Genomic DNA, 55,561 nt, shown 5'->3' with positions numbered 1-55,561 from the left:
GGGAGGTGTGGCTAGACAGCCCTGAGAGTCTGCAAGGGAGGTAAGATGCCGCTCAGACTGGGGTCTGCGTTGGCCGTGACCCCCCACATTTTTGGGGATCCCAGCCATCGGCTTGTGCTTCTGTGGGTGCCCGGGGCCTGGCTCGGTCGGGGCCGGGGGGCGGCGGTCGGCCACAGGCTCCGTGGTGGTGGGAGCCGTCTGCCACAGCTGGGCAGGGGTCTGTGTGAGGTCAAGTCTGGCCTGTGCCTCTCTCAGGCCTGCTGTGACCTGGAGCAGCCAGCAGAAGGTACCTTTTGTGTGTCACTGTGCCCTGCCTTCCGTGAGCCTCAGTTTTCTCATCTGTGAAAGGGGTGTGTTCCTCGTCAGACTGTTAACAAGACTGTGTGCTAAGTTGCTCCAGTCGGGTCTGACTCTGTGACCCCGTGGATTGTAGCCTGAGAGGCCCCTCTGTCCATGGAATTTTTCAGGCAAGAATACTGGAGTGGGTTGCCATGCCCTCTTCCAGGGGATCTTCCTGACTCAGGGATTGAACCCATGTCTCTTATGTCTCCTGCATTGGCAGGTGGGTTCTTTACCACGCGTGCCTAACAACAGCATAGCTAGTATTCTCCCCCATCATCGACAGTGAAGGTTGATGTAAAACAATGAGTAAAGACAAGGATGCACTTTCACCCAGAGGGAAGGCAGAATTCTAAAACGGCCGATATAAACCCCTTCTCTTGAGTGAAACTGTGAATGTGATGGGATTTCCCTCCCTTAGTTAGGTTGGTGGTGGTGGTGGTTTAGTCGCTAAGTCATGTCCGACTCTTGCAACCCCATGGACTGTATCCTGCCAGACTCCTCTGTCCATGGGATTCTCCAGGCAAGAATACTGGAGTGGGTTGCCATTTCCTTCTCCTTAGTTAGGTTATGTATGTGCAAAGGTGAAGGTTTTGCAGATGCAATTAAGGTCTCTAATCAGTTGACTGAGTGTCTCAAACAAGGTGGGCCTGACCTAATTGGGTGAGTCCTTTATAAGCGGGCCCAGACTTCCCTGCAGAGAGCTGGGATGCTGAAGACAGGATCTACCAGCTTGAAGAATGCCATGGGGCAAATGTACTATGGAGGGGGCCACGAGACGAGGAGCTGAGCGGTCCCCAGCTGGCAGCCCTCCAGGGTATGGGACCGCCCTCCTGCAGCCATAAGGAGCTGCATTTTGCCAATGACCACATGGCCTGGAAGGCGCTCCTGATTCTCAGATGAGATCACGGCCCAGCTTGACCACGTTCTGCCGAGACCCCGAGCAGAGAACTGACCACAGAAGGTGTGAGATAGGTGGCAGGCGTCTTTTGAGCCACTCTGCTTGTGATTGCTTGTGACAAAGCACAGATAACGAACACTGAGGCCGAGCCCCAGGTGTGCCTGCAGCCTGCAGCCCCGCCTGAAAGGACCCACATCCAGCGACACGCCAGCGCCCCTCTCCCAGAGACCTCCGTCCTCACCCGCCCGCTGCCCACACTCAGCAGGCTCTACAAGTCCACACGCGAGGCCTTGAGGTTCAGCTCCTAACACCAGGAGCTGAGGACAGAGGGAGACAGGGAAGCCTGGGGATCGGGACCCCAGGCTCTCAGCCGCCCGTCCGCACAGCTGAGGACCCCCGGGGAAGCCTGGACTTCAGGGCCTCCCTCGAGGAGCAGAGGGCAACCTTCTGGGTGGGCCTGGGTCCATGGGGATGCCGCAGGGCACTACTCCGCCCCCACCCCCACCCCGGGGCAGTCACGTCTGGCCACAACACGACCCTTGCTTGCCCCGGGGCTGCGCTCAACAATTTCCTAATCACTGCGGCTTCGGGCTGGCTTCGCCCTAAATCCCGGGAAGGGGGAATGCTGGGTAAGAGTGTCTCCAGGAGACAGGGGCGTCAACGCTGGAACACAGAGAAGGGGTGGGTTCTGCGTCTCTGACGGCTCCCGGGAGCCCCACGTGCAGGGTGAGGAGACCTCTTCAGGGACTGGTCGATCTGGGGAGGCTGTGAGGCTGGAGGAGGACAGGGCTGGGATTCCAGAGAAGGTCAGGGAGCGAGGAACAGCCCTTACAAGACTGAACGCTGATGTCCGGGGCTCTGGCCGTCCCGCCCCTTGGGGAGGTGGCCAGGGGACGGGCCCAAGAGCAGGGCCCCTGCCCTCCACCCCGTGGGGCGGCCCCTGCCCGCCTCCTGCACCCCACATCCCACATCTCGCCGGAGCCAGCTGCTGCCACTCAGACTGGCAGCCCCCTTGAGGCTGGCGGGTCAGCAGGGAGGGACCCCACGGAGTGCGGTCATGGTCACGCATGGCAGGCTTTGCTGTCCAGCACGAGCAGACACGCCCGTTCCCGACACGGCCTGGATCCCGGAGCCAAGGGGAAAGATAGGCGGGCCTGGATGTCTGCTCTCCTGGATGCGCCCTGAGGGCCCCGCCTGGAACGGGGCGGCCAACATGGAAGGGCCCCTCCATGCCGGGATGGGCCCTGGCTGGAAGGAGGTCGGGGCCACCCTGAGCTCAGCTGCCCCCCTGTGACCCTCCACCAGCCTCCACATCTCCCCGGGTCCCCAGCCAACACCACGGGGCACAGCAGACGAAGACCCCTAGAACCACCTCAGTGGGTGCAGTGGACGCATTCCGGGTCCTGTCACCCAACCCATGATGAGCCCTCTCACAAATGAGGAGCAGACCCCCAACCTGGGAAGGGGTCTCCACCATATCTAGTGGAGTCTGAGACGCGGTCCCCGAAAGTCAAGGGTGAGGCCGGGCGGCCCCCACCACCCCTTCTCGTCAACATCGCAGTGAAGGTCCCAGAAAATGCAGCAAGCCAAGGAAAAAGAAACAGGTTCAGGGGTTGTTAAAGAAGGAACAAATAGACATTATTCATCGATGACGGTGGTTTACACAGAAAACCCCAAGAGAGGCTCAGACAGCTTTAGAATTAACAAGAAGCCAAGTCTGCAGGGAAAAGTGACCAGAAGTCAACTGTATTCCTGAAGAACCAGCACCCATGAGTTAGGAAACTCTCCGAAAAGTCGTGCGATTCGGACTCCTTGCCCCACCAGATCTCATGGTTTGTTATTAATAGGAAGCTATTTCATGGATGCGTGCATGTGCATATGTGTGTACATGCACGTGTGTATGTGTGTAGGTGTGCATGTGTGTGTGGCTATTTGCTCAGTTGTGTCTGACTCTTTGCGACCCCATCGTCTATACAGACCATGGAATTCTCTAGGCCAGAACACTGGAGTGGGTAGCCTTTCCCTTCTCCAGAGGCTCTTCCCAACCTAGGGATCAAACCTAGGTCTCCCGCATTGCAGACAGAGTCTTTACCAGCTGAGTCACTAGAGAAGCCCAAGAATACTGGAGTGGGCAGCTGTCCCTTCTCCAGCGGATCTTCCTGACCCAGGAATTGAACCAGGGTCTCCTGCATTGCAGGCGGATTCTTTACCAAATAAGCTATCAGGGAAGCTCAGGGCAAAAAAGCCACAAGTTTGGAGACGATGTTTGAAAAGCGTGTATCCAAAGCAGTGTGTGTGTGTGTGTGTGTGTGTGTGTTTAGGAGTATAGGAAGGCTCAAGAACTCACCAGATCTGATTAAGAAGCCTAATATGCTTGTACACTTGGTCGCTTCAGTCATGGCCGACTTTGCAACGCCATGGACTGTAGCCCACCAGGCTCCTCTGTCCGTGGGACTCTCCCAGCAAGAATGCTGAGTCGGTTGCCATCTCCTCCTCCAGGGAATCTTCCCGACCCAAGGATCAAACCCGAGTCTCCTGCAGCTGCCTGCATCGGCAGGCAGATTCTCGGCCTCTAGCGCCACCTGGGAAGCTCAAGAAGCCTCACGGTGACGAGTAAACAGTGAAACCAAGAGCGCCTGGCCGTGTTTCAGCAGCACTTGACGTTGAATGGGCTTTGTTTTGAATCCCAGAAGGGCTTGGCTTGGACAGTTCAGAGTAAAAGCCAGGCGGATGAAACGTTTTATGGTTAGGAGCCTGGATTAGCAGATGGGAAAGGGTGTGCCACGTTACAGACCCATCTGAGCGCTGCAGTCCAGAACACTGACATCCAAGGCTCCTGCGGACGTGGAGGGGGAGCTCCGCCTCGCCGCTGGTGGGAATGCGGAACGGTGCAGCCACGGGGGAAAGCAGTTTCTTATGAATCTCAACATCCAGCAGCCAGGCTTCCTTGGTATTTACCCAAAGGAATTGAAAACTTATACCCCCACAAAAACCCGCAGATGCATGTTAATAGCAGCTTTATTCTTAACTGGCGAAACTGGGAAACAACCAAGATGGCCTTCAGTAGGTGATGATGGATAGATAAATAGCTACCATTCAGAGCTCAAAAGAGAAGAGCTATCAAGCTACTGAAAAACATGGGGTGGGGGGGACTTAATCACATGTCTCTAAGTGACAGAAGCCACTCTCAAAAGGTCCTAGACTGTATGAGTCCAGCTATCTGACATTCTGGAAAAGGCAACTGCGGGGTTGGAGGAGACTCCTGAGAGTACCTTGGACTGCAAAGTGATCCAACCCCTCAGTCCTAAAGGAAATCAGTCCTGAATATTCATTGAAAGGACCGATGCCGAAGCTGAAGCTCCAATACTTCGGCCATCTGATGCAAGGAGTTGACTCATTGGAAAAGACCCTGATGCTGGGAAAGATTGAAGGCAGGAGGAGAAGGGGACGATAGAGGATGAGATGGTTGGATGGCATCACCGACTTGATGGACATGGGTTTGGGTGGACTCTGGGAGTTGGTGATGGACAGGGAGGCCTGGCCTGCTGCGGTTCATGGGGTCACAAAGAGTCAGACACGACTGAGTGACTGAACTGAACTGAAAAAGAACAGGGGTTGCCAAGGCGGTGGGTGACGGGATGAAGAGGTGGAGCACGCGTTTGCAGGGAAGGAGACTCTTCAGGATGACTCCAATGACGGGTATGTGTCATCTCAGATTTGACCAAATCTCTGGAACTGGCAACACCAAGAGTGACCCCCAAAGTAAACCACGACCTTTGATGACGGTGATGTCCCCGTGTAATTCACCGATCGTAACAAAGGTGCCACTCTGGTGGGGAATGTTCATGGCAGGGTGGGGGTCTGTGCACGTGCCGGGGGCGGGGAGAGGCACATGGGAACTCTCAGTGCCTTCCCCTCAATTTTTCCATGAATGTAAAACTGCTCTTAAAAAGAAAATGGACTAAGGGTCCCCTGAAGGCCAGCAGTGAGGGGCCCAGTGAATCAAGCGGGTTGACTGAACTCTGGAGGGGGGCCCGGGCCTGCCTTGTTTTGACTTTTGCCAGGCTTCATAGCTTTTGGGGTCTTAGTTCCCTGACCAGAGAGTGAACCTGGGTCATGACTAAGAAAGCTCCCCGTCCTAACCACGGGACCGCCAGGGAACCCCTGGCCCTCTGGTGATTAAAACCCACCAAACTCCCTTTGGGAAACCGGAAGGGGGCAGAGAGAGGAATGAGGCTCAGCGTGGCCCTCCGGGTGCAGGGGCTGGGGCTGCGGTGACGGCTGGCCAGGGCGTCCCTGACCCCAGTCTGGGGACAAGGAAATGTCAAGAGGGCTCTGGGAGACCCGAGGCTTGCGGGACCCTCTGAGGGACTTGAGTGGGGGCCTCCATGCAGGGAGACCCGGGCAGGACCATGGCCATTGGCAGAATGGCACCCAGGTCTGGGGGGCGGGGGTGAGGTCTTCCCTGAAAGCAGAGCCGTCTGAGAGCCCCCGGGAACTGAGGGGCCGGGCAGGTGCCGCTCAGGGTGGCTGAGTTCAGATCCCAAGGCTGCCACGTCTAAAGCCGAGAGTAACACGGTCATGGTCCATGGGGTCGCAAACAGTTGAACATGACTGAGTGACTGAACTGAGCTGAACTGAGCTGAACTGAGCGTGGTCATGGGAATCAAGCGACCGCGGTCCCGGCCCCAAGTTTCTCGTAAAGCAGTTGGACGTGGCGACCTGGCATCAGAACCAGTTAAAGCTGGGACTTCCCTAGAGGCGCAGTGGTTAGGACTCCCCACTTCCACTGCAGGGGCCCCAGGTTCGACCCCTGGTCAGGGAACTAAGATCCAGCATGCCTTGCAGCACAGTCCAAAAAAAAAAAAAAAAATTAAAGCTCCCCAGATGACTCTGAGAGTAGGCAGAGTGAGAACCCCGATCGTTCTGGCCGTCCTGGGCCATGCCCCCAACTTAGGGGCTCAGAAGCGTGAGGCCTGCCCTCCCCTCCTCACCGTCACCCCAGCACAGCTTTTCCAGGGCTCCTGGGTGCCTGGGGAAGGCTGTAAGCATTGGTCCAAAGCAAGTCCTTCTCCTCTGCAGGCTTCCCGCGCTGGTGGGGGGCCCTTTTGGGAAAGCAGGGGACAAGTTAGGTACACCCTGCGGTCTAGATGGCAATCAGTCCTTTCTTAAAACTTTTCATTCGTATATAAGACCCTCATACTTTCCTATGGAAGCTGTAACAGATGCCCACAGACGGGGTGACTTTAGGACTACAGAATGCTACCCTCTGGGTTCTGGAGGCCGGAAGTCTGGCCTCGCCTCCGGAGGCCCTCAGGCAGGACGGCTCCTTGCCTGTTCCAACAGTGGGGGCTGCCAGCATGCTTGGCTTGTGGCCACACCACGCCAGACTTCAAGGGCAGCATCGCATCCTCAGATCTCCCTGCTCCATCTCCACACCCCCACCTCTCTGCCTCCCCCACTCAAGGACCCTTGTGAATGCATGCAGGGTCACCCAGATAAGCGGGAGGCTCACCCATTTCAGGACCCTTGATTTAACCACATTGCCATAAAAGGTCACAGGATCCAAGGTTTGGGAGTGGACGTTTTGGAGGCTACCATCCTACCTCTCCCTGGAAGAGGCAATGGCCACCCACTCCAGTATTCCTGCCTGGAGAATCCCATGGATGGAGGAGCCTGGCTGGGGTTGCAGAGAGTCGGACACGACTGAGCGATTAACACACACATCCTGCCTCCTACATCCATCAGGGGCAACTCAAACACTACAGGTGGGTTTATAGGGCTGGGTGGAGGAGGTGTGGATCCCACCACGGGCCACAAGGAAGCGGGTGGGGAGGGGGCGGTCCATCCACACCAGCAGCCTGGGACAGGCAGGCAGTCTGAGTCCCATCCTGCTGCCCCCTCTGGGCAGGAAGGAAGGGTGTGGCCTAGAGCCTGGGAACTTGGGTCCTGGGTGGGGGTCACCGGCCCTGCAGGAGGCAGGAGGGCAGGCAGGTTTCCTCTGGGAAACCTCAGGCCCTCCAGCTGCTGTGAGCATCCTTGATAGCTGCTGCCCTCTGGGTCTGGGGTCTGGACTCTGAGAGCTGGTTTCTTTCCCTGCGGGAGGTCTGTGTGTGTGTGTGTGTGTGTGAGAGAGAGAGAGAGCAGGTGGAGGAATGAAGGCGGACAGGAATTGATGGGGGGACAGATTGCAGCGGAGATATATTCCCACCCGTGTCTGCCTGGCCGCTTACCTTCCTGGAGGGCACTGACCTTGCCTCTGACCCAGGAAGTAGCATCCTCAAGAAATGCCTGCCTGAGGGGCCAGACAGACCCCAGAAGGGAGCTGTTCAGGGGTGTCAGACACTTTTGACACCCCCACCTGGCACATGAGGGACTGAGGACGGTGATGGGGCGTGTCCAAGGTCAGAGGGGCGTGTCCAAGGTCAGAAGGGTCCCCACTCTGATGCTCAGAGCTAGGCATCTGTGAGCAAGTCACCCCCCTTTGGACTCTTGTTTTTCTCCCCAGTACCATGGGGATAGCGATGTTGATTTCAGGGATTACTGAGAGGATCATGTGAGGGTGTGTTTGTTAAGCACGAGCCCTCAGTAAATGGCACGGTTCTTATCTTTTTCTGGGAAAAGGCTTAAGAAAAGAACAGAGGGATTACTTATGTGCACTGGGCCATAATCCACTCATCACATCCCCTCTGCACATGCGTGCTGCCTCCTCTGCCCAGCGGGCTCCTATTCACCCTTCAGACCCACTGTGAATGGCCCCTTCTCTAAAGCCTTTTCTGGATGCAAGGCCTCCCCACTGGGACCCCACCTTGCTGTCTACACCTCACTGTGCAGCACTTTTCGTGGGAGACGGTCGCCATCTGTTTGGCTGCCAGGGGTCCTGCTCACTGTGAGGTCTAGGGTGGGTCTATCCACTGTCTATGCCAGCCCAGCTCTGGGCCAACCCCCAGGAAGCTCAGGCAGAAGGCCCAGGGGGCAAGGCCTCCTGATGCAAGGCAGGTCCGCGAGGAGTCAGCCTGCTTCCGTGAGGTTGGTTGGGAAGCCAGCGGGAGTCATCCCAGGGGTTGGGGCCCCGGTGGGGGCCCGCTGGGCGCCCTGCCAGCCTCCCTGGGGCCCAGCAGCAGGTGTGTCTTGCACAGCTAAGAACAGGCTTTGAAGCCACACGGAGGGAGACTTGGCGGATTCCTGCACAGAACAGAAAGTTCTTTTCTCAGAAATCCCTGAAGCGCCGCTTTCCCGGGCCGTATTTTTCACCGTGAATTATTGTCATATATTTTTTCCACTGAAGGATGGGCCAGGCGAGCCGCTGTTGGATATCCTGCTGCAGTGCCTTTGTCAGGCTGCTTCTGTGAAGTATGCGTTTGACAAACACCCATGTGGAAATTCCTGTCCTGGCCCACCGCACGCGTGCCTGGTGGACGGTGGGAGCCGAGGCTTTTTCAGGATGAAGTACCTGCAGAGACCGTGTGGCCATGGCCCCTCCTGGAAGCTGAGGCCCAGGGTTGAGAAGGACGGAGCCCAGACCCCAGGTGGCGACCGTCTCCCGTGAAGAGTGCTGCACAATGAGTGTAGACAGCAAGGTGGAGTCCCAGCGGGGAGGCCTTGCATCCAGAAAAGGCTTTAGAGAAGGGGCCATTCACAGTGGGTCCTGAAGGGTGAATGGGAGCCCGCTGGACAGAGGAGGCAGCACGCAGGTGCAAAGGAGCCTGCAGCCCCCGGGGCCCCAGCCTGCACCCAGGGTGGTTTGTCCCGGTAAACCTGGGCTGGTCAGGGCCTGGAGCGGACTCACCCTTACTGGAGGTGGGCTGGAGCCTGGCCCGTGTCCAGCAGGGGCTGGGATGTCACACAAGTCTCCCTCTCACCTGAGTCACCTTCAATGCTTTGCTTGTCTCATTAATGGTATATTCATTTAACTGTTGCCTGAGGACCCTGGGCCCACAGCTAGGGGGAAGAAAATGTCACTGCGATTTGGGATGAAAAAGTAATGGCAGGTGTTATTTGCCTACTGAGCAGGCTGAGAATCTAGCTCTGATCTCCAGGAGGCTGGAAGGCCCTGAGGATGGTGGTGGGGTGTTGAACAGCAGCCCCCAAACTCAGGTTCGCCCTCAGGTCGTGACCTCACTCAGAACAAGGGTTTTGTGGATCACCTGTCGTGGGTGCCCCTAAGCTCCGACACCCTCTGGCTCAAAGCCCGGCCTCCCCCACTCGCAAGGGGGCTCTTGTGATCCAGGGACATCCAGCCCAGTGTCCCTGAACAGAATCACGCCCTCCTCCAGCCGGCGGGGCCCAGGGTGGGCGCTGGGGTAACCTGAAAGAACAGGGCGACTGTCTGAGGGGAGCAGAGGCGGATGGCCAAGGCGGGTGGCCCTGTCTCTGCCCTCAGTTGAGGAGACAGAGGAGGGAGGGGACAGAGAAGGGGCTGGAGATCCCACTGGGGGCTGGGCAGGCATCCGCCGAGCGGGGCCGTCCGGTGCCCGGCTCCGTGTGAAAGCAACGTCTCCAGCTCCTGACTGCACTCAGCACTGCCCATGTGTCCCGGAGGCTCATGGGCGCCGTGTGTGGACGGACGTGGGGGTGGCAGGTGGAGGGGCATCCGGGGCAATTCCCGGCAGAGCCCAGCCAGGGAGAGGCCCCGGACCAGGTCCAGGAGCTGGCAGGTGTGGCGGAGGCTGAGGCCAGGCCCTGCAGCAGCCTCCAGGGGAGGGTTTGGGGGTGAGCAGCTGTGGACCAGACCCCAGGCATCCCCTAGAGCCCTGATGACCTGCTGGCCTTCCATCCTGGACACCCCTCCCAGCGATGGCTTCCACGGATGCTCACCCAGCAGCTGGCACTGGGCTGCGGCAAATAATTCTGGAGATGAGACTCCATGATGGCAGAGGGGCACCAAGCCAAGTGCTCCAGCTGGAGGAGAACAAAAGCAGCAGAAGCTTTCTGGAAGGCAAGGTGGCTCCCAGTGCCAAGTCTTAAAGGCATTTATAGCTATGACCCTGCAGCTACTCAGGTGGGGCTCCTTCCCGAAGAAGCCGCACGATGCCTGCCAACATTCACCCCAGGAGCTTTCATCCGGCCTTAACAGGGGCAGAGCCCCACGCGAGGAGGTGGGATTGACTGACAGGCTGGGTGACACGTGGCCTCCAGAAGCAGGCTGTTGAAAACGGTTAACGAAGCGGAAAGGGGTCGCTCTGGGATGTGACTCAGTAAACACGACACATGTCACGATGGGAGAGCCCGCTGTACACACCCTGTTTCTCGCTGGCCCCCACTCCCCAGCGCCAGCTTTGTCTTCCCCGCTCTGCCCTGTTTCTGCAGGGAGAAGACTCCTTCCAGGCCGCCGGCCAGCTTTCAGCTGAGCTCAGGACAGCAGAGGTGTCAGGGATGGGTGATGGATACTGGAGGCACGCCTGGCCAGGTGATCCCAGACCTCAGGAACCGCCACCCCCCCCACCCCGCGCGCCCCGGGGTGGTGGCAGCTTCGTGCCCGGCAGCAGCTCTTCTGTAGCTCCATCACAACCCTGGTACCCATCACCAGTCTGAAGTGCCCGGAGTGCTTTCTGTCTTCCCAGCAGGACGTTTTTTAACTTTCTATTTTGAAGTGACTATTGATTTGCAGGAAGTTGCAAAGAGAGTACCCTTCACCCGGTTGCACCTTAGGTAACCGCTTTGCAGAAGGAATGCGTGTGTGCACACGTGTGTGAGTCTGTGTGCCTTCAGCACACGTGTAGATCCCACAAGCGCCCTGCGGTGAGGACACAGAGCTTGTCTCCCCCCCACCCCGCGACCACTTCCCTACGGCTCACCCACCTCCCCCCTCTAACCCCAGGCATCCATGCCCCTGTTTTCCATCCCTGTGACTCTGTCCTTCCAGGAAGGTGACATGAAGGAATCACATGGTGTGTGAAGCTGTGACAGAGACCTTGTCCCCTCCACGCGATGCCCTGGGGGCCGCCCAGGTGGCTGTGTACCAATAGCCCTTTCCCTAGCATTGGGAGAAGCGTCCCCAGTGCGGATGAGATGGACGGACACGCATGGTTGGCTTCACCACCCACATAGGACACCGGGTTGCCCCCGCTCTGGGCCACAACCCAGAAAATCTCTCTGGAGGATGACCTGCAGGTCTCACGTGAACGCGAGTCTTCCTGTCTCTGGAATGAATGCCCAGGAATGTGAAAGCTAGGTCATACATAGATGTTTACTTCAATGGATTTTTTTTAAGAAGCTACCAGATTATTTTCCAGAGTGGCCGCACCATTTTACACATCTTGGCAAGATTTTGACCAAGGTGCATGCCTCGGAGAAAAGCATAACGATGGTTATCTGTGGTTGCCATCGTCCAGCATAAGGTTTATTCCTTCTGTGTATATTCCCATATCTTCTAAGTTTTATGAGATACCGGTGCATTATCTAGTATAAGTTTTTGTCATCAAAAGATGCATTCATGAAAATACTTTATGAAATTAGAAAATGTTCATGAAATCATGTTTTTTTTTTAATAAATGAAGATACCACAAGGTCTCTCAGTAAAATCTAAACTATAAAACAGACACATACACAGGCCCCAAGACTCAAGACCAGAGGATGGCACCCCACATGTCAACAAGGACCCACCCTGACGGCTTGGGTTGAGGTCGCTATTCATTTCCTGGACCTGCCATGACTACCACAGATGGAGTGACTTCGAACAGTAGAAGGGCTTCCCAGGCAAAGGAGCCACCGGCCAGTGCAAGCGACACAGGCTCCAGCAGTGGGTCATGAAGATCCCCTGGAGGAGGGCACGGCAACCCACTCCAGTGTCCTTGCCTAGAAAATCCCATGGACAGAGGAGCCTGGGGCGCTACAGTCCACGGGGTCGCAGAGTTGGACACGACTAAGCAGTAAGCAAGAAACAATAAAAATTGATTTTCTTACTGTCTCAGAGGCCAAAACTCCAAATAAAGGTTCTGCAGGGCCGAGTCCCTCCAGAGGCTCTCGGGAAGGAGACCTCCTGCCTCCTCCATCTCCTGGGGGCTCCAGGCATTCCTGGGCTTATGGCCGTATTGCCCAGTCTCTGTCTCCATCATCACGTGGACCGTGTCTCCTCCTCTGTCTGTGTCTTACAAGGACTCCCGTCCTTGGATTTAGGACCCTCCCAGGGAACCCGGGGGGGGGGGGGGGAGTCCCCATCCCAAGACCTTTAACTTAATTACATTTGTAAAGACCCTATTTCCAAATAAGGAAGTTCACATTCACGGAGTCTGGTTTGCCTCTTTTTTTTAAAGTAAGTTTTATTTTATATTGAAGCATAATTGAATATTCATTGGAAGGACCGATGCTGAAGCTGAAGCTCCAATTTGGCCACCTGATGTGAAGAGCCGACTCACTGAAAAAGACCCTGATGCTGGGAAAGATTGAGGGCAGGAGGAGAAGGGGATGGCAGAGGACGAGATGGCTGGATGGCATCACCGACTCGATGGACACGAGTTTGAGTAAACTCCGGGAGTTGGCGAGGGACAGGGAGGCCTGGTGTGCTGCGGTCCACGGGGTCACAAAGAGTCGGACACGACGAGCGACTGAAAAATAACGGTGAAATGACCGTGTTGTGTTAGTTTCAGGTGTACATCAAAGTGACTCCATTATATGCACACACGTATCTGTTCTTTTTCAAGACCTTTTCCTGTTTAGGTTATTACAGACCACACAGCCTCATTCCCTGTGCTACGCAGCAGGCCCTTGTTGGTTATCTAGTTAAATTTAGCAGTGTGTACATGTCCATCTCCCCTTCTGATGTATCCCTCCCAGTCTGGGGCTTAAGAACTTGGATCCAAAAAAAGAAAAGAACTTGGATTCATCGTTTCCAGGGCCCCGCCATCCAACTTACTGTGAGGGGGTGACTCTAAAAACTGTGTGTCTATTCTTTGCTACTTTCTAGATGACCCACAATAATATTTTATTATTGGAAGCAGCTAGTAGGCTTAATAATACTATGGGAAATGAGTTGCATAATAGCGGTTATTTTCCCCAACTTGAGAGAGAGCTGGAAACGGGGAGATAGCTGAGGAACACGGGGGACAGAGAGCCAGACTCCTAGGGGCACAGACGTGCCCGTTTGCTGGTAGCATCATCACACAGGCATTTCCGGGGCGTGCAGGGCCAGGGCAGGGGTCCCACGGCCCGAGAGGACGGGGTCATGGTGGAGGTGAGGCGGTATGTCTGGGGGCAGCAGACGGGAGGCCCTGACGTGTTTACCGAGCGCGGTGCAGGCGGCACCTGGGGGTCAGCCTCAGTGGTCAGCCGTGACCACTGTAAGGTCAGCGCAGCGGCCCACGTTGCAGGTGAGGAAATGGCATCTCAGTGGGTGGGTGGCTGCTTGGGGCCGAGGGCCGGTGAGCAGTGGGGCTGTGACGTGGCCGGGGCACCGGGCTCCAGGATGCTTTTCAACACAGACTCTGGCCAAGTGTAGACCGGACCCTTGTCCCCTGGCCTTGCCTGGTGTGTGCAGTGGTGCTCGATAGATGCTCCTGGACCCACCTGCTGGAGGGCAGTGCTCATGTCTACGCCGTCCCCATGTGGCCGGTGGCCAGCTGGAGAGGCGAAGCCCTGGGGCGGGGCCGCGGAGCTCCAAGCGCCCCCATCCCACTCTCCCTCGCTCAGCAATGCCTCCCTCGGCCTCGGCGTCCTCACCCGAGACCCGGACCAGCTCAGCTCCTCTCATCTGTGGTGACAAAGGGAAGAGCAAGGTTTTGTCCCTGGGAGCCTGGCCTTCCCAGAACCATGGTCAGCACTGCTCTCTCAGCATCCTGGCCAGTGCCAGGGCCCAGCTGGAGGTATTGGCCTCCCCTGTCCACCTCCACCTCCTCCCCCTCCTCCTTTCTCCCTCCCCCTCCTCCCTCCCCCTCCTCCTTCCTCCCTCCCCCTCCCCCTCCTCCCTCCCCCTCCTCCTTCCTCCCTCCCCCTCCTCCCTCCCCCTCCCTCCCTCCCCCTCCTCCTTCCTCCCTCCCCCTCCTCCTCCTCCCTCCCCCTCCTCCTTCCTCCCTCCCCCTCCCCCCCTCCAGAAGGAGTCCCAGAACAGGAAGTCAGGAGAGAACTCTCTCCAGGCCCTGGGAACAGGCTGCCTCAGGGACCAGGACTGTCTGCTGGGCAGGATGGTGGCTGGAGTGTAGATGCCAACACACGCCCAGGGAGAGCATGCACACACACTGCACCCACCACACTCACACTGCACACACACGCACCCACACATAGACACACACCCCCCTGAGCACACATGGACATGCACCGCACACCCAAAGCCATACACACCACATCAGCACACACACACACCACATACACACACATTGCACACACATATGCACGTGGGCACATGTGCCCACGTGCGTGCACACACATCTCTTAAAAACCACTATTCAAAGTTATACCATCCATACGTGTCAACGGAGAAAGAGGCAATCAACAAAGGAAAAATTCACCCGGGGCCCCTGCACCATGGTTCACATGGAGAGTTTCCTTCCAGATTTTGATAGAAAGATGTACAGGCATAGACCCAGGCTAATTTTTACCAACATGGCCTCCTAGGAGGCCACCAAATGTCACACCAATCTTCAGGGTCATAAATAGCGCTGTGGGAGACATCACAGCCAAGCCTCGATTGTTTATTGATAAATTCCCACGAGCCCATCGTGAGCAGCATTTTACGTATGCAAGAATCAGTCCCTGTCCGCCCGTCTGTCCAGGAGTCCCCGGCCCCCGACAGGTGCCCAGCACAGGGGGAGAACACCGAGGGTGCCCCCAGGTGAAGTGGGCATTCCACTTGGTTGGAAAGTGGCACGGGCAGAGGCCTGGAGGTGGGCACCGAAGCTGAAATCCCCCCAGGTGCTGCAGAGGGGATGGAAGTGGGCCGGCGGGCTGACTTCCACTATAGAAGGAGGCTCCTCATTGCTGGTAAAGGAGGTGTAGACTTTTTCTTTTAAACTGTAGTAAAACAGATACAGCATAAAACTTACCTTTTAGATCATTTCTAGGTGTCCAGTTCAGGGGCATTAAATACATTCACAATGCACAACCGTCAGCACCATCCACCTCCAGACAGAGGCGTCACTGCGGGGAGCCTGGCCAGGCTGGGAGGCAGGAAACTGGGCGCTGGGGGGCCCCAGGAAGTGGAGAGGAGGACCCTGAACTGCTCCCCGGCGGCGGCCCAGAGCCCAGCCCGTGCTCCAGAGCGCCAGGCCTGGAGCCGGGAGGGGAGAGGGGTGCGGGCAGGGGGCATGCCTTGGGGCTGAGGTCACTCGGCCGGCTGGGCTGGCGGAGCAGGAGCCCACGTGCTGCGTCTGCACAGACTCAGGGAGGGCTGGGGGTGACCAGAGCTGGCCGAGGGCGGGGTGGGCTCTGAGGCCTCTCGGGGGCAGGGAACCGCGGGCCTTGGGGCTGAAGCTCCCGACCCATCCGCAGGGAAATTACAGGGAACAGCCTGGCGGACTTGGCGAGGAACACATCCATTCTGGGGCTTGGGTTAAAGAGGCATCGTGCTGGCAGCTGAAAGTGCCACAGAAGTGCCGGGTCCAGCGCTGGACACCCTGGGCCAGCCCAGGCGGGCACCATGCTCTTTCAGCTACTTCGCCCCTCCCCTCCACAACGCAGCCCTTGCCACCCTCAAGGACACGTCAGCCCACCCTCCCGCCCCCTGGCATCCCAGCTTGGAATCTCTAGCCCGAGCCCTCCTCTGATCTCTGCCTTTCCCCGCGTGTCCCCTGCCTACACTCAGGCCACAGACAGCCAGCTTCAGGCTCCCCGGAATGACGAGTCCAGGGAGGGGGGAAGGTCCTGGTGGTGTCCAGGGGGTCAGAGCTGTCGCAGAGGGCATGTGAGCAGGACTCAGGGGGTGGGCAAAGGGCGCTGAGACCCCGGCCTCCCATGCGCAGATGAGCGAAGCCGGGTCCCTACTGCTCACCAAACACAAAAATTAACTCAGAATGGATCATAGACCCAAACAGAAGAGCTAAATCCACAGAACTCCTAGAAGAAAATACAGAAATAAAAGTTCGTGACCTTGAGTTAGACAAAGGCATCTTAGATAGGTCACCAAAAACACAAGAAACCAAAGAAAAAACAGACAAATTGGACTCCATCCAAGCCAAACCTCTGGGGAATTCCCTAGCGGCCCAGTGGTTAGGACTCTGTGCTCTCACTGCCAAGGGCCTGGATTAGATCCTTGGTTGGGGAACTAAGATCCCCAAGCCATGTAGATTGAAAAAAAAAAATTTAAAAACTCGAAACGTTTGTGCTTCAATTCAAGTGTCAGTCGCTCAGTCATGTCCAGCCCTTTGCAATTCCCGTAGACTGTAGCCTGGCAGGCTCCTCTGTCCATGGAATTCTCCAGGCACGAATACTGGAGTGGGTTGCCATGCCCTTCTCCAGGGGCATCTTCCCGACCCAGGGATCGAACCCAGGTCTCCCACGTTGCAGGCAGACTCTTTACCACCTGAGCCACCAGGGGAGCCCAGAAAAGATACCAGTAAAAAGCCCACGGGATGGGAAATTATTTATAAAACGTATGTTTGATAAGGGGCTTTTATCCAGAATGCATAAAGAATTCTTACAACTCAGTATTAAAAAGGGCATGTAACCCAATTTAAAGATGGACAAAGGATCTGAATAGACATTTCTCCAAAGGAAATACAAAAGGCCAATAAGCACATGAAAAGATGCTCAACATCAAGGGAAATGCAAATCCAAACCACAGTGGAATACCACCTCATATCGAGTAGGACAACTATACGAATTTTTTAAAAGACAGAAAATGACAAGGACGGGCAAGGATGTGGAGACATCAGAGCTTCACCGCTGGTGGGAACGTAAAATGGTGCAGTCTCTTGGGAAAACAGGCTGGCGGTTCCTCAAATGGTTAAGCATCGAGTTTCCATCCTGCCTCGGCGGCTCAGATGGCAAAGGAATCTGCCTGCAGTGTGGGAGACCTGGGTTTGACCCCTGGGTCGGGAAGATCCCCTGCAGAAGGAAATGGCAACCCACTCCAGTATTCTTGCCTGGAGGATTCCATGGACAGAGGAGCCTGGCGGGCTACAGTCCATGGGGTCACAAAGAGTCGGACACAACCTGAGCAACTAACACTTTCTTTACCATATGACCCCGCAATTCCACTCCCAGGTGTGTATGGGAGAGAACTGTAAAGTTATCTCCACATGAGCATATATGAATGTCCACAGTATTTTCCCTAAGAACCAAAAAACTGAGCACAATCCAAACATGCACTAATGGATTAACAATGGATTATAAGTGGACGTACAACAGGTGGCATATCTATGGAATGGAACAGTACCTAGCCATGCAAAGGAATGGAATACTGTTACATAATGACCACCTGATGAACCCTGAAAACCTCACACCAAGTGAAAGAAGCCAGTCCCAACAGGACCATGTGTCGCGTGATTCTGTTTGTGACACGCCCAGACTAGGCAAACCCACAGAGACAGAAACTAGACCAGCGGTCGTCAGGGGCCTCGGTGAGGGAAGATGGGGAGTGATGGCTGACGGGCACAGGGTTTCTCTTCAGGGTGGGAGATGTTGTAAAATTAATTGTAGTGACAGTTGTTTTTGTCGTTCAGTCGCTCAGTTGTGTCTAACTCTTTTCTGTGACCTCATGGACTACAGTACGCTTCCCTCTCCTTCACCATCTCCCAGACTTTGCTCAAACCCATGTCCATCGAGTTGGGGATGCCATCCAACCATCTCATCCTCTGTCGTCCCCTTCTCCTCCTGCCCTCAATCTTTCCCAGCATAGGGTCTTTTCCAATGAGTCAGCTCTTCGCATCAGGTGGCCAAAGTACTGGAGTTTCAGCTTCAGCATCAGTCCTTCCAATGAACACCCAGGACTGATCTCCTTTAGGATGGACTGGTTGGATATCCTTGCAGTCCAAGGGACTCTCAAGAGTCTTCTCCAACACCACAGTTCAAAAGCATCAGTTCTTCGGTGCTCAGCTTTCTTTATGATCCAACTCTCACATCCATACACGACTACTGGAAAAACCATAGCTTTGACTAGACTGACCTTTGTTGGCAAAGTGATGTCTCTGCTTTTTAATATGCTGTCTAGTGATGGTTGTACATAGTGAATATGCTAAAAAAAAAAACACTGAATTGTACTCCATAGAAGGGTGAATTGTATGGCATATGAATCACATCCCAACAAAGCTGTTATATATTTTTTCAAACCAAGGTTAGGGGAAATTCCCTGGCAGTCCAGTGGTTAAGTCTCTGAGCTTCCCCTGCAGGGGGGCATAGATTCAATCTCTGATGGGGAACTAAGATCCCACAGCTAAAAAAAATAAATAAAACCAAGGGGGATGGTTAGAAACTGAGATTTCAGAGGTGAGCGGTTTCTGGTGATATGAGATCCAGGATGTGGCGTGGGGTCCAAGGAAGGGTGGAAGAGGAAGCCCCTGCGGTGAGGGGTCCTGGGAAGAGGCCACAGGATACGCGTCCACTCAGTCACTGGGTGGGATGCGGACTGACACTCAGGTTTCGGGAGGGAGGGGTGAGGTAAGGACGTGGCAGAACCTACAACTTGAGCTAGGAGCCGCCTGCACCCTGGAGCTGGCTGAGGCCAACACTGCTCCCCCCACGCCCAGGACCCCTGCAGGGCTCTCCCAGCCAACCACACTCCCTGACTCGTGTGGTCCACGAGTGCCAGTGGACTTGCCAGGCTGGCTGGCAGGATGGCGGGCCACACAGGAGAGCCTCTCCAGATGTCCAGTGTGGCCAGGCTCTGGGCTCCAGCTCACAGGCGGTGCCCCTGTGAGCACCCTCCCTGTGGGAGGGACTGCCCAGGGGCAGAGAACCCACACGGGTTCTGGAGTCGGACAAGCCAAGTTCAAATCCTAGCCTTGGGTAAGGCTCGGTGATCTATCTGTCTCAGATCCTCACCCACGCAAAGGGAACCTCGTCATGGGGACGTAAAGTAGACAGCCCCCGGCACATGGCAGGCAGTCCGTTAAGTGGCGTAACCCCCACCAAGGGGCTGAGTTCTCGTGAGTCCATGTTTATTGTCAGGGTTGGCTGGGCACAGCCCTTGAACAGCGATCTGAGCCGCAGGTAACACAGGAAACTCAATCAAGCTGACTTCAGCATTACGGAGGCTCAGTCATCTGACAGCCGAGAAACAACAGCTTCAGGCATGGCACGATCCAGGTTCAAGACCAGCTTGCTTTCTCTCCTCCGCTCACTTCCACTCCTCAAGCGGCTCCATTCCAAGGCAGACTCTTCCCTCAAGACCATCAGATGGTGGCCGGTCACTCTTTCCATGGTTCCCACACCCAGGAAAAGAGTCTGTGTAGAAAGAAATGTTTCTTCCTGACAGTGCTAGGAATGATTGATCTGTCATGCAGATTCGCTCTCATTGGCTAAAGGACTCGCCCCTGAGCCAATCACCATGGAAGGGGGGCAGGGTATGCTGATGAGCTCAGCCAATCAGGGCTCACCCCTGAAGGCACTGGGTTCAGACCCATCTGAGTTTCACGATGGTCAGGAAACCAGGCTCCGCGTGATGAATAAATGATAAGCAGTTCCAGAAAGGCACCGGGGTCTGCCTCCAGAGCTTGTCTGTCACAAGGTGGGCTGAGAGGCAGGGGGGGAGCCCAGCCTGGCTGAAGAGACGTGGGTGTGAGGGTCTCCCGCGCCTAGGAACAAAGCGGGGTGGGCTGCCCTGGCAGATGTGCGGGAGGGGTTCCTGTCCCTGCCGGGGCTGCAGGTCATCAAGAGGTTGCCCGGAGGGGCCTCTAGCCTCTCAAGGGGCTCCCGCAGGCCCGGACCACCTCATCTTGGCCACTGGGTGACCTCGGTCTCCAACTGGCCACCCCACAAACCAGGGCCCAGCCGTGAAACCCGCCGGCCAGCAAGCACCCTGGTCTTCCATGCCCTGGCTGTGTGACCCTGGAGGAGTCACTTCCCCTTCTCTGAACCTGTGACACGGGGACGGTAGGAGTTTCTCTGCAGGGACCCTGTGAGGGGTAAACCTGGGCGCGGAGCACCGTGGGGAAGGGCGTGAATGAGGACCGTTGAGGGGGTGGGGGCCTGGGCAGCACCTGGACCCCGTTCAGCAGCTTGAAAGCTTGGAGGGGAGCCCCTGGAGGGCCAGAGGCGGCCTCCTCACCCTCAACACTGCAGCCCTTCCTCTCTGGCTCGTCTTCAGCACAGCGGGTCGCCGGGAATGTGTGGACACTGCTCAGGAGTCCCGAAGGGCAGCGTGGCCGGGGGGCCCGGGGGAAAGCGGCTCGAGATGCCCTCCCAGCACTCCCACCCAGCTGGCTGGGCTGACACCCTGCGGGGCCAGAGCCAGTCTCTGGGCATCCGTTGACCCCAGCTCTGAGGAGGATGGAGGAGGGTCTCGGGCTCCTCAGAGGGTGGCCAGGGGCCGAGCAGCCTCCGGGACAGCTGCACCGTCAGCTGGGGTGGGAGGGGGGTGAGCCGGCAGTCCAGGGAGGGCTGCCTTGCTGGACGGGATGGACAGCATGTACCTTCCCAGCGTGGGGAGGCAGTCTGGTCCAGGGGAAGCTTCACGTCCAACTCCTATCAGCTCTGGGGTGGGGCGGGCAGGGTGATTTCCAAGAAAGTCTTGGGCTGCAGACAGTCAAAGCTGAAAGCTGTTGTCTTAAAAGAAGGAAAAGGACCAAGCCCTGCTGGCCGAGTGGCCCTGATTCCGTCATTCTGTTCAGCTGGGGCCCCTTTCCGGCGTCTGTCCGCTCCTTCCTACCAGCTTTCCTTACCCAATCCTCAGTGTCCACTGGTTCTGAACCAGCTTTTGTAGGAGAGGCACGTTGCCTGGGTTCCCTTCCCGACCTTATAGCTCCCTCACTTGCTCTGTGACCTTGAACAAGTTATTGAACCTCTCGGTTCCCTCCCTCTTCATCTGTGAAATGCGCATGTCAGCAGGAGCACAGGGTCAGGATCAGATACAGATGGTTTGGGCTCATACGTCCTACAGGCTCAGTCCATGTGACCTCCTGTTATCAATTAGCCTGGAGTCTCTGCAACCACCTCCCCTTCCTGGGCCTCAGTTTTCCCTTCCATAAAATGGACGTAGAACAGAAATGTGCGGCCGAGGTAACAGCATGAGCTTTGGGGTCAGACCCACCTGTGTTCTAACCCTGGGTCCATCACCTAATGCCTTTGGGGCCTTGAAAACCACAGCCCCTCCTGGCTTGGTTTTCTGCTCCCATTTGGTGGGTATAAGTAGTGCCCACCTCATTGTGCCCTCCCTGGAACTTAAAAAGCTCGCAAGAAAGGGCAGACCTGGCCCAGCAGGTAGGGCTCGGGAGTGGCTGTCTCCCGGGCTGGAACCCAGCCCCAGGGTGCAGGGGGGCGCCTCCCCTCCTCCAGGTTGTTGTGCCCCCAGCCCTCCAGCTGCTCCCCGACTCGCTCCCTCTGCTCCTCTGAGTTAACCACCCACTTACTCAGTCCTCACCGCCTATATTCATTGTCTATGCTCACCACACACCTAGTGGCTGAAAACCATGCACATTTATTATCTGGTGGTGTCTGTGGGTCAAGACCCCAGCATGTTTCAGCTGGTCCTCACTCAGCTGCCCACACCCCCGGCTGCAGGCTCAGCAGGGGAAACATCTTCAGGCCCTTCAGATTGCTGGTAGAATTCCTCTCCTTGTGGGTAGGGCTGAGATCCCCACTATCTTGCAGGCTGTTGGCTAGGGACCACTTAGCTCCTAAAGGTCACCACAGATCCTTGCCTTGCAGCCCCCTCCACAGGTCCCTCACACTTCCGTTCTCTATACACTTGTGTGTCTGACTTCAGGAAGGGCCCAGGGCCTTTTAAGAGCTCACCTGATTAGGCCAGGCCCACCCACACTAAAGGAGAGTGTGAAGGATGTGTACACCTGGGTGGGAGTGTTGGGGACTCTCTTACAGCTCTACCTGCTGCCTCTGATGGTCCTTAGGAACCCCAGGAGGGTTTCCTTCTTTTCATTCTCCAGATGGGTAGAGAGAAAACTGAGGCCCAGGGTCACATGGGAACTAATAAGAGAAGAAAGAGCATGAGGTCCAGCCTCTGATGTTTGCAGTCTTCTTCTGGAGATGAGGAATCAGCATTTCCTCCCCTGCCTCCTCGGGTCCAGCAAAGCCCACAGGTAGGAGTTGCAGGAGCAGCATTTAACTCAATCAGAGAAAGAGCATTCTAACAACAGAAGAGATTGCCTTGATGGGCAGTGAGCGCCCCACCACCAGGGGTGTGCAAGCAGAGTGTGCAAGCCTGTGAACGGTCAGTCACGGGGCAGCTTCTTTCAGCTCGGCTTCTGAGGTGTACCTTCCTGCCATCTGGGACAGTCATCTGGCTGCAAAATGCTGAGCCCAGCAGGAGGTGATCAGAGCTGGACTGCTGGCAGCCCCCAACTCCGCTGCCTTCGTGGCTGAGTCAGGGATGGACATAAGAACCACCATAAGACACACTAGATTTTTCTGGGGCTGGGAGGGAAAGGGACCCTCAGAGAATGTGGGTCTGGCTCTGCTGACAGCTGTCCTGCAACCCCCAGGGCCTGAGAATGAAACCAACGCTGCAGGGAGCACAGGCTAGATGGGCCGCAGCACACTGGGAGCTCCTGGATCAAGCCACACCTGACGCTAGCCCACCGGGGCCTATGGGGAAGGTGCACACATATGCCCTCTTCAGCTGAACCCAGGCTTTCTTTCATTTTTTTGCATACAACTTGGGGCCAAAGCATCAGCTTGCCCCTGGGTCCCTGACACACCCTGCTCTGGCCCGCCTGGGCCCTCAGGTAACCCCACGTCACGCTGCTACTTCCCCTCCTCCAGGGGTCCTTGTTGCCCTAGAGAGAAGGCCTGTCTTCCTGAGCCCCGCTGGCCCCTCTTTGCAGCCCTGCCCCCTGTCTTCTTGCTCTGCCTGGCAAGCCCCTCCTGCCTTCAGAGCCTGCTCAAGGAAGGCCCGCTTTCCCCCTGGGCCCCTGGACTTCCCTCCAGCCCAGCATCTCCTGGGTGTGCAGTCATGGTGTGGTCGCCCTGAGACAGGGCGTGGACTGAGCGTGGGCGTGTGCTCTGGAGCCAGACTGCTCGAGTCCACAGCTGGCTTTGTCTCAGGCAGGCTGTGTGCCTTCGGGCATGTTACTCCACCTCTCTGAGCCTTAGCTGCCTCACTTACAGGGATCTTTTTTTTTTTGAAAGTCGTTCAGTCCTGTCCAACTCTTTGCAACCCCATGGACTATACAATCTGTGGAATTCCCCAGACCAGAATACTGGAGTGGGCAGCCTTTCCCTTCTCCAGGGGATCTTCCCGACCCAGGGATCGAACCGGGGTCTCCTGCACTGCAGGTGGATTCTTTACCAACTTTCCTGGTGGCTCAGATGGTAAAGCGTCTGCCTACAATGTGGGAGACCCGGGTTCAATCCCTGGGTTGGGAAGATCTCCTGGAGAAGGAAATGGCAACCCACTCCAGTATTCTTGCCTGGAAGAATCCCATGGACGGAGGAACCTGGTGGGCTAAGTCCATGGGGTCGCAGAGTTGGACACGACTACCAACTGAGCTGTCAGGGATCCCAGGAAGCAGGGACTGTAACATCCCCTATTTCCCTGCTTCCCCGAGCAGTCCTGAGGGCTGGCTGGTGCCTGTCCGTGCCCCTCTCCCTTGAGGTCAGGGGCCAGAGTGAGCGCAGGGCTGGGGAGGGAAGTCTCCCTCTCTGAGGGACTTCTTCCTCTCAGTGTGGGGAGGGCCCAGGGGGCGGGGGCTGAAGCCAGAGTGGGTCCCACCCACCCCGACCCTGTGCAGGGCCCACCCTCTGAGTCACCCGCTGATGAGTCTGACTTACTGCAGGCCGAGGTGTGGCCGGGATGGCCTTCAGGTCCCCAAAGTGACATGAGTCATGACCTCATCCAGAGTGAAGCCGTGGACAAAGCTGAGGTCAAAGGGCAGAGGCTGCCCAGAGCCCAGGGACCCAGGCCCGGCCGGCTGTCCAGCTCTGCGCAGAGATGCAGGCGTGGGAGGGGGTGCCCCAGGGGGCCCGCACACCCTGGCCCAGCTCAGGTCCCCCGCCGGAGGGACCCGACTCCATTCCCATCAGTGGAAGTAACGTTGGCCAACGTCCAGCCTGGACGGTGCTGGGGAGGTGAGACACTGTCCCCGTCATCTGCAAGGGGCTGGCATCTAGAGGGAAGCCAGACCCAGAGAGTGACCGTATTGTGATGGACACCTGGAGCAACGTCACTTTCTGTAGCAGGAAGCCCAACCTGCAGGTGCAAGACCTTGAGCCCCACAGAAAGCTCTTGGCCCAAGAATCTGGGAGTGTTTCCTGCAGGGCGCTTCTCCCCCAGCTCACAAAGGAGGCGGAGTGTGCAGGGAGCAGGACCGTCCCCTGCCCGCCGCTGCTCTGCTGGTGGTCAGGAACGTGCTGGCCAAGCCTTGGGGCCCTTGGGCGCCAGCCTACAGGGAGATTACCTTGGTCCCCTGGGCTATGTTTTTGTTAGAGGGCCCCGAAGCAGAGTGTTGGGGCCCGCGCTGACACGGTTCTGATTGCCTTCAGTCCTCGTGGGCCTCCCACCTCTTCTGGAACCTTCTTGCCCTGCTGGGTTGTGGGCCACTAGTTAGATGGGCCAACCCAGCCCGTGCACTGAACAAAGGTTCCTGCAGCTCTTTCCCTGCGGTTTAATGTGTCATGGAGGCAAGGACGTGCGCAGGGAAGACATGCTCGTGAATCCGTGAAGCCGGTTCTCATCAATTTCAGTATCACACGCTCTCGCTCCTAAATGAGCTTCCAGGATGTTCTGCCAAGCCTGGGCACCACTGCCGAGCTCCCCTGCCCGCCCGGGGCCAGTCCAAATCCCACCTGCTAACGAATGGCGCTTCTTGAAGCATGCCTAGGCTGCTTGCCCCTCGTTCCCACTGAGAGCTGTTTTCTGGGAGCCACACGGGACCCACTATGTGGGTGCCAGGACATCCCACAGCGTCCTTTCTGAGGCTCCCCTGGGGACGCTCTCTCCTCTCCGTAGTGACAAGTCAGGCTGCTCTGGAGTGATGGTTTGTTTCTGCAACATGGGCATCACATCTCCATCCTTGCCTCGCCGCCATGAAGCCGGGAGCTAAACTTATGGCCATGCACCAAAACAGGGGTCCCCAGCCCCCGGGATCTGATGCCTGATGTTCTGAGTGGAGCTATTGTAGTAGAAATAAAGGGCACAAAACATGCAACGCACTTGACTCATCCCGAAACCATCCCCTCCAACCCAGGTCAGTGGGAAAGTTGTCTTCAAGGAAATTGGTCCCTGGTCCCCAAACGTTTGGGGACCACTGCACCAAAAAACAGCATCTCAGGGCAGCAGTTTGTGTCCCAGCCCTACCTCTGGCTACCTGGTGTTTTCCTATCACTCTTTTTGACTTGATTTAGTTTCTCTTCTTTCCTTTTTATCTCATCTTGTTTGTAAAGGGGCTTAAGTACTGAGGGCAGCAGTAGGGGCTGGGGGATTAAATATAAATGAATAATAAATAGGAGGAACCTCCAACCTCCTTGAAGCGCCACCCAGGAGCATCCTAGGGCTTTGAGGACACCCACCCTCAGCAGCCATGAAATTAAAAGACACTTCCTCCTTGGAAGAAAAGCTATGACCAACTTAGACAGCATATTAAAAAGCAGAGACATCACTGTGCCAACAAAGGTTTGTCTAGTCAAAGCTATGGTTTTCCCAGTGGTCATGTATGGATGTGAGAGTTGGACCACAAAGAAAGCTGAGCACCGAAGAATTAATGTTTTTGAACTGTGGTGTTGGAGAAGACTCTTGAGAGTCCCTTGGACTGCAGGGAGATCCAACCAGTCCATCCTAAAGGAGATCAGTCCTGGGTGTTCATTGGAAGGACTGATGTCGAAGCTGAAGTTTCAATACTTTGGCCTCTAAGAGCTGCCTCATTAGAAAAGACCCTGATGCTGGGAAAGGTTGAAGGCAGGAGGAGAAGGGGACGACAGAGGATGAGATGGTTGGATGGCATCACAGCTCAATGGAGATGAGCTTGATTAAACTCCGGGAGTTGGTGATGGACAGGGAAGCCTGGCGTGCTGCAGCCCGTGGGGTCGCAAAGAGTCGGACACGACTGAGCGACTGCTGAGTGTAAGTGACCCTCAGGAGGGACGGGTCTCTGGGGGAGACTGAGATGCCGGGGAAGGATTCCTGCTGCCCAAGGGGAAGCCCTGAAGGTGTCCTGGTCTGCACCGGAGGCAGGACAGACTCTGACCAGCAGGGGGCACTGCTCCCTCCGGCTCCTGGGCACTGCCCAGACATCTGGAACCCGATTCCCTTTACCAACAGAGCACGCGGGGCCTCCAGCCAGCCATGCTCACAGCAGCTTCTGCGACCGGGGGCCTGCCCTTTCCAGGCAAAAACTAACGTGACCCCAGGGGCCTGCACCCCAGTTTCAGATGGGAGAAGGAAAGCGAGGAATGGGTCCTTTGACTTAAGGCTTCAGTTTCCCCATCCATGGTTCAGTCGCTCAGTCGTGTCCGACTCTGCCACCCCATGGACTGTAGCCCACCAGGTTCCTCTGCCCATGGGATTCTCCAGGCAAGAATACTGGCGTGGGTTGCCATTTCCTCCTCCAGGGGGTCTTCCCCGATGCAGGGATCAAACCCGCATCTCTTGAGTCTCCTGCATTGGCAGGCGGGTTCTTTACCATATACTTTAACAACCGTGTTAATAACAGCATGGCTTCCCCCAGTAAGGCCGTGCAGCTTGCTCTTTGCACGTAAAGCTGTCATTCTGAGCAGGGCTCTCCAGACCTCAGCAGGCGGCCGCAGGGCCCTGCAGAGAGGGTGAGGACCCCCAGCTCCAGGGTCTGCACCCGAAGGCTTCCTCTGCCTGACAGGTCGCTCCTCTGACCTGGCTTTGCTTCCGAGCCTTCACCCAGGTGGGAACTAGCTCCCCACTTGATGCCCGAAGCCCCCAGGCCCACTACGGCATCCACTACACCCTCGTAAAGCTCACCTCCAAAGAGGGTTGTGTCCGCTCTCTCCTTGGCCCACACCCCCCGCCCCCACAGCCCCCGTCACACTGCAGGCAGCCGGGTCACCAGGCTCTGGGCCCTCGGGGCAGGGCCCCGGGCCTGGAGCGGCTTTTCCGAGAATGTGTGCAGAATAATCAGGGGGATGCCACCTATGGGCTGACTGCGTGCCATCCCCCATGGCGTAGGATGCCCCCTATACGGCACAGCCCTACACCTTCCCCTTTCCCAGAGAGGAAACTGAGGCACAGTGCTGTCAGGTGACCACACCAGGGTCCCAGGGCACCAAGAGCTCGGCCAGAACCAGACAGACCTGTGCAGAGCCTGGGGAAGCAACTCCTCCAAGCTCTAAGGACCTGGGACATTGGGGTGTGGGCGCTTCCTGGAGGCTTGTCCCCAGTGTCTCCCCAAGAGGGGCGATGTCCACCTCGACCACCCGTGTGGAGGGGGCCAGGCCTGTGTGTCCTGAGGGCACCCCGGCCCAGGAGGCCCGGGGCGGGGGGTGGGGGCCGCTGGGACCCAGGGGAGGGAGAGGAGACAGGCTGGGAAGGAGGGGCCAGGACTAACGGTCTGGCCTTGCCCGTTCTAGGAACGGGGGCTGGGGGGACCAGGGGGAGTAGCTGAGGTCACTGGAACTGGGACATGAACTGGGCCGGGTCAGATTCCCCGGGGTGGTGCCCGCGGCCTGCACGCGGGGTGGCTCCTCCCCTGCAAGGCCCCTGACACCCCGGGGTGGGGGCCCGCTGCATAACCAACACCCGGTTTCCCAGACCAGGCAGGCCCAGCTTCTGGCCGCGGATGGGTCCAGGCCCGGAAGGCCGGGCGCGGGGGTGGAGGGGGACGGCGGTTGGGCCTGGGCGGGGCTGGCGGAGGGGCCGGTCCGCCCCATTTCTGCGAGGGCGGGCGGCCGGCGCCTTAAAAAACGCGGCGGGGGCCGGCTGCCCCGCAGACCGTCGGCCCGGCCGGCACTGGGCGCCTCTCCAGTCCCCCTCGCCGCCGCGTTCCCCGCGCCCCGGGCATGTCCCTGCGGTCCCGGCGCCCGCCCGCCTAAGCCCGAGCCGCCGGCGCAGGTGGCCGCGTTCCCTCCGTCGGCGCTCGGAGCCGCGGCCTCGGTGCGCGTCCCCTCCCGGGGCCGATCCCCCGCGCTGCCGCCCGCCGCCGGCCGGTCCGACATGCAGGCGCGGGCGCTGCTCCTGGCCGCGCTGGCCGCCCTGGCGCTGGCCCGGGAGCCCCCGGCCGCGTCGTGCCCCGCGCGCTGCGATGTGTCGCGGTGCCCGAGCCCACGCTGCCCCGGCGGCTACGTGCCGGATCTCTGCAACTGCTGCCTCGTCTGCGCCGCCACCGAGGGCGAGCCGTGCGGCCGCCCCGTCGACTCGCCGTGCGGGGAGAGCCTGGAGTGCGTGCGCGGGCTGTGTCGCTGCCGCTGGGCGCACGCCGTGTGTGGCACCGACGGGCACACCTATGCCAACGTGTGCGCGCTGCAGGCGGCCAGCCGCCGCGCGCTGCAGCTCTCCGGGACGCCCGTGCGCCAGCTGCAGAAGGGTGCCTGCCCATCGGGTAAGCGCTCGGCCGGCCGGGGAGGGAGCATCAGCGTCGCTGGTGGGGGTGGGATGGGGGATGAAGAAGGTCTCCTGGGAAACGGAGCTCAGAGCCACGGCGGAGCTCTCCCCAGGGAACAAGTGACTTTTTCTTTTAGAGATCATCTCACCAGGCTTCTGGTCTTCAGGTCGGGGAACCCAGACGGGGAGAGGTAAAGTGCTGTCCCCAAGGTCACAGAAGTAGCCCACCGTGGTGAGACCAGGGGCTCTGTGACCACCCCCAAGGGGCCTGGTCCGCCCAGCATTTCTCCAGCCTCATTAAAATGTACCCACCTTGTGTCTCGTTTCCCCTGGTCCCCATATCCCTACCCTGCCTGGGTGTTGGATGCAAAGCACTCTTTGCTGGCCCTCGATGTCTCAATATTCAAAGGCAGTTGAGCCACATGTAGTGTTTTCTCTTTTTTTGTACTGCATTTAAAATGTGTCTCTGGAAGGTCGTTTAGTAATGGTGAGCCAGCGTGTGGGGTCTTTGGACTGTGTGTGGGGGCTCCGTGGGGACAGGCTGTGGGGTAAGAAATCTCTCAGTCCCATCAAAGCTTAGAGCACGCGTGCGTGTGTGCTAAGTGGCTCAGTCGTGTCTTTGTGACTCCATGGACTGTAGCCCGCCAGGCTCCTCTGTCCATGGGATTCTCCAGGCAAGAATTCTGGAGTGGGTTGCCATGCCCTCCTCCAGGGGTTCTTCCCCATCCAGGGATGGAAGCCACATCTCTCATCTCTTGCCTTGGCAGACCAGTTCTTTACTGCTGAGCCACTGGAGAAGCCCAACCTTAGAGTAGCCCCCCTAACCTGGGGTTGGCTCCAGATGGCTTCTTGCCACACAGGTTGACCCTGTGAAAGAAAATGCTAGAAAACCCTGCTGAGCCCATGCTCGTCTGGGGCATCTCTTGGGAAGGCAGGCTCCAGCGTTGGTTCCTCGGTGCTCTGAGGGCACGTCCTGCGCTGAGTTCACAGCAACTGAGAGGAATCAAGCTGTGTGTGTGTCCTCAGCCTGCAGCAGCCGGGGCGACGCTAACCCCCAGGACGGGCTCCACCATGGGGCACAGGGCCGCCTGGGGGGCCGGGGAGCCTGGAGGGGCTGAAGCGCTAGCTCTCCTGGGAAGAGAAGGCAGTGTGAACCGCCACATGGAGACCTTACTGTGTGTGGTGAGCTGGGTGGGGGAGAACATGCAGCCCAGAGCAGCTGGTGTGCAGGGGGATGTGTGTGTGCGTGCGTGTGTGTGCATGTGTGTGCATGTGTGTGCACTTGTGTGTGTGTGTGTGCATGTGGGTGGGTGTGCGTGCATGTGTGTATGTGTGCATGAGTATGCGTGTGTACATGTGTGACCCCAAGGCTGGACAGCTTGGTAGGGACAGGACCACCCATGTCCCATAAAGGTTGTACCTTAGACTTCACCCTTAGGCCAGGCTTCCCAAATCGGGTCTGGGATTCTGAAAACAAGTGTCCTGGGGCCCAAAAGTTCTGGAAAGTAAACTCCAGCCCTGCAGTGGGGAGTCACAGTCAACTTGAGTCTATCAGAGCTCCTGAGAAAACCTGCAACAAGGTAAAAACAAAAACAAAAAACCCCAAAATGATAAAAACCCAGAGTTTCCCAAGAGAACTTCAGCAAAGAGCTCCTTCCTGGGAGAATGCACGGGGTTCCAGGGAGCCTGGTTTGGGAAGCATTATGTGGGATTAGCCATGATTACATGGGACAGCCTTTGAAAGGTTTTAAGAGAAGTGAGGGTAATGTGGTCAGGCTTGTGCTTGGATTGTGCCCAGGAAACTGGGGGCGTGGGGCTGCTCAATGTCACGCACGGCGTGGGGGATGTTATCATTTACTGTGCGCCCACCGCACCCTCTGCCTTGGGGCTTAGAGCCAGCGGGCCCATCTCAGGCTATGCTGGCGGGTCAGACAGGCAGAGGGCTCAGGCTGGGCCTGGCCTGGGCACCCCCCAAAGCCAACTCTCCCAAGTAGTGGATTCTCTTAGAGTCAGGCTCCAGGGCGCCAGGGGCTGGAGTGAGTTGGAGGTGGTCTAGGCATTTTGAAGCCTTTATTTTCTTTAATAACTATTCAATGTTGTATTCTTTTTTTAAATGTTCATTTACTTGGCTGCACCGGGTCTTAGTTGAGGCCCAGAGGATCTTTAGTTGTGGTTGGTGAGCTCTTAATTGTTGCAAGTGGGACCTAGTTCCCTGACCAGGGATTGAACCCCGGGCCCCATACATTGGGAGCACAGTCTTAGCCACTGGACCACCAGGGACATCGTGAAAACTTTCTTCTTGGCTGATGGAGTCCCGGCTTGCGAAGCCCCTTCTCTTGTGTCCTGCTGGCTGTGGGGTGGTAACAAGGCCCCTGCAAGGAGGCAGAGCTTGGCTGTGTCCTGGAGAAACTCAGATAGTGGGGGAGACACGGGAGGCTGAGCAGAGAACAGTAATCTGGTGACCACAGGCAGACGCAGAGGGTTCAGGGGCTGAGTGGAAGGTCACCAGCTGGGGCTGTCCCTGCCCCTCCTACTAACGCAGTGCCGCCTGCGAGGTCCTTGTCCTCAGTTTCCTCATCTGTAAAGTGGGATGACTGCTCAGTTTTGGGGAATTGGTGCAGAGAGTAATGAGCTCCAGCACACAGACACATGCCTCTAATGAGCGGTCGACCGACAGTCCGTGTATTTTGTGTGTGATGATCACGCTTCTGACGCCTCCCACCACCCTTTCCATCACCTGATGAGGTCTGGGAGGCTCCCCAGAGGCGGAGCTCGGGTGCTGAGCCGCAGGAGGTGACCCGGGCTCTCTGGACATTTGGATGGGGAGGATGCAGGGAGACGGGGAGCCGGGCAGAGGCAGCCGCACCAGGCGGGCGCGCAGACCACATGCCCTGCCTTCAGAGCCCCAGCGGCAGGGGGCACCCAGAGCGGCTGAGGCCACTGGAGGGCGGGGAGGAGCGGCCTCGGTGGGCGGGGCGGCCTCGGTGGGCGGGGCCAGATGTGCCCAGCCTCCCCTGGGCGTCTTGCGCATGGACGGCCCGCCCTTGCTCCCGGCACCCGCCAGAGCACAGGGACCTCAGACACCTGGCTTCCCGCGAGGCAGCAGGGGCAGAGTCCAGCCCCTGTGGGACTGGAGCCGGTCCCAGGCTCCGACCGGCGCCATCTCACTTGGCGAAACCGTTCCTTACTCATGCACCCCAGATGTGCTCACAGAGGCTGGGAAGGGCCAAGTGATGGGGCTGAGGTCACTCGGCTGGGAAATGACCGAGGCAGGCCTGGCCCGGGTCTGGCTGGCACTCTTCTGCAGGCAGGGTGGCAGGGCCCCTGAGGTCTGGGGTCAGTGTCAGGCCTGGGTCTCCAGCGCCAACAGGCTCAACCTCTATAGCGTATCCTTGACAGCATTACCCGCCCCCCCAGCCTCCCTGGGGCCTGGTCAGAAATCACTGGGTGACCTCCATGTGTAGCGGCAGGTAAAGGGCTACTGTCTTCAGCGTTTCCCCCCTGGACGTGAGTCCTGAAGCTCCACCCTCACTTGCCTTTGGATGCACCCAGGGTCCTGTCTCCAGCCCCTTCCTTCCCTGAGCCGGAGTCCTGTGTCTCAGCTGGCCCTTACCCTCAACCGACAGGACCACCCCTGGGGAGTTTAGGTCAGAAGCCTTCATCACCCTTTGACCCCTTACTTCCCCCCATTCCTCACTCCCTGTCTGCAGGAGGGTCCTCAGCTCGACCTTGAGATATTCCCCGCAGGGTCCTTCCAGCCACGCTGGCCTCCGCGGACCTTTTCCGCCTCCCTCATCCTCCCTTTGGTCACTTCTTCACACGGCGGCCAGGGTGAATCCGTGCTGCCCGTCACGGGTGGGACTCTGCAGCAGCCCCCCAACGCCTGCACTGACCCCCGAACCCCTGTGCCGCCTGGGCCTGCCCGCCCCTCCAACGCCGTCTCCTCCCCTGCTCCAGCCACACTGGTCTCCTTTGCATCTCGGGGTCTTTGCACGTGCAGTGTCCACTGCACCAAATTCCCATTCCCTCACCTTCGTGGGGCCGAGTCCTCAACTTGCCTTAGCCTGTATGAGCGGCCCTCCCTGATTGCCTGGGTAATCCCCTTCGTCAGCCTCTTGGGCGCACCTTGGGGACTCCTCTGAACCACCTCACGTTTCTTCTCTGACTCAGTGCCTTATTTTCATCTTGCGGATGTCTGGTCTGTTTGTTCTCTGTGGGCCTGGCCCAGCAGTTGGGCTCACTTGGTGCCATTGGAATGAAAGTCCAGCCCATGTGGTGGGTGTTCCCTCCTTGCATACCCCCAGTGGTGGTGGGCTCACTACTACCTGGGGAGATTTTGCGCCTTCCCGTGTCTGTGCTAGACAGACACTACATGTTGGGGATGAGTATCCATCAGGGGGAGAGTAAATCGCAGAGCACTGCGTCTGCGTGGAGCAGAGGTGTCCCTTCTCACAGCCTCTGGCCACAGCTGCAGACCAGGAGGCCTGTGAGGCTGCAGTTAAGTCAGAATTTCGAGCCCCGGGGCGGTTCATTCGTCCTCAGTTGCTTCTGTCCGTGGGATTTTCCCAGCAAGAAGCCTGGAGGGCAATTCACAGCGTGGCATTTAATCGTCGGCTTTTACTGTTCAGCCCCAGCGCAGGTGCCAGTGGAGACTTTGGGCTCTGTTTATTTAAGAGCTCTGTTGACTTTCGGTGTTTGATCCGCTTAGCGGCTTCCCGGGCCTTGCACTCAGGACTCACAGGGCCTCCACCTCTCCGCTCCCCCCGCCCGGACCAGGCGCTGAGCTGCAGCCTCTGGCGGCTCCTGAGGACCCATGAGGAGCCAGGGGTCCGGCCAAGAGGGGCTTAGGGCCTGGACTGCTGTGCCGCCATCCTTTCCCGGCCAGGGCTTGGCCTAGACGGCACCCTCACCACCCCCCATGCTCCCTAAAGCTGGTCTGGAGGTGCGCTGGGATCCCACATCACCCCGTCTGGTCCTGTCTTCCCCAAGCCTGCCCCCTTCCCATGAACGTCCACACGGGACTCCCACTTGCCTTTGGGGACCAAGCAGGACTTCCCTTGCAGCCTGCCAGCTCAGTACATCCTGGATTCTGCTTGCTGTCCACCGCCACCACCACCAGCAGCCGAGTCCCTGTGAAGTCCCTGATCATCTGTGCCGTGAGGGACAAAGGACAAATGGGTGGAACTCAGGGGGAGAGAGAACCCATCTTTGGGATGGGGAGGGGGAGCAATGAGGGAGGGCTTCCTGGAAGAGGCGGCATCTAAACTGCCATGGAGATGGCAGATGCAAACAGAGCCCGTGCGGAGGAGGATAGCAGGAAAGGCTGAGCATAGGCTGGAGGAGCCGTGAGCGTGGCCCATCTTCAGGAAACGAGGGACCCCTGACGCTCGTGGGCAGTAGGTGTGCAGAGCAGGGTGCAGGGGCCCAGACTGTGGGAGTCTGGTGCCTGAGTGGGTCTGAGCTTGGCTGACAGCCAAGGGGGACAGGCTCCAGAGGCTCTGGGAGCTCATGACTGAGGGTGGCAGGGGGCAGGGCCTTTCCTGAAAGAGCAGGTTTAGAGGGCTCTGATTAGGTTCTGGTGTGGGTTCTGGCATGGAGGGTGGCCAGTGGGAGATGGGCTTCCATGGCAAGAGCCTGGCTGGTGAGCGGCCCTGTCCCTGCGTTGGTGCGTGCCATGTTGCTCTGTTTGCATCACTGAGAGGGGGCGGTTGGTGTTTGGGGCAGGGCCGCAGGCTTATTGCCCCTCCAGACTGTGGGGCCCCCTCCATGACCTGTGGGGCCCATGGAGCCCCACCTCCACCCCGTCCATTTCCAGGTCAGAGCTGGGCTTCAAGTCCACCTCCCAAGGGGACCTGACAGCGACCACCCAGCCACTTGGGGGATGAACTGCCCCGAGTCTGTCACGCCGCGAGCGTTGTGCCAGGGAAGCTGGAGCCCAGGTGTGACTGGCTCAAACCGCTGACGGCGTCCACCTGGCCCGACACATGCCCCCTCGGCTGCCAAAAGCAGAGAGTCACGTGGCCTCCTTGCAAGCCTGGGGTTCGTGCAAACCGGATGTGGAGTGGTGGGCCGCTGGCTGAGTCCCGCCAGAGGGACTGAAAGCCACCTCCTCCTGAGCTGCTCTGATGGCGGGAAGCCAGCAGGCTTCACCAGGGTCAAGGGCGAGACCTTGTGCTGCAGGCTAAATGCCCATCGTGTCTGGATGTGTTTGTCATGGCCTTTATAAGAAAAGACCCCAGCAAGGTACAGTGGCCTGCCCGAGGTCATCAGGTGGGAAGGGACAGCTCTGCCCTGAGCCTGGTCCCTCTGACTGTCCTTGTACACTGGGCAAGCCTCCAGCACCTTGAGGAAGTAGCCTCCCAGCTTAGTTTTGATAAAGGTGTTGAATAGTTGGAAATAGAGTGAAAGCACAGACTCCTTGCCCTAGAGTAGCACAGACATGGCCAGGACATGTGGGTGTGTGCCTCTCAAATAGAACGCCAAGCCTGCTGCAGAGGGTAGCAGGGGGCCCCCCGGAATTGTGCAGTGCACAGCCTGCCCAACTGTATGCTTTAGCCCTCTAGCAGAGCCAGGACTGAGACCCAGTTCTGCCCCAGCTCCGCCACTTCCCGTGGTGAGGCCCTGCATGTCTAGGCTCTCCACACCTTCAGCTTCCCCATCTGTGAAGGGAGGACAACAGACCCTTCTTCCTGGATCGTTGACAGTCGATGAGATAATTTACCCCAGTGTAAGGGCTAACAGGCATTAGTGGGAACAAACCTAAACGTTGCCAAGTGGACGTTTCTGACATGAATGGAGTTTATGAGAGGGAAGCAGGGCCTTTGAGGGTGGGAAGGAGCCAGAAGGCAGCATTGGCAGAAAGGCTACCACATGCCAGGCCTTGCCCACGGGGGTTCCCCTGGCCGCGTTTAGCCCCCACGTCACAGCTGAGGACCCTGAGCCCAGAGGAGTCAACTGCTAGGCCAGTAGGGCAGGGAGGGCTTCCTGTAGGAGGAAGACCAGAGGGTTGACCCCACCTTAGCTTGCAGGCGGCCCGGAGTCCTCCCTGGCCTGTGGGGCCCCTTCAATACAGTGCAGACAGGCTGGTGGCAGAGCCCCCTGCTCCGTGGTGTTGGCCGCAACCGCAGTGGGATTCACAGCCAGAGGAGCCGGGCTGACCCCAAGCTGAGGACGGGCCACGCCAGGCTCTCCTGGGAGCCGGACAGCCCATCACCCTGGACAAGGACCAACAAGGAGAAAGAGACGTGTCAGGGGTCGAGGGGCCTGGCTGCCAGCCTTGCTGGGTGCCCTGACCTCTCTGAGCCTTTTTCCTCGTCTGTACAATCGTGACGATCCCTGCCCTGCAGAGCAGCTGTGAAAATTCCCCGAAGCCCAAGTGCCCGGAGCCTGGGCTGGCGTGGCCTGTGGAGCGGAGGTCTGGCTGCAGCCCTCAGCCCTGTGTTCCAGGGACGGGAGGCTGGGGGTCCCAGACAGCAGGGGTCCCCCTCCCCCCCCCCACCCCGGGAGCCGCAGCAGGATCTGAAGTCACCGTCTTTGGCTGCAGGGAGACAGTTCACTCCAGGACAGGCGTGTTTTCAAGAAAAAGAAAAACACAGGCAGGGAGCCATCCTGGGAACTAATTAGATCCGGAAGGCAGCCCCTGGGGCTGTAAAGCGGCCCCTTGTGGGTGGTGGGTGGGGCCTGGGGGTGTGGGCGAGAGGCCGCAGAGGGGCCCCTGGGACCGTGCACCCACTCACAGGGCCCCTGTTCCCTGCGGCTCTCTGCTCACCGCCGTGGGTCAGGGGCACCCAGGCCACGGGGACATTCTCGAAGGACAGGTCTGGGAGGGTCACATAGGGCCTTGGGCCCCAGATGACAGAGCTTGGTCCCTGAGCCCACTGAGGCAGGGCGGGCTCCCCAGGGTTAGTGTGTTGGCCTGGGCCTGGGGGACTGCAGGAGAAAGAATGACTGCAAAGCGGGGGCACTGCAGAGCATGCGTGCTTGGGGAACCACAGCTGAGGGCCCCAGGAGGCCGGTGCGGCACTAGCGAGGCTGCGGGAGTGGGACTCGGACACCCCGGTCCCCAAGCCCTGGTGAGAGCTTGCCATCTGGCCTGCAGGCTGTAGTCAGCATTGCGGACAGGTGGGCCCAGCGTGGGACCTTGTGGGCACCTGCTGATGACCCCTCCATCCTCAGCTCTTAGCTGACCGCTGGGTGACGGTGGGGGTAGTGGGGGAGTCTTCTGATTGCAGGAGGCAATAGAAGAATGGGCAGTGACCGCCGAGTTAGAGGAAAAAACTGAGTCTCAGCCCTGGCTCTGCCTGTTGTGTGCTGGACGGGTAAGGCGTGCAGTCGGGCAGGTTGCGCACTGCACAATTCCAAGGGCAGCCGTCATGCTGTGATCTCTGTTAATAATGGTCCCAGTACTGTAATGTGCAGTACACAACCTGTGCGGCAATACGAGTGGCCCTGGGTGGGGTGTCTGGGCCAGTCCCTCTGCCATCCTGGGCCGGGACTTCCCCATCCATTTCCCGGGCCGTCATGAGTATCCAGAGTCAGCACACACAGAAGGTCCTCTTTCAGGGTCCGCCACTGTCAGCCCTCCCGGAAGCCCCGCCGCACAGAAACGCAGGAGGAGGGCCCCGGGCACCCTTGGCTCTTCTCCCGTCCCCGGGAGGTGCCGCTGGACCCCCGGCCTTGGGAGCTTTGCTCTGATGTCAAGTACTTCCTGACTAGGACTCTCAAGGCCTGCGGACTACAGCTTATTTTTGAAAACACACACATACACACAAATGCTAACAGCTGAATCTGGTCAAGACTGACTGTTGACTTCAGAACTTTGGCTCCAGGACAGGGTGAGGCCGGGGTGGGGGTTGTTAAAACCCCCCCAAATAAACAGAGTCTGCCTCCCAGCCGTGGGGCCCGAGGTTTTCAAGTGGAACGCGGCGGTGGGAACCGCGTCTCTTGTTTCCCACTGATTCATGGGATGATTCATCCGTGTGTGGGGAGGCGGCCCAGGAAGCCCGCCCTGCCCCGCCTCCCACCCCATCCCCACCACCCACCTCGCCCGATTAAAGGGACAGGACCTGGTGGGGAGGGGGTGGGGGGCTGTGAACCATCCGGCTGACCCAGGAGCTCTTGGGGTGCGCAGAGTCAGGGAGGGCAGAGGCTCAGGAGGCACCAGGCCTGCGTCCACCCTCAACTGTCTTCACCTCCAGCCCGTTTCCTGGCATGTGGCTCCCACGGCGAGACCTGCTTAGCAGGCTGAACCTTTGTGAAGATGTTTGCAGACCTACTGTGTGCTGCTGGATCAGATGGGGTCTGGCAGAGCATCCCTGCCCTCCATCCTTCCCACCCTCCCCCTCTCAGGGGCCGCCGTGGGGGTCGCCTCTGCTGGTGACAGCTGGGCTGACAGGTCTGCTGTGTCCCAAAGGAGCTGGTGCGCGGGTGGGAGGTGAGCCTTGCCCGGCTTCTCCCTGGGGTTCCTGCAGCCACCGGGGCCCTGCCACCTGCCCGCGGGGGCGCTGGAGACACAGTGCAGCCTCCCGCTCTCACACTCACCAGCCCAGCTCACAGCAACCCCCCCACACACACACCCGCCCCGACCAGGCCTCCATGTCTTCCGTCTCTGTCTAACCTGCCTGGGGCAGAACCTTCAGGAAATCCACAAACCCAAACAAAGTCACCCATCACCCTACCTCTGCCCCAAACGGCCATCGTGAAATCTTTTGGTGTGTTTTCCTGCCAGCCTATGGCCCGTGAATATTTTACAGGGGGGTTTTGTATCGTCCCATGAAATTGAGTGTCGCTGATTTTAACTCATCTCTGGAGAGACTGCATTGGAAAGAACAGCACCTGCGGGGCGGTCCAGATCTGTGGGCGGCCGGGTCAGTGGCTCAGCAGCTTGGTCAGCTTGGGGTGCGCTCTGCTGGCCAGCGGGACCTGGGCTGGATCAGCTGGCAGGGAGCAGATGTGCCTAAAGCTCTGTGGAGTCCCTGAGATCGGGGATGGAGTCAGAGTCTCAGAGGTCGGGGATGAAGTCCCTGAGGTCAGGGACGGGGTCTCTGAGGTAGGGGGATGGAGTCCCTGGGATCAGGGATGGAATCAGGGTCGTGGGATGGGGTCCCTGATATGGGGACGGGGTCCCTGAGGTTGGGGAACGGGGTCCCTGAGGTCGGGGAACGGGGTCCCTGAGGTTGGGGACGGGGCCCCTGAGGTCGGGGAATGGGGTCCCTGAGGTCGGGGAACGGGGTCCCTGAGGTTGGGGACGGGGCCCCTGAGGTCGGGGAATGGGGTCCCTGAGGTCGGGGACGGGGCCCCTGAGGTTGGGGACGGGGCCCCTGAGGTCGGGTCCCGTGGGTCCCGTGGCAGCACGGCCTCTTCTGATCCGATGCTCTTTCCCCTCCCTCTTCCTTGCTCACGCTGGGCCCGGTTTACGGTCGGCCGGACCAGCAGCAGCTGTCCTCCTACTGTGTCTTTGCACCTCTGTTCCCTTCCGCCCAGCGCGCCCTTCCTGGGCCTGCCTCTGTCCCATCGCTGGTCACACGGTGCTGGGACTGGCCGGCCACTGGCCTGTTCCCAGCACGGGGTGTGCACCCAGAAGGTGCTCGGCATCCCTATGAGAGCGAGTGCGGCGCACCGGGCCTTATGCCGGGAGCCCCAAGGAGGATCTGGGAGAAACCGCCAGGGGGCTACCTGGAGGAGCCGGGGTTTGAGCTGCACCTGGGACAGGCCGAGCGTCGTGGTAGGGGGCACTCGGGAGAGGTCCGGGAGGGAGGAGGCACAGAGAGGTGGGCGATGGAGCTGGGGGTGAGTGGCCCCACTGGGAGGGGTGATACCTGGCCTTGCCCATGTGGGCTTGCCTGTCCCAGCGCAGAGCGGTGGTGGGCACGAGTCTAGGTTAAAGAATTTCCAGGCCTAGTGCCAAGCCCTCCCCGCCTGTGTTCTCCGGGAACCCTGGGGACATGAGGATTGCCTGGTAGGGGAGAACCTTGTGAGACCGCAGAACCTGAAGTGGCCCCTCCGCCTTGAAGACAGACATGAGTGCAGGTCCCCAGCGCCCTTGGACGGGGCAGCAGAGCTAGGCTCAGCCCCGGGCTAGCAGGCCAGTAGCTTCTCCTCCAGAATTTCGGGGACTGTTAGCAATCCACCTGGAAGTAAACGTGCTGGGCATCTGCGTGTGCTGGGAGCCGCAGAGCCCTGGCCTGGGGTGGGCCCCCAGTCTGTGACCATGACCTCTGAACCTGAGACGCCACCCCTCCACTGGGCTCTGCCTCTGCAGGGGGCCCCTGGCGGCCCGCAGTTTGATCATCAAGGAGCCAAGACTGGGGCACGTCCCAGCTAGGCTCCGGCCGCCCTGGACAGGCGGCCTTTGATTCAGGCTGACCGCGGGAGGCTGGGCCCTCCACGGTCAGTGACCACGGGCTGATTGAGAGGCAGACATCACAGGGTCGGTGGGGTGGGCCCTCCTCGCCTCCCCTGACCACGGAGCCCAAGGCAAGCTCTGTTCTGGGCCCCGAGTCCCAGTCAGGCTTTAATGCACAGTCAGGGCCTTGGTGGGGGTGGTCCGGGGGGAAGGAGGGCCCTAAGGACAGGGAGACCTGTGGCCCCATCCAGAACCTGGCTCTGCTCCAATGGAGTTTCCATTTTTCCACCTTCGGGATGGAACCAATGACCCCTGCCCTGGCCGCCCCCTGGACAGCCGGGGAGATGAGTCTGGCTGTGGGTGGGGACCTCACTTGTCCACAGAGGCTTCCGAGGCCCCGATCGTGGGCCTGCGCTCCTTCCCGTCCCCTTGGACTGTCGGGAAAACCAGATTTTCTCCAGATCTTGGTGCCCGGTCACTCCCCAGAGACCCTCAGCTGCGGAGCTGGGCTTTATGGGCTGAGCCCTCTTTGTTCAGCACCTTCACAGAGCCTTAAGTTTCGCAAGTCACATCCTCCCCAGGGCAGCCGCGGCCAGGAGGTCTGATCGAGGTCCGCTGGATTGCAGCGGACTGTTCCCGCAGCTCTCTGGGGTGGGCAGGGGTGGAGAGGCCCAGAGACTGTAAGCGATTTGCCTAAAGCCACACAGCTGGAGCCCAGCCCGGCGCTCCTCTCAGGCCCTGGGAGCCGCTTACAGGCAGTGCTGGGCAGTGTGGGCTCCAGATAACCCTGCTGTCCAGTGGGGGCCCTGGGAGACCCCAGCACGTACGCCCGCACGGAGACCAAAGGGGCTATGGGCCTTGTGCCACCCACATGCCTCAGGCCTGTGGTCCCGGCAGGCGGCTGCTGACGGCAGCAGAAATGTGAGCCGGTGAAGGCCCCGGGGAAGGTCGCGAGCTGCCTGGCAAGGCGGCCTGGGGCCGGGCCAAGCTCGACACACGCAGAGGGGCCCTGGCAAGTCAGACGGCGGCAGCCCGATGTGGCCCAGGAGGGGGCCGCCCCACGGCCGGGGAGCGCCCACCCAGGGGGCTTCGGCCGTGACCTTGTCCAGCCACTGCACGGGCCCAGGGCCTGCAGGGACAGGCCAGAGCTGCGAGCTGGGGTGAGGTGGGGGACGGTTTCTTCACGCCAATACACTCCTGCCTAGGAAAGAAAGGGCAAGGGCCCTTGGCAGCTGGCCCAGAGAGATCCAGCCCGAGCTTTCTGAGAGTGCTTTGTGGCCTAGGATAAGTGTCCTGACCTCTCTGAGCCTCTCGGCCAGGCTGACGATGTGAGGTGGGGAAGCCTGGATCCTGATCCTGGCGGTCTGGGCCGCACTAATGCACCTGGTTCTTCCTGCCAGTGTAGGTCTCCACCAGCTGACCAGCCCGCGGTACAAGTTCAACTTCATCGCCGACGTGGTGGAGAAGATCGCGCCGGCCGTGGTCCATATAGAGCTCTTCCTGAGGTGCGTGGAGCCCCTTGTGGCCCGCCCCCACCATCTCCTGGGCCCAAATGAGACGCGATCCTAGCCCCGGGGGGGCAGTAGAGACCAGAGTGGCTGTGCAATCCAGCGGACCTCGATCAGACCTCCTGGCCGCGGCTGCCCTGGGGAGGATGTCCCTCCCCAGTCCTGACCTCGTGGCCTAGAGAGGCAGAAAGCAGCTCGCACATGACCCGGCTGCTCACAGGCACTGTCTGAGCTGATGCCGCCCTGCAAACCCCCGGCTCCCATGGAATCCTGGGGTCTCCTCCCAAATTGACTTAGACACTGCAGCTCTGTCTTAACCTCACAGCCGCTGTGTGTGGAGGGGGCCGGCAGGGGCCCAGACGGGACACACAGGGTCAGACCCACCCCCACTTCCAACCTGCTGGGGTCGGAAGGAGCCAGCCCCTTGCGTGCCACGCTGCCTGAGGGGACCGTCACCAAGGCCTCAGCCGCAACCCCAGGGCCTCGCTTGACTGGACTTCACAGCGCTTTCCCCGAGTGGTGGGGGTGGCCAGCGTCATCAAGCCCCCCCAGGGCACAGGGGACGAGGGAGTCCACCCCCCACCCCATCCTGGGCAGGGGGCCGGGAGTGGGCAGAATCACTCCCACCCTGACTCCTGGCCCCAGCACAGGACTTGGCCCCTGCCCGCTGGCCGTGGAGCTTGGCCAATGGGAGCCCCTCTCTCCCGGCATCCTGCCCCTGACCTCTGGAGGGCTGGGGCGGGTCTCAGCACCAACGGTGCTCCAGGGGCTGAGCAGACGCCTGGCGCGAGCTCAGCATGGTCCTCGGAACCTGCTCTGTGCCCATCACCACAAGGGCTGCCCTTCCTGCCGTTCTGAGCTGACCTGCAGCCCCCGGCCTCGTGCCACCTCCCAGAGGAGACAGCCAGGCCCAGCCGCCCGCCCCTCAGTGCTGACCGACGGCGCATCCCATGGGTCAGGAAGGCAGGCTCCCATGTCCCCATTTTCTGGATGTGGAAACAGAGGCCTGGGCAGTTGCCCCAGGTTCAGGGCTGACTCCCAGGTCTCTGGCATCTCAGAATCGAGCCCATCCTCCTGCAACACACTGACCCCTCACTGCACTTTCCAAGGGCCTTAGACCCTGAAATGTGTCTTTAGGGAAATAATAGCCCAACATGTGAATGGCCTGTCCTTGACCTTGCAGGTGGCTTGTAGAGGGGGGCAGCATCCTTCCAGACACCAGCCCTGAACCAGCTAGTTTGCTGACTACAGTGGGAGGCAGCAATGCTGGGTCCAGCCTTCCTTGGAGGCTGATGTCCCGGGGTGGGGGTGGGGAGATGCCAAGGTGGGCGTCATCCCAGACACGGGCGGCGTGGTCCTCCAGCACGGGCACCTCCGGCTGTGACCCCGGAGTGTGCGGGGGGAGGCCCTGGGCCACCTGTGGCTCTTCCTCAGACCCAGGGCGAGTCCTGCAACCAGCAGGCCCCACAGGGCTCGGGTGCAGTTACTGCTCAGGGAACCACACGGAACCGGGTGGAGGGCGTGGGCAGGAGCTGGTCTCAGGCCTGAGCGACCGATGCTCTGATCACCGCGCAGAGGGGCTGAGTGGCCAGGCTGCCTGGGGCAAAGCCTGGCTCTGCCGTTCCCCGGCCTGACCCGGGCGGCTACTTCATGCCCCTGGGCCTGGGTCCCCACCTGTGAACTGATGTGGGCAGGAGGCTGACCCCTCTGAGCCTCAGTCTTCTCATCTAGGAAATGGGCTGACACCACCTCCCCTGAGCCGGGCGGCTGCCGACCTTGTTTCCCCACCTGTGAACTGGGTGGCCTCTCTATCTTGTAGGGTGGCCGGGAGCACGATGTGACTCGGCCCCTGGCCCCGTGGGAGCGCTTGGTGACCTTGGTTGTCTCTGACCTGCTGGGGAGGTGGCGTTTCTGCATTTCTCAGAGATCCGCTCCGCTGTTGCTCCCCACCCTGCCCCATCCCCGCCCCCTAACACACACACACAGTTAGACCCTTTGTGGCTGGGGTCTGTCCAGCAGCCTCGGGCATGGATGACCTGCCCCGTCCAGGCCCCAAAGACAGAGGCGACCCTCCCCGGGGAAGGCTCTGAGCCTTCCAGGACTTCAGGGCAGGCAGCCAAGGCTCCGGTGGGAGGTGGGAGCACGGGCCCTCAGTGTTTACGACCTTCTCTCTGTGCAGCTGGAGATCTGGGACACTGACGTTCCCCAGGGACCTGCTGAGTCCTGCGGAGCCGTGTGCACACCCTTTTGTCTTCCATATGGCTTATTGACCAACTGCCTGCAGACAGGCACCCTGCTCGCTGGAGCAGGTGGTGTTGGCCCATTTCCCAGATGGGGAGACTGAGGCTCAGAGGGGTCAGCCTCCTGACTGTCCACAGCCAGGCAGATGTAAGTGGGGACTGGACCTGAGGTTACAATCCTGGTCTGTCTGGCTCCAGGGCAGGAAGTGCCTGCTGCATTATCAAGGCGCTGACATTCACAGGCCTCATGTCTCATCCTTGCAAGTGGCAAGTCACAGGTCATCATCCCCCTATCTGTGGCTGTGAAATGAGTCCAGACTTAATGACTGGCCAAGGCCACAGCCATGAGGTGGCAGAGCCAGGATTCAATCTTAAGGCCTGGTGGTTGATTGTCTGCCTTGGCCCCTGGCTGTGGCCGCCCCCACCCGCAGTCCTGACCCAGCCCACCCACCTGCCTCCCCCACAGACATCCTCTGTTTGGCCGCAACGTGCCCCTGTCCAGCGGCTCAGGCTTCATCATGTCAGAGGCGGGCTTGATCGTCACCAACGCTCACGTGGTGTCCAGCACCAACACCGTCTCGGGCCGGCAGCAGCTCAAGGTGCAGCTGCAGAACGGTGACACCTACGAGGCCACCATCAAGGACATCGACAAGAAGTCGGACATCGCCACAATCAAGATCCACCCCAAGGTGAGTGGGTGGTGGTGGGGGGAGCCCTTCCTGGACCCTGGAGCTCAGAGACCTCTCAGCCCCACTTTCCCGTCAGACACTCAGAGGAACCGAGGCCCCTGGGGACTGGCAACGTGTCCTAGTCTTCGGTCTAGTCAGACTAGAACCCCGGTATCTGGACACTGCCCTCCAGGCCCTAAGTGGCCCGTGCAGGGCAGGGAAGGCTGCCTTCCGGGAAATGTGCCACTCCCACACGGAGGGTGGAGGATCTCCAGGGCGGGGGACACTTCCATTGTCCCTCCCAGGACTATTGCTGGAGATGCCACTGACCCTCCTGGCGACGCCCTCCTGCATGTTTCTTGGTGTTCAGCATCATGGTCCCGGCTCCACGGGGCAGTGTGGGCTCACCTGGGGTGACCTGTGCCCTGCACACGCCATGCAGTCCATGGCAGGGGTGGACGGGCCCACGTGGGCCGGGGAGTCCAGCTTGGTTGAGCTTGCACCCAGCTTCTGCTCTTTCTGAATAAAAGTTGCCAGGATTTGAGATGACCAGTGTTTTGCAAGGAGGCCTCCCCTTGCCCGGTCACAGGAGAGGGAATTCAGAGACTCCACGAAATTATCCTAACGGAGATCCTTGCCCACTTTTAGAGCCCTTTCACAGTCGTTCCTGAGCCCAGGACACCATCTTTATGTTGGAGACGGGGAAACTGGGGATGACGGGAGGGCCGTACTCAAGGTCAGGTTGGCAGACGTTTTCCGTGAAGCGCCGGACAGTGAATGATGTAGGCTTCGCAGGCCCTGTGGTCTCTGTCGCAACCTCTCCACTCTGAACCATCCTGGGAAGGCAGCCACAGGCCAGACAGATGGCTGGGCTGCGGTCCAGGGAAAGATGTGTTTACAGAAGAGGCTGCTGGATCTGACTGGATTTGGCCAAGGGCCGCAATATGCACCCCCTGCCCGAGGACCCCCGTGGGGAGAGGCAGAGCATTTAGAGCCCCGGGTGGGCGGCCACTGGGTCTCTCCCCTTCCAGGCGCTGGAATCTCCCCCTGGGGAGTGGAGGGGTGCATCCTAGCAGCCACCAAAGATGCTGGCAGGGTCAGTAGGACCAGGTGCCCAGATATACCCAGTGCCTGCTCGGGTTCTCCTGACCGCAGGTCTGACTCCCAGCCCCCAGCCCTGCGTTAAACTGGACTCTGGGGAAAGTGCTGACCCGCATTGTCCCCTCTGGGTCCTCGTCCCAGATGCCGTTCCCTAGGTCCTCACCTGGGACCCCGTGTGTCTCTTGCCGAGGCTTCACTGCCCAGCAGCATAGAATGTGGCACGCTGAGGCTCCATGCCTCCCACGTGGGCACAGCTCTCAACGCCTGCTTAACCCTCACTTCTGTGTACAGCGTTTTTCCTGTTTATCAAGAGCTGCTGTGAAAACCAGAAAACTTCTCACTTGAGTTGGAGGCAGACAGTACACAGGGGATGCTCCTGACACGGGAGGAGCGGCTGGATGGATGGAGCCCACGGTCCTGAGGGTCTGCGGCTCAGGGCCCTGCCCTCTGACCTCTTCCGGAGTCAACAGAGGCCCCTGGGATCTGGGCACGGCTGTGCCCCCGGGCCATGCCCAGCCGGACCTCTCTGTGTCCTCCCTGCCATGGACCCTGTGGCCTGCCTTGGGGAGACCTGTGGTCCCTGTGAATGCCAGCCCTGGGTCTGGTGGCCCCCAAGGGTCAGCTAGCCTTGCATTGGCCTGCCGCTCTGGGGACCACCGTTCTGGGGGCCTGGCCATAATTTGGCTCTGGTCCCACCAAAGGCCCACCACTGAGCTTCTTTTCCCACGTCCTCCTTGCCTCCTCCCCAGAAAAAGCTCCCGGCGCTGCTGCTGGGCCACTCGGCAGACCTGCGGCCCGGCGAGTTCGTGGTGGCCATTGGCAGCCCCTTTGCCCTGCAGAACACGGTGACCACTGGCATCGTCAGCACAGCCCAGCGGGACGGCCGGGAGCTGGGCCTCCGGGACTCCGACATGGACTACATCCAGACGGATGCCATCATCAATGTGAGTCCACACAGCGGCCTCAAGATCGGTCCCCAGAGCCCCCCCCCCCCAGAGCCCCGCCCCCAGAGCCCCTCCGTCTCTGACATGTCCACTGGCTGGAAAGTTCTTTCCTTACATTAAGTGCAGCTCTGACTCCCGGGACTTCTGCCCGTGGGCACCAGGCCGGTCCTCGCAGTCTTAGAGGCCGCAACCCTGATCTGGGACAGCCCTTCAGAGTCGTAGAGACGCAGCCAAGACCTTAGAAATATCTTTGCCTAAATCACACACCCTGTCAACATCATTATTACTACTACTATCGTTATTCCATTGGATGCCACCTCTTGCATTCACAAAGCCTTTGCCCAGACACCCAGCACCTGCCGCCTCTCTGCTTTATCATGGTTCAAACCCTCTTCTGGGAAGTGCGGGTCTTTGAAAGATTTCTCAATGCCAGTGGAGTGAGAAACGGTGCCCTGTCCTGCATCCGCCAGGGAGGGTGGAAACACGGATGAGAGGCTGGAGGGAACCCGTGAGATCTGGGCGGACAGCACCGGCCAGCTCAGACCCGGATGATCAGAGTCGGCCGTGCACTGGGCCGCTGCGGGCCTCAGCCTTCTTGTCTGTGGAATGGGCGCTGAGGCCTTTCAAGCCTGTGGTGCTCAGTCGCTTCATTGTGTCCGACTCTTTGCGACCCCATGGACTGTAGCCTGCCAGGCTTCTCTATCCATGGAATTTTCGGGGCAAGAATAGTGGAGTGGGCTGCCCTTTCCTTCTCTATTCAACCCCGTTGCGGGAGGAAATTCAATTACATGTTTCTGGGCCATTTGGATGGTAGTTTCTGCAGAAAAACTTCAGAAACCCTCCAGGAGGGGAGGTTTGGGGCCCGGCTCATGTGGTATTTCGTCCTCTGCAGTACGGGAACTCCGGGGGACCGCTGGTGAACCTGGTGAGTGTCCCCTAGAGTGGGAGCCTCGAGTTTTCTGGGGCCCTGTTCACACTGGGGTGGGCGGCACAGCCTCGAGGGGTGCGTGGGACCCAGAACACGGGCCTCATGCCCTCACACCCAGTGGTCTGGGGGCCCCGGAGGGCGATGCGACCCCAAGCACATGCCGCCCCCAGGGGAGCGGGTGCTGTCGGAGGAGTGATGGAGGTCTGAGAGCAGCAGGACCCGGCCTGTGGTGGGCCTGGGGCAGGGGACGTGGGTTGGGGGCCGGTCCCCTCGTCATCGTGTTGACGGGGGCGGAGCTGGGCTTACCACACACCCCGGCCTCCAGGCTCCCTGGGGCTGGCCCCTGCGTCTGGACCACGTAAGAATGGACACGGGGTGGGGGGGAATCCCGCAGGAATGCTGGGGCAGGGGTGTCTGCCCGGCACCCCGGGAGGAGCTGCGGCTAGGAGTGGGGTCTCAAGTGGCAGATCAGCCCAAGCTGCATCTGCCTCCTGGGGGGGGTGCAGGACAGAGAGGGAGCCCAGCTCGAAAGGGACGAACAGTGGAGGAGGCTGGGGGCTGCCCTGGCCCCAGGTCCCCCCACCCTGCCTCTCGAAGAGGGGATAGAGGGTCCCCCAGTCCTCACCACGTCCCTCTTGGCTCCAGCCCCTCAGAAGGCTGGCTGGGGGGCGTCCTCGGTCAGTAGGCACAGCTTCTCGGGGGCAGGCTGCGGCTTCCCAGGTCAACACTCTACAGTGATGGAGCTAGGGGGTCAGGTGTGGAGGCGAACGGCGGGAGAGGTGGGGGCCCCTGACTCAGACCTGGACCCCGGAGCACCTTTAGGGGGCTTCTCAGGGACGGTGCTGACGGCCAGAGCCGCCCGTCTGGGAGCCGAGTCGCACAGACACGCTGCTCTGCCACTGAGCCCAGTGGCCTCTTGGGTTCTCGGAGTGACCGCCCGCTCTGATCTCTCACCCAGGACGGCGAGGTCATTGGCATCAACACGCTCAAGGTCGCAGCCGGTATCTCCTTTGCCATCCCCTCGGACCGCATCACGCGCTTCCTCTCAGAGTTCCAGGACAAGACTGGCAAAGGTACGGAGCCCCCACGTGGGGTCAGGGACGCTGTCCCAGGACTGAGCTCGCAGCCTCCAGCAGGGCCAGGCGATCCCACAGTGCTCTGTGATGGCACCCACTCCCCAGTCCACCCTGATGTCCCGAGACCCCCACACCGCAACCTCTCTCCCATCCTCTCCTCACCTCATGATGATGATCACCCCCGCGCCTCTAGACTGTCCCCTCTGGCTGGGGATCACCTATCTCACCTCCCACCTCCTAAGGTGGTGGCCCCCAAATTTCACTTGTCTGAGCTGCTCCATAGTTGTCAGAACCCAGATAGAACTTCCTTCTATCCCATTAACCCATCTGCCCTCCCACCCACCAGCCCATCCACCTACTCACCAACCTGCCCATCCATCCATCCTTCCTCCCACCCAGGCACCAACTCATCCATCCACCCACTCATCCCTTCCTCCGCCTATCCTTCCTTTCTACCTTCTTTTTCTTGCTTTCCTTCCTTCCATCCTTCCTTCTGTTCATCCATCCATCCATCCACCCCTCCTGCATCTTTTTATCTGTCTAGTTTTTGAGATGATGGTTTTCCTTCTTCATCTTTTGATATGGTAAATTTCTTTGGTTGGTTTTAAAATACTAAGCTATCCTTGCGTTCCTGGAATAAACCTCACTTAGTGGTGATGTATTATCCTTTTTGATATATTGTTGGGTTTGATTTGCTGAAAGCATTTCAAGACTTTTCGCATCTATCTTCATGAGGAATGTGGGTCTAGTTCTGTTTCGTTTGGGTGTTGGGATAATGAGTTGCAGAGTGGCTTAGGAAAAACACTCCCTCTTCTACTTTCCATTTTCTACTGCAATACTGTTTTATTTCTGACACATCTGATCAGCAAAAAGTGGGGTTTCCCCCTGCCAAGCAGGGTGTCTTACAATTTAACTCAATTGTGACACTGTCTACCCAGAGATAGCATCAGACCCCACAAGTTATCCCTAATTAGTCTGGCTAAAAACTTATCAATTTTATTGATTACAAAAAGTCAACTTTTGGTTTTCATTTATTTTTTCCACTTTTTCCATTTTCTATTTCTTTGATTTCTATTCTTTATTATTTCTTTTCTTCTGCCTACATTAGATTTCATTTGATCTTCTTTTTCTAGTTTTAAGGAGAAGGCTGAAGTCATTGATTTGATATCATCCTTCTTTTCTGATATTGGTACTTTAGTGCTATTAATTCCCCTCTAAGTACTGCTTCACCTCCATCCCACGAAGTTGGTACGTTGTATTTTGTTTTGTTTTTTCAATTTAAAATGCTTTCTAATTTCTCTTTTGATCTATTCCTTAGAGTTGGGTTTTTTGGAAGTATATATATTTACTTTCTAAGTTATTGTGACTCTTGCAGATACCTTGTAGTTTAACTCCACTGTGGCCGGGGAGCGTATTTTTATTTCATGACATTTTAAAAATGTGCTGACACTTGTTTAAGTTTGTTGTTGTTCAGTTGTTAGTTGTGTCTGACCCTTTGTGACCCCATGGACTGCAGCACACCAGGCTTCCCTATCCTTCACCATGTTTAGGTTTGGACTATGTGAAGGTGGTTTTGGGGTCTGAGACATCTGCTTCGTCACAGACTGGAGAAGCTGGGGGCCTAGAGCTACCACCTCAGCCTTCTATGTTTGCATTGCTCCAGCCAGGGGGCCTGCCGCGTCGTTAGAGCTCCCTGGGTGTTATCAATTAATATCTGGTTTATGGAAAAGGCAGGAGGAGGTGACCAGTTCAGATCAGAGCAAGGCAACTTGGGGAGCCTGCAGGATGGAGGCTGGATCGGGGAGCTCCCCTGTCCACTGGGGTCGGGTGGGGGGCCCAGCAAGGGAGCAGATGTCAGAACTGATGTGGGTGAATGGTGCCTGGTGATGCGGGTGGGCCCGAAGCCACCAGACCAGAACCAGGACCTCTCCCAGGCCCTCAGGAGCAGCCACGTGGGGAGATGTGCCTCTGGGGAGAGCTCACACAGGGGCTGGGCTGGCCCCAGGAGGGTGGCCCCTGCTGCCTTCTGCTCCTTAGCCAGGCCCCTCGGGGAGCGCTGAGGCTTTCGTGGTGGCGCTAACCGAGTCCTGACATGCTCTGTTTCTAGACTGGAAGAAGCGCTTCATCGGCATCCGGATGCGGACCATCACACCAAGGTGAGTGTCCAGAGGACACTGGCGCCCACCGCCCCTCCATTCTCACCCCCCATCCCCCCCTCCTCCTGGACCCTGGCCCCGACGTGCCTGGCCACTGGCAGGTGCTTCCATGGACCAGACACACCCAGGCTTCTGAGCCTTTGCTCAGGTCAGTCCCTTGGCCTGGAACGCCTTCCCCCTCAGCCTGATCCAAAGGACTCCGTTCAGGTGCTCCTCCTCCAAGAAGCCTCCCAGATTAGTTTCCCTGGGGCTACCATAACAAATCACCCCCAAGTTAGTGGCTTAAAACAACAGAAATTCATTCTGTCAACAGTTCTGGAAGCCCGCAGTCCAAACTCAAGGGGTCAGCAGGGCTGTGCTCCCTGGATGCTTCAGGGAAGGGTCCTTCCTTGTATCTCCCAGCTTCTGGTGGTTCCAGGTGTTTCTTGGGTTGTATTTGCATCGCTGCAAGCTTTGCCTTTCTCGTCGCATGATGGGCACAAAGCCCCCAGCTTAGAGCCAGGACACCTCCCAGACTCTCAAGAGCAGCCCCGTGGGGAGAGGTGACTCTGGGCGCCTGATCACACGGGAGCTGGGCTGGTCGAAGGACGGTGGTCCCTGCTCCCTTCTCCCTCTGTTTCTCTGATAAAAAAACACCAGCCATTGGATTTCAGGACCACCCTAAGTCAGGCTGATCTCATCTCGAGGTTCTTAACCAGCCGCATCCGCCAAGTCCCTATGTCCAAACAAGGTCACGTTCTGAGGCCTGAGCAGACTTGAACTCTGGGAAGGGGACACCATTCTCCCTCCCCGGAGGCTACTTCAAGGGGAGGAGAGTCTCCTCTTCACTTGCGCAGTTGTGCTTCCCTCCCCAGCTTGCACTGGGTCCCCCAGTGTCAGAGCTGCCCACCCCCAACCTTGGCCATGAGCTGTTTGTGAACAAGCACTGTGTCCTGCTCACCCCCAGGGCCAGGACTATAACAGAGCAGGTGTCTGCAAATTCTGAGTGTGTGAAATAGGGGAGGGGCTGGGGAAGAGGAGGGACAGGGAGGAAGGAAAGGAGGCCGAAGGGAAGAAAATGCAAAGTCCAAGGGTTTAGAGAAGGAAGAGGTCACTGCGTTGGGGGGCTCTGGGGAGAACTAAGCTCGCCTGAGTGACCCTCCCACCCACACAGCCCCTAGGATGACCTTCCTTCCTGTGTCGGCAGCCGTTCCTCTAGGGAATAAATCTGAAAGCAATTTGGAATCAAGACCAATGTGCCAATTTACTGTCTAAAGGTGCTATTTTTCTCTTCCATCCAGCTGTTCATTACACCATACTTGCAGCCTTCTGAGTCTCCACGGTCACCCGTTGTCTGTTCATCCTCCTTCCGTCTGCCCATCTATCCGTCACTCTTTCCTTCCCTCCATCCCGCCATCTGATCACCCATCCCTCTGCCTTTCCTTCCCTCCTTTCCCCTCCTGCCACTCATCCTCCCATCTGTCCGTCACCCTTCCCACTCCACACTTCCTACCATCCACCCTCACTGAGATTTCTCTTGAGGAGCCCGAGTTGAGTGGGGGTCACAAGAACAAGTGACAACCCAGAGTGGTCCGTGGCAGGACCGGGCAGCGTGGGGGCACAGAGGAGGCTCCCCGTCCTGGGTGGAGGAGGGGACGAGGGCGCACCTTTGTACTAAGGAGTCAGCTTAGAGGCCCAGAAGAAGTGCCTTAACGGTGGGACTGTCTTTTCAGTTTGGTGGAGGAGCTAAAGGCCAGTAACCCAGACTTCCCGGCGGTCAGCAGTGGGATTTATGTGCAAGAGGTTGTTCCGAATTCACCTTCTCAGAGGTAGGCTCCAACAGAGGAAGCAAGAAGGCTGGGAGGGCGGGCTCGGGGCCTGGGCTCGACTTGACTGACCTTGCATGACCTTGAGCTTCCTGGCAATGTGGTGTAATGTGAAAGTGGCAGGCGGGATCCTGGCCAGTCCTTTAAGCTGGGCTCAGGCTAGAGGGTGAAGGCTGTCCCCTCCTTGGCCCAGAGTGTCCTTCACTTTGGGTCTGGAGAGACAGAGTAGTGGAGGTCCCCACCCCGAGCTGAGAACCCCATGCCAGCCTCACTCTCACCAGCCTCTCGGGTCAGCCTGGGTCTTTCCTGGCCAGTTTCCACATCTGCGAAATGGGCATGATTCTGCCTACTCTTCCTCTCCCATGAGACACTGTCAAGATCAAAAGGGGGTCAAAGGCTGGCTTCCTCGGAAACCACTGAACACGCGAGAAAGGTCGAATGTTGCAGCACGGTGGGCTTAAGCAGGCTGTGCGGGGGTGATGGCATGCGTGAGCCTGTGCCCTGGGCCGGCTCTGAACACGCACCCGCCTCTCCTCCAGGGTCCATCTGTGCCGTGGGGGGGCTCCTTGGGATCCTGCTTCTAAACTGCAGCTTCGGGACCAAGAAGTAGCCGATGTGGGGTCTGGGGCTCCTCTGGGGGCACGTGGAGCCAGGCAGGAGGGTCCCCCTGCCCCTTTAACCCAACAGGACGCGTTTTCTCTGTTTCATGTGCTGGGCTGGAAGACGCGGATCCCTGGGGTCTTCCTGCCCTGAACATGGCACGTGTGGTCAGCGGGCAGCTGGCCTGCAGTAAAAACTGTCGAGATACCGATCTGTGATGCCAAAGAATAATCACCCCCGACTCAAGCTCTCTGTTCGGGGGTGCTGGGGCAGCAGGCAGGCGTCAGGGAGAGTGGCCACATGCAGGGCGCCCGGGACAGGGGAGCTCGTTGGGGACGGTGGCTGCGGCTGACCCAGACTGGGCTGTGAGCTGGGCGTTCCAGCTGCGCCCCCTCAAGGGCGTCTCACTGGAGCCTGCGAGGTGTGGGCTCTCGTCCCATTGCTCAGATGGGAAGACTGAGCTTTGACGCAGTCAGTCATCCAAGGTCACGCAGCTCACGCGTGTGGATCTGGGTCCTGTCCCCCGCGAACCTGACCTCGGTGCCACCCTGCCTGCCCTCTGGATGGAGGGGAAGGTCATGGCAAGTCAGGTGCAGAAGGGCGCTGGCCTCGCTCGCTCCAGCCCTGACGGGAAAGTCTTAGCAACAGCAGCAGCGGTGGAATCAATACCCTGGACCTCACTGTAATTTGCAAAGAGTGTCCCCACCCAGGGCTGCAGTGGCGGGAACCGAAGCTCACGGGGCCATGTCCCTGGCCCAGGTGGGGAGACCACAGCCAGAACGTGACCCCAGCCCCTCTGCTGTACAGAAAAGCCGACCGGCAAAGCACTAGCCGCTGGTCGGACAGCGGTCTCCGCCTGGGGTGAGAGCCTGGTGGTCAGCACCCTGTTCTCACCTGTTGAAGTGACCTTCCTTAAACCCGCAGCTGTTAGAGGCGCCCAGGCCCCGGCCTCTTGGGGACGAGCTGTGACCGCCTCTGTCTCCCATTGGCAGGGGAGGTATCCAGGATGGCGACATCATCGTCAAGGTCAACGGGCGGCCCCTGGCCGACTCGAGCGAGCTGCAGGAGGCCGTGCTCACCGAGTCCCCCCTGCTGCTGGAGGTGCGGCGGGGCAATGACGACCTGCTCTTCAGCATCGCGCCCGAGGTGGTCCTGTGAAGGCGGGGCCGTCTCCCCCCCACCCCACCCGTCGCCGAGGACTGCGGCCCGCGGGCCAGCTCCCCCCAGAGCCGCTGCCCCCACACGGGATCAGGACGAAGGACCCGGGTCGGTCCTCAGCACAGCCGGCGGACTCTTCCCGGCGTCCAGCACTGGAGCCACAGGCTGGCTGGGCGTGGCCAGGGGCCCGCATCTCAGCCTGCATCACGGTGCCCCGGGGGGGGCAGTCGATTGCCCACCATCTCCACCAAATGCTCCGGAGGGTCCCTCCACGTTCCCGGATCTAGAAGACTCGTATTTCCCCCAAAGCCCCTCCTCTCTCCCGCCTTCCTGCCTTTGCACCGAGCGTAGGATACCTCTCTGTAAACGCCCACCATTCCTTCCCCACCCTGACCTCCCCGGCTCTCACTGACCAGATCTCTGGCCCCCAGTCTCCTCCTCTCCCCGGGGCGCCCCTCTGCGCCCCCAGCACAGCTCCCATCACCTTAAATGACCAGGGCTGTCTGCCTGGCTCACCTGCTCCCACTGAGGAGTCGGGCTTGGCGGGTCTGGCCGGCAGCTGGCACCGTGAAGCGTCCCCTGTCGACCTAGCTGAGCCCTAGGGCCTCCCAGGTGGGAGAGGAGCAAGCAGAGAAGGAGCAGAGAGTGTCTGCCCCCCGCCCCCCGCCACCGGGAGGCTGGCCTGTCCTCCCGGAGAGGACCCTGGGGTGGGGCGGTGTGCAGGGGTGTGGAGGAAGCTGGGACCCGCGGGCAAGGGGAGGCAAGGACTGAGCCGCCGGCCTCCCGAGCTGTTCCGCAGGCAGCGGGGACTCGTGGAGTCCCCAGGAGCTCAGGCGGTCCCCTCTCGACAGGGAGCCTGTTTCCAGGTGACCCCGTGAGCTCCCCAGTGCAGTCCGGTCCCCGAGTTGCTTGTACTGTATGTTTCTCTACTGTATGGAAATTAAAGTTTACAAGCACATGTTTCTGGGCCAGCAAGGGTGCGTCTGGGGCCTCCTGCCCACTCCTGCACAGTTCCTACTGACCCAGAGCTGACCCATGCCTCAGTAGATGCAGATGGGGGGTGGTGTCAACCGCCGGAGCAGCGCCCGGGCATTGCCACGCCCCAGCCACCCTGCCCTCAGCCCCAGGATCCCCACTTCGACTCCTGGCCCCTGGTCCCCAGCAAGATGGCCATGGTGGTGGCTGGAATCCTGCTCAGTACCTAGAGGGACTCACAGGAGACAGGCCTGGAGTAGGGTGGGGGGTGGAG

The 55,561-nt window shown here is 59.0% G+C and overlaps 1 protein-coding gene across 1 annotated transcript; it reads left to right on the top strand.

Moving 5' to 3' along the window:
- The first annotated feature begins 28,192 nt into the window (after positions 1-28,192).
- HTRA3 (HtrA serine peptidase 3) lies at positions 28,193-55,270 on the top strand. Its single transcript, XM_070462438.1, has 9 exons — positions 28,193-28,782; positions 41,534-41,633; positions 44,343-44,565; positions 46,395-46,589; positions 47,482-47,514; positions 48,476-48,590; positions 50,701-50,749; positions 52,462-52,557; positions 54,147-55,270. Exons 1-9 carry the CDS (start codon positions 28,398-28,400, stop codon positions 54,310-54,312), a joined length of 1,362 nt encoding a protein of 453 aa, XP_070318539.1. The 5' UTR covers positions 28,193-28,397; the 3' UTR covers positions 54,313-55,270.
- Positions 55,271-55,561: the final 291 nt, after the last annotated feature.

The sequence above is a fragment of the Odocoileus virginianus genome, unplaced genomic scaffold, assembly GCF_023699985.2.
Source record: "Odocoileus virginianus isolate 20LAN1187 ecotype Illinois unplaced genomic scaffold, Ovbor_1.2 Unplaced_Scaffold_5, whole genome shotgun sequence".
Taxonomy (NCBI): Eukaryota; Metazoa; Chordata; class Mammalia; order Artiodactyla; family Cervidae; genus Odocoileus; species Odocoileus virginianus.
The sequence above is the reverse complement of the archived record's forward strand: the minus strand, read 5'-3'. Positions and strand labels throughout refer to the sequence as shown.

Bases quoted from the DNA above. Each gene is read 5' to 3' on its own strand.
- HTRA3 (XM_070462438.1), top strand. From the start codon at position 28,398: ATGCAGGCGCGGGCGCTGCTCCTGGCCGCGCTGGCCGCCCTGGCGCTG. The intron at 46,590-47,481 runs GTGAGTCCACAC...CGTCCTCTGCAG, and splicing joins AGACGGATGCCATCATCAAT to TACGGGAACTCCGGGGGACC. The intron at 48,591-50,700 runs GTACGGAGCCCC...CTCTGTTTCTAG, and splicing joins CCAGGACAAGACTGGCAAAG to ACTGGAAGAAGCGCTTCATC.